The sequence below is a fragment of the Drosophila santomea genome, unplaced genomic scaffold (assembly GCF_016746245.2).
Source record: "Drosophila santomea strain STO CAGO 1482 unplaced genomic scaffold, Prin_Dsan_1.1 Segkk101_quiver_pilon_scaf, whole genome shotgun sequence".
In the NCBI taxonomy this organism is placed as follows: Eukaryota; Metazoa; Arthropoda; class Insecta; order Diptera; family Drosophilidae; genus Drosophila; species Drosophila santomea.
Window position 1 is genome coordinate 275,522 of NW_025318933.1, and position 72,089 is coordinate 347,610.

General features: G+C 39.4%; 1 protein-coding gene and 1 long non-coding RNA gene across 3 annotated transcripts; one reads left to right on the forward strand and one right to left on the reverse strand.

The window, feature by feature from the left end:
• The first annotated feature begins 219 nt into the window (after positions 1 to 219).
• On the forward strand, positions 220 to 1,084 carry LOC120457480. The gene is made up of 2 exons (XR_005616969.2): positions 220 to 360; positions 862 to 1,084. It is a non-coding gene; the product is annotated as an uncharacterized LOC120457480 (long non-coding RNA).
• A 1,159-nt stretch (positions 1,085 to 2,243) lies between these two features.
• LOC120457477 (sarcoplasmic calcium-binding protein, beta chain) lies at positions 2,244 to 35,575 on the reverse strand. Of its 2 annotated transcripts, none has more exons than XM_039645030.2 (6): positions 35,530 to 35,569; positions 35,275 to 35,373; positions 30,723 to 30,889; positions 28,429 to 28,509; positions 7,142 to 7,294; positions 2,244 to 2,707 (listed from the first exon to the last, which is right to left on the reverse strand). In XM_039645030.2, exons 2-6 carry the CDS (start codon positions 35,324 to 35,326, stop codon positions 2,591 to 2,593), a joined length of 570 nt encoding a protein of 189 aa, XP_039500964.1. In that variant the 5' UTR covers positions 35,327 to 35,373; positions 35,530 to 35,569; the 3' UTR covers positions 2,244 to 2,590. The 2 variants fall into 2 exon arrangements, with proteins under 2 accessions (XP_039500964.1, XP_039500965.1); XM_039645031.2 differs by lacking the exon at positions 2,244 to 2,707 and adding an exon at positions 22,970 to 23,042 and having other exon boundaries at positions 7,214 to 7,294; positions 35,530 to 35,575.
• Positions 35,576 to 72,089: the final 36,514 nt, after the last annotated feature.

Sequence of the window (72,089 nt, forward strand, 5' to 3'; positions counted from 1 at the left end):
ACAATTTGTGAAAGAACCCAAAACTGTCCATAAGAGACGAAAAATGTCCGTAAAAGAAAGCTCAAAAAAAAGGAACTACCTTTTGTTTTAAATGGCCAATTTTTTAAGCCAGATGTGAATTGTGTATTGTGTGTAAATAAAGCGATTAAATTCGACGAAAATTCGACTGGAAATTTACACAAACATCTTAAGGCAAGTATAGTATAAATATATTATATGTTCATATGTGTGTATTTCTGTGAAGTAAAGTAACTGAAAATAAGTTTAAGTTCTGTGCTTCGGGATATAAAAGTTCGTTTATACTTTTTAAATTAAAGAACATTTTATGGACAAAATCAAATTTTGTAATGTGTAAAAAGGGTATTTTCTCGGAAAATATTTAATGCGCGAAATGTGTATTTGTACATGGAAAAAAATGATTTTGTAAATAAAAGCGCATTTAATTTAGAAAATATAAAAATTGTGCTTTGATGTGTCGACGTTTTCTCTATACCAAATCAAAAATGAATGGCTACATCAATATTTATTGGAAATGGATGATATATATTGATGTAGCTATTCATTTTTACATACGCACATACAATAATTGGCGCCAAAATATTGATAATATATATTGATGTAGCCATTAATTTCTACATACAATAATTGGCGCCAAAATATTGAATATATATATTGATGTAGCCATTCAATTTTACATACGCACATACAATAATTGGCGCCAAAATATTGATAATATATATTGAAGTAGCCATTCATTTTTACATACGCACATACAATATTTCGCCAAAATTAAAATTCCGTCACAAAATTAAATGTTATGAAGTTTTAAAAATATTTTATTCTATTAATACTTTTTTGTAGAGGGTGCATCCAAACAGCTATGCGTCATATGAGGCCATGAAATCAAAATTGGCAAAAAAGGAAGAGAATAAATCATCAGAGCCTAAGCGAGCAAATTTCTTCTGTTTCCAAAGCTCAAGCCAGGTAGCTGAACAACAAAATTTGCGTTCGGTTATTATTTGAAGAAATAAATATGAATTGTTATTTTAATTTTAAAAAGTACCGAATAAAAAATTTAAAAATTCGTATACTTGTTTTTACCTTTTATCTTTACCTAGGTACAGAAAAATTTGAAAACCTTTTACCTTACCTAGGTACTTATTTTTGTAAAAACCTTGTACCTTACCTAGGTAAAAATATAGCGTACCTGTCCCAACACTGGATATCAGGAAGTTATTTTCCTAAAAGTTACGTATGTACATATGTAGGTCAACAACAATTATTTTTGGCCTAAACCGATTAAATTATTCGTAATTCAAATTATAATTGTTAGTGCATGCATTTATTTCTTGATTTGAATGCAAAAAATGTATAGATGAGCTACATACAATTTATAACACGTCGCAGAATAACTATCAACATTCAGCATTCTATTTCTGGCTTGACGATTAACTTTCATCTCTGCCTCTATTTAACTACATTTTTTAAGGTACGATGTAGCGAGCTGTAAGCTAGCAATGTGGCGTTACAAAAACACCAGAGGCCAAATTACGGCGATTATGACTTGCTATCACGTCGAGGTTACCATGAATATTTTTTTGTTTTGCTGAAATATTAGGTAAATTAAATATTAATATTTTTAAAAGAGAATAGTTTTGTTGTTTTTGGTCATAAAGAGTTCTTATTTGGTACACAACTAGCTAGAAGTTATCTTTCTTTCTTGTGTTGATTTTAAATTGATTAAAATCTACTGACTGTATAAATAATTAAATGTAATAGAAAATAAATAATTGTTACTTTGTTTGAAATCATAAAGGTTATATTCATTTCAGTCAGAAGATTGTAAGGCAGTAAGGGAGACACTTGCGACCATTTAAAGTCAATACATTCTAGTATTAGCAGCACAGTCGCTATACATATGTACGTCCGTTTCGCCGTCTTTTGTTTTGTACTTTCGAAATAGTCTCAGTTTTAAAACTATTTGAATGACATTTTCCAAAAAGTCTAATTTCTATTGAAATAAGTATATAAGTCTGGGCCTTGGGAAGCTACAGACTATAATGTAGTCATCTGATGTTGTGGTTTATCTCACGGAAAAGACTCTATTGTAAGTTGCGAATATTATCTTATATGTTATATGTATTTTGGTTAAAAGCCTCTTCAGTCATGGCCGATATCTTTCTGTAGCCTAAGCTTATAACTTTTGTCTAAATAAAAAAATCAGTAAATAAGAAATCAAACAATTTTGTTTAGACATTTTATTTTATATATTACATTATAATAACTTTAATTTAACACAACATTAAATCGAAATCAACTTGATATTAAGAGAGAGAGGTTTTAACAAAAGAGCCTTTTTAGGAGAGAACGGCAACTCTATATCCTATTTTAAATTTCTGAGAGCAATTGTACTTAACGTTTTTTAACGCTTTAAATATAACGAACTGACGAACTCATCTGACGATTCTACACAAAATGATATGAATGTATTATTTCTATATGGTAATAAATTTATAGTCATAGTAATTACGAATAAAACTTAATAAATAGTTGTTGAACAACAGCGAAGACAATTAATTGTAAAAAATGTTTATAAGGGCCCAAAGAGATTTACTGCTGGATGATTATCGGCCGTGTTTCCCAAAAATTGACCATACAGTTCCTTATAGCGATCTAAGGAAAGACCGCCACGTTTCCGATCCTCGTCCTGGAATAGATAATTTAAATACGTGTAATAATATTATTATATATAAAATAAAATAAAAATGGCCTTGAAATATAAAAGCATTTTTGGCGGCTTGTGGGATTTAGATTTTAAATTGATTAAAATCGACCGAACATTTTGACATTTCGGTAAAAGTTTACAACACTAATACTAAAATCAAAAAATGATCAAAGCAATATTCAAAAGTGTGGGCGTGACAGTTTTGGGCGGTTTGTGGGCGTATATTTGGCGTGGAAAAATGGGTAAAAAAAACTTGCGTCTATCTCTCTAGAATCTGTATGCCCAATCCCAATCTTCAAGCTTTTATAGGTTCTGAGATTTTGAAGTTCATGTCGACGGGCAGGACAGACAGATCCTGATTAAGAATATATATCCTTTATATGGTCTGTTACACTCTTTTCAACAAATCTAGTTAACCCTTTTACTGGATTAGTAGCATAATAAATTATATTGTTTATAAATGAAAATGTATTAAAAGAGTAAAAATTTAAGTAAAAAACAAGAGAGAACGCTATAGTCGAGCTCCCCGACTATCTGATACCCGTTACTCAGCTAGTGGAAGTGCGAAGGAGAGTCTTCAACACTGACAGATTTTGGCGGTTTGTGGGCGTTAGAGTGGGCGTGGCAAAAAGTTTTTTGGCAAATCGATAGAAATTTACAAGACCAATACAAAAATGAAAAAATATGAAAACATTTTTCAAAAGTGTGGGCGTGGCAGTATTGGGCGGTTTGTGGGCGTTAGAGTGGGCGTGGCAACATGAATCGCTGCGTCTATGTCTCTGGAGTATGTATGCTTAATCTCAACTTTGTAGCTTTTGTAGTTCCTGAGATCTCGACGTTCATACGGACGGACGGACAGATGGACATGGGCAGATCGACTCGGCTATTGATCCTGATCATGAATATATATAGTTTATATGGTCTGAAACGCCTGTTACATACTTTTCAACGAATCTAGTATACGAGTAACGGGTATAAAAAGCCTTTATGGTTAAGGCTAACTCAAACGAGTTATAAGAACCGAATCATCACAGATTTTTAAACCATTATATCTGTTTGACCATTAATGGAAGGATATTCATCGCGCTTTTTACCCAATGTAAAAGGTCCCTTTCTGTTTATAAACTCTGAAATCAATATCCAACTCTATTTGCTATCACACATCTTGGAAATAATACATTCTTGTGAAAATATGTTCCTTCGATTTTGTGCAAATTGAACATTGGAACACTATATGCTCAGCGTTGTCCAGTTTGACCCATCATCATTCATAACTACCCAGATTTTTAGTTCGGGTATGGGTCTCGCCGTCCATCTGCTATTGCCTTTGCTTTCCCAACTTTCTTTCCACAGGTCCAAGGTCTTGTTTATTCGATCTAATATTATTTGTCTTTACCCTTCCGCTGCTACTTAAAGCTCCTACAATCCGGTAGCGGCGACTGTAGTGACTGCAAAACGCAATGTTATTGTTTTGAGTTGTGTAAATACCAAACTCAGTATAAGTCTAGATTTGTTTAGATTGTTCGGATTTTTTTTGTCTAGTATTTTGTCTAGACTTACACCTATATCGATTTGACATTAAAAATATTGATGATAGCGTGGCCAGATCAAACTGGTGTCGATAGTAAGCTTACTATCGATATACGATACGAATATCGATAGCGTTGACAATTGCCACGTATGACCGGTTGCCATCACTGATCAAGTTCTGATTCCGGCAAGCGTTCTTTTTTACCAAGCCAACAGTCGGTGCAAAGAAGCAAGTGAAGGCGAGCGCTAAGAGATTTCGAGAAGTTTTCATATCGATACGGGGCAAGAGTCTGCCTATTTAATTTTCAGCGACCCACGTCGGAGATCGATCTACATCCATTCTGGAGCCATTCTGAGTGAGTTATAAAAGTAATTTATTCTCTTCCTTCCGGTTCGTTGAATTTATTCTCTCTTGTCGCTAGTTCGCTATATTCGAAAATTAATCTCAATTGTGGACCTTCCTGGGTGAAAGCTATTCTGTCTTTGAGAGACGCTCTTTCTACCGACATCGTTAGTCGTAGCTTGACATTTTTCATGACCTTTCCGGGTGTGTTTAACATGCTTAGTGGTCGTTAAGCGGATGGTATGTGGGATCGCCCTTTCCTTTATTTTGTACCTTCCAATGATTGGGGAATACCATTGCATGCATATCTCGCCCGTCCACCGGTGTAATTTTGGTTAATAAAGTCATTACAAGACAGCTTCTTCGTTTCTTGAATCTGGATGTGGCTTCTGTCAAGTTTACAGACTTAAATGGTGATCCGTTTTACGTTCCATCTACGACTAGTTTGTTCTCTAAACTTGTATCTGTTAAGTCGGCTCCTTGTGATCACATTATAGGCTCTAAAAAGAAGATCTGAGAAATGAGACAACGCAAATGCTCTAGGCTCTTTTTGTAGGAGGAGATTGACAAGAATATTGATAGAGCAAGTTAAAAGAGCAGTAATCTACTGCGCTTTGGAGGAGTCTACAGTCTGTGGCACACTCTCTGCACACCCAACTCACATTTAATGTGGTTGTTGCGGCTCCATGCATATACGTTTTTTTTTTTTTTTGTCAAAATTTGCATTTGTTTACTGATTCTTTTATTAAGAACGAGCAATAAGTTTAAAAATCGTAATAACTATTTTAAGTTAGCAGTTTTTAAAAAACTAAGAATTTCTTCGTTGGTAGGTCCTTACTGCGGAGACTGGGTGGACGGCTAAGCTGCGTTTCTTCGCACCCTAACCACCACCTAGTGTCGTTAGGTTTTTATTCGGAACGTACCTCGGTGCCCACGTAATGGCTCTCAGAATCTTTGATTGTGCTCGCTGTTGCTGGCATTTCCTCATAGCTTTGAGCCGTAGGTCCAAATCGGTTTCAGTACAGAATTGTATAGTAGACCTAGGTCCAGGCCAAGCACCTGCGTCATGTGAGTCTTCTGTCCAGGAGTACTCCTAATACCTCTTCTGATCCTGGAAGTGAACTCTTGAACAACATCGAAAGTGTGGTCAATCTTGCCTGTTTAGCGTAAATGTTATAAGCTTCCATTCGGTCATTTACTTTTACACCAGTCAGAAAGTCCTTTTTCGATGTCTTTGAGTTGATCTGTATCTTGGATCGGGGACCTTGAGCGGCTAATGATAGCTGTATCGTCGAGAAAACTTGATGTTGTTAATCGTAAAATTTTTGGGAGTCGGAGAATTTATTCCAGTGTTGGTGTGGAGTTCTCTATATCAGATTCTGTGTTGAGTTGTGGGCTTAACTCAATGTCAGAACTTATATATTTTTTATACCTGAGCCAGTTTGTGTGAACGTAATCTGTCAGGGAGCTCCACGTTTGCTGCGTACCGATGCAGGTTAATAAGTACAGGCGAATAATCAGAAGTCAGGTCTCAGCACACACCAATCTACGAGGAATATACGGCCGCTAGTGCTAGGTGATTGTTTCCGTCCAGATGTTGACAGTTATAGTTTTCGTTAACTATAGTGGTCAAATCGTATGCTTTACCATCAGGGTAATTTGTGCTATAGAAATGTACTTGTTTGTAAGATGCGTTTTCGAAATAAGCATTACGTCGATGCGCTTCTCGTATAGAAATTGAGATACGTAGCTACGTAGTGTAGAGTAGCCATTTGGATTGGTGAGATACAAATCAAAGGATACAAACTCCATCATGCTCTGCTGCAAAACTTACATTATAGCGTTAGTTTTTGTGTGCGTAGTTCTCGTAACTTTGGTAAGTTAAGTTTCATGAATATTTCCTCTCTCGAGGAAATATATGAAGGAAATCAATTCCAATGAGACAAATTAGTGGTATACAGACTATATTTATACCCAACACTCGTAGAAAAAAAGGGTATACTAGATTCGTTAAAAAGTATGTAAAAGATAGAAGGATGTGTTAATCAGGATCAAAAGCCGAATCGATCTGCCTATGTCCGTCTGGCCGTATGTATGAACGTCGAGATCTCGGGAACGATAAAATCTAAAAACAGAGAGATTAGGCATACAGCGCAAGTTTCTTAAAGCCACGCTGACTCTAACGCCCACAAACCGTCCAAAACTGCTACGCCCACACTTTTGAAAAATGTTTTTTTTAAATTTTTTTGTAAGATTTGTAAATTTCTATCGGTGTGCCGAAAATTAGTTTGACCCGTCTTCTTTAATGCCCACAAGAAATGCAAAACTGTTACGCACAACTTGTGCAAAAATTTAAAATTTTCCGACATTTCCGAAAATGTTGAAAGTTCTCGTTCGCACTTCCACTAGGTGAGTAACGGGTATCTAATAGTCGGGGAAATCGTCTATAGGATTCTCTCTATCTTTATTATACTATGTGTCCATTAATATCAATACATTTTTGTGGGCAAGGAACATAGACTAGAGTATTAAATGTAACTTACATTCAACAATGTTTCGAAGGCTTTATCAATTGGAGTAATATCATCGATGGCTACTCTAGTTATACAGTTATAACGGTATTCTTTAACTCCGACTATTCCATCGCTGTCTATGTCAAGAAGCTTGAAGTTTGATTCAATGAATGCTCTCATTGCCTATAAAAAATAAAGGAGTAAATGTTAAAAGCGTCATAACTTAATGCTGTTTTTTCATTTAATTCTAAACTTAAGAAACTAGATTTACCAGAATGGATATTTTCACTCTGAATACTCCGTACAAAAAATAATAAGAAAATAGATAATAACGACCTTTTTGAAATGAATGGGGTTATCCCTTCCATTTGTTCGTCGGTCGTTGTTTTCTAAATGAAACCTTTGATTTACAGTCACTTTCAGTTTCTTAAGCAGCTCAAGCTGAACAATTTTTGATCTAGCGTTTAAAAATGTTAAATTTTCCACAACCACATTTTCTAATTATCAATTTCCTCGACTATCATAAATATATTCTTAGTGTCAGTGTTTGAAGTGTCCAAAAAGTTTTTGGGAGATAGGTAAAAATTTAAAAGAAAAATAATAAAGCAAAAAAAGACAACAATTATTTTATTTGTTAGCGTGATTGTTTTGAGCTCTTTGTTGAGTCGGTATAGATATATATAGTCGAATTGAAACATCACAAAATCATTTAACCACGACCGGACAATAATCCTCTTTTGACCTTTTTTTTTGATCTTTTTTATTTATTGAATCTTTTTTTTTACTTTAGAGACTAACAATAAGTTCTCAAATCTTATTCTAAGCTAGCTAATTATCATTTTATGAGATGATTTGTGCTATGTGGCCTTACAAATTTAACGCTGTGCTGGTGGATCGTTGCGGTGCAGTCGACTTTGGCTGCATACTCGAAGAAGTTTTCTTGCAAGGGGATTTGGATGTGAGCCTAGTTTTTCCTTGTATTTTACTGTTCTCTCTGTTATTGTCTCAATGACAAGTTTTTTTCTAGGTCTTTGTGTATATTCTCGTTCCGAAGATATCATGAAGCTCCAGTTATGATTCTCAGAATCCTAGACTGTGCTCGCTGTATGATGTCGATGTTGCTTCTCGATGCATTGCCCCATAGCTCGGAGCCATAGGTCCATATGGGTTTAAGAACGGAGTTATACAAAAGGACTATGTACTCCAGGCTTAGGGGAGACCGAACGTTTATAAGCCAGTGTAGATCCTTTGCTTTTAGTCTCAGGTGCGTCGTCTTGGCCTCTATGTGTTTCCGCCAGGTGAGCCGCTTGTCCAGATGAATACCTAAGTATGTTACGTCATCGGCTTGTGGGATGCACGTGTGGTTCATAACCAAGGGCGGGCAGCTTTGTTTGTTAAGGGTAAATGTAACTTGTTTGCATTTTTGTTAGTTTACTCGTATGCGCCAATCTGCAAGCCAATTCTCTACACGTGTTAAATAGTGTGCTAGTTGCATCGTAGCAATCGCTTGAAGTGCTTGAACTACATCTAACCGCGAACACTCTTTTGTATAAGTAAGACTTTAGAAGCTTATGTAAGTTTTGAGGCAGCAATTTGGTTATTTTAAACATAAGGCCATCCAACCATACTCTATCGAATGCTTGTGCAACGTCTAAGAATAAAGCTGTACAATATTCACGATGCTCAAAAGCAGTGCGAATTTCCGTTGTGATGCGGTTAACCTGATCTTGTGGTGCTAAGTGAGATGCAGTTAAGGGTGGGAGAGTAAATGAGTTAGTGGCTGGATTTGGTTGGAATACCTTTTTGAGATGATCAGCGAAGACTCTTGCTCTGTCCATGTCACTACGAGACCAGTTTCCGGTGGAGTTACTGAGGGGTACGATAGTTTCTGCTGGTGCCTGCAGATTCTTGTGGGCTTTCCACAATGAGTTTTTTGTGCTGGTGGGCGTAAGATTCTCGACGTAACGCAGTTGTGCGTCCGCTTCTTTTTTCTTAAGCGCTTTATTAAGTCTGCGAGAAGCTGCTTTTAGTCTACTCTTTGCGCCAGGTGATCTGTGCTCCTGCCACTCCCTTCGAAGTCGTCGTTTTTCAAGCACAAGGAGTTCGGTATCTCGACTTGTCATGTTGAACTTTTTACTGCATCCGTGGGTATCTTGTGGAGTTGACGCTTTTGCTGCTGCAACTATTTTTTGATTCTAGGCTACCAGCAAACTTGCTCGGTTTCCAATGAGCTAGAGAAGTCGGTATGTGAACAAACGTAATTTTTGTACCTCTCCCAGTTGGTCCTGCTCGATGTGTTGCAGTTGGTACAAAAGATTAAAGAGCACCGGGCAGTGATCAGATGAAAGTTCTGAAAGTGCCTAAGCTGTAATCATTGATTGGGATATCCTTTTGGTGATGGCAAAGTCAATCAAGTATGGAAGCTTTTTAGGATCTGCTGGCCAGTATGTAGGCGTACCCGGAGAAACATAATTAAGCTTGTTTTGCGGTTTAATAATTGCGTTGTATAGCTGATTTTCTTTAGGGGTCGCTATCCGAGATCCCCAGTACATGTGCTTGGCATTCCAATCACCAGCTTCAACAAACCTTTCACCGAGCGAGTCGAAGAGTGTTGTGAATTTGTCCTCTGATATTGTTAAGCGGGGTGGGCAATAGACAGCAGCCAGAGTGAGAGCACCGTTATAGCATTGGAGGCTTATATAGGTAGATTGTAGGCAGTCTTCTTGCCAATTACTAAGAAAGTGGTGTTTGATTCGCGATCGTATTAGTATGCCAGTGCCTCCATGGGCCTTGCCATCCGGGTGATTCGTAAAGTAAAATTTGTATCCTGGTATTTGAAAATTGTACTTTTCAGTAAGGTGAGTCTCTGAGAGTAGCATAACATCAATGTTTCAGTCGGCTAAGAATTGAGTAAGTTCTAGCTTGTGCCGCGAAACGCCATTAGCGTTCCAGGTTGCTATTATTAGGGGAGTCATTATACTGTTTTAGAAGAAACGAGCATTTGAATAAGGATGTTTTGGTTCCTCATAAGCTCTTGCATAGTCTTTCATGCTTTGCTGCATCGAAAGCATAATCGCTTCAACGCCAATTGGCTGCTGTTGCATGTTATCGTGAGTGTTTGTTTGATGAATGGGGGTGTCCGCTGCTGGTGTCTGGATCCCTGATTTTAGTGCACTTGCAAAGGAAATATTTGGCGCTGTTCGGTAGCTGGTAGACAAATGGATGTTAGTTGTACTCGGTTCCATTGCTTTGTGAATTGTTGGTGTGGTACGATCACGAACTGAAGTCACTCGTTTGTTTAGGCGACTCTTAAGTTCCTTGTAAAGTTCCTTAAACAATCCTCGCCAGTTGGGTGTGTGGTTTTCGCCACAGTTGCTGCATAATTTAATTGAGCTGTCGTCCTTGTTCTTAGGACAGTTTGCGGTACTGTGAGCATAGCTGCAAACGACGCAGATAGATTTTAGGGTGCAGTACGCTTTGCCATATTCTTGGCAGTTAGTGCACTGCACAGGCTGCTTGCGCTTGTGTGGCTCTTTGACGGATATACTCCGGTGCAGTATAAATAGGATGTACTTCATTTTTGCTGATTTTTTGACTCGATGGTTCCAGTTCGACTTTGAAGAGTGGCTGCGGCTCTTTCTTCCTGTCAAGAATGTTGATCACCGTTTTTGCCTTAAAGTTGTTCTCCTTTAGTGCCTCGATAATTTCGGATGGGGTCACTGATGATTCAATTCCTTTCATGACAACCTGCAATCCTTTGGCACTTTTTAGCTGGTAGGTATAGTAACTCTTTCCAGCTTCATCCAGGTACTTGGTCACTGATCGATGGCTAGACTCATCCGGAGTCTGCACTTTCGTTTCATGTATGTTTCCCTTGGTAAGAGGTATAACGTGGAACTTGTTTTCTCCGATGATCGTAGCAAGTTTGTTAACCAGTGCACTTGAGGTTTTCTCCCGTATAAATATTGGTGGTGGCTTAATCTTCTTCTGCTCCTGTTCTTTGATTGGATTCGCAGTCATCCAGTAGTGCAAACCTATTTGAAGTTGAGTTGTCAACGTTGGTGCGATTTATTTTCGGCTGATTGCCAGCCTGTTTGTGTTGTGGGCTTAGCTTTCGCTTTATTTGAATGTAGCGATCCAGCCCTGTTTGAAACAGTTTTGTTTTGCTTTGGTTCTTGTCCGCTTTTGTTTTCTAGAGTCGGAGAGAGTGCACTTGCTTTGGTTGTTGTTGATTCAGCAGAAATGTACACAGCTCTCGGTACTGAGCATAGTGTTGATGTTGTTGTTGTTCTTGCTATAGGTGCAGTTGCAGTAGATATCGAAGTTACTGTGCTGGTAGCTACAGAGCTTGACACCGTTTGCAATGAGGAGAGCGCGAGAGAGACGCTCTCAATGCGTTCGGGTTCACATCGTGCAGTCGTAAGCATTGGTGAGCAAGACCGCGATCGTTTGCTTTCTGCAGGTGGATCCGATGACCCGATGGATTGTTTGGCACTCGCGGGCGTCAATCACGACGGTGAAGTATGCATTGTTTCGTTGGAGAGAGAGCCGGCGCTCGTCTTGCTTTTTTTGCCGCTGAGCGCGCAAATCGCGTTGGCTCATTTTGGAACTGTCGATTTGTTTGTTGTCTATTTAAATTAGCTTTTGTTTTAATTTAATGTTTCCACACACAACAAATATTAAAGATTAGCAATTTAACATTGCTAATAGCGTCTTTTCGCTGATATTTGTAATTTATTGTGTTTTATTTACTCACTTCACTTAAATAAATTGATTTTGTACAGAGCTCGATGAAAATACGTCTTACCCCGACGCGAGTCGAACTTATAATCATCTTTCGAACTTAGCGCGGGAATTTCCACCCAAACGAGTTTGACTTTCTTTGAGATTTAAAAACCGTAGCGTCTGTGAGGATGTTACAGTTGGCGATGTCATTTGTGACTGACCGCGCTGATTGATAAGAAAGATACATCGAGGAGTTAGGAACAGAATTGGTATAAATTAAATCAAGTAACTTGCGCAAGTCATTGCTATAAAAATCATCCATATCAATAATTTCTTGGGACAGGTGTATATAGCTAGGCACCATGGATAAGGAATGCGAATGTCAAATGTCCACACAACAGACTCCAAATTAAAATCACCCGCCAGAAATAAGCCATCAGATTCCTCTAAGGTGGCATTAATGTGGGAGATGTTATCCATGTGGGCCTGATTAGGAGCAGCTTGACTTCAAGGGGTATATAAAAAGCCACAATAAAGTTACCCATATGTGCCAAATACAGCCCAACGGATCGAAAATATAGTTTTCGTCGAAGATCGTCTCTATCCTAAAAAAATCCTTGGAAAAGCTTTAGATCGAAAAATTCTGCAGAGCTGAAAGTGTTAAGTCAGCTTTCAATTAATATTATAACTCGTAATCGGAATAAGAGCTGTTTAGAAAGACTGATTCTGTCTTAGTTCTCATTTCAGCTATGTTTTGATTTTCAGTTCTCCTGTGGCCGCCGTTCGATCGGCGACGCGTGAAGACGTGTAATTATCGAGCTCCGCACAAAATCAGTTGTTTTGAGTGAAGTGAACGCCTAATAAAATAAACTAAATAAATAATCCGAAAGCGAAAGAGATGCTCTATGCGATGCAAGATCGCTTAAATATATATAGTGATTTGTTATCGTAAATAATAAAACTATGAGTCAGAACGACACTCGCTCTCAGCGTCAGCGTGAGCAAGACGAACGCCGGATCTCAGTTTAACGCAACAACGCGAACTTCTCCTACGTCTCACCGACAACCAACAAATCAAATCTTCTACCAACAAATCAAGAAAGAGCGCGCTCTTGCTCTCCCGCTCTCTTAGCTCCGACAGAAGCCTCGCTACCTCCAACAACAACAGCTGGAGATATACCGACAGCCCGCTCTATCTCGTCATCGGCTGCACCCGCTCACGCTCTGACTGAGTCAACGAAAGCAAAACCGCAAGCAATAAACGGTTCTGCTGCACTACCAGCAAAACAAAAAGAAAACGTAAACAAAAAAGCTGGGTCGACCTGGCAGACTGGAATGGACCGCTACATTACAATAAAGCGAAAGCTCAGCCCGGAAAATTCAGATTTGGAAAACAAGCCGAAAAATAAACGCGACAACTCTACCTTGATCAACAATGTAGCCCCCGGAAATACCAACAGATTTGCCTTGCTGGCAGATACCGCTGAGGACGTGCCGCTGGGATCCGTTGATATTGAACCGAAGAAAACAAAGCCTCCGCCAATGTACATCCGCGAGAAGAGCACAAGCGGTTTTGTAAATGCTTTGATTGGCCTTATTGGAAAAGATAGCTTTCATATAATTCATATAATTCCCCTCGTAAGAGGTACTATCAATGAAATCAAACTTCAAACGAAAACGGAGGACAACTACAGAAAAGTCACAAACTATCTTACCGAACAAAAAATAGGCTTCTACACCTACCAGCTTAAAAGCAGCAAGGGCCTGCAAGTAGTACTGAAGGGCATTGAGTCAGATGTTACGCCCGAAGAGATAACTGAGACGCTAAAGGAAAAGGGATTTTACGCCAAAAGCGTGTTCAATATCAAAAACAGAAACAGGCAGCCCCAACCACTCTTCAAGATTGAGCTTGAACGAGAAAACAAGCCTCCTAGAAAAAACGAGGTTCACCCAATTTACAAACGCCAGCTCCTTCTGCACCGTAGGATCACAGTAGAAGAGCCGCACAAACGTAACGCTCCTGTACAATGTACAAACTGCCAAGAGTATAGCCACACGAGGTCGTATTGTACACTTCGCCCGGTGTGCGTAGTCTGTGGAGATCTCCACGACTCCAAACACAGTCAAACTAACAAAGAAAATGGATGCGAGAAAAAATGCAATAACTGTGGGGGCAATCACACAGCAAACTACAGAGGCTGTCCAATCTACAAAGAGCTGAAAATCCGTCTTCACAAAAGAATGAACACGGCGCGGACACACCAAGGAACAGCTACGCTGACACCATCAGAAACAAATCCTGAAGTACTTTTCTCGAAAGCAGCAAGTTTCGCTCCCTGGCCTACATCCAACACTAACAAGATAACATTTGCAAACGTTTTAAAATCCGGTATGACGCTTCCTACCCAAAATTCTCGAACCCCACATGAAGTGCACACAAAATTAGACATAAAGCAAAACCATAACCAAGCTGCGCAGCAGGAAACAAAAACTGAAGCTATGATGCAAGCCCTACAAGAGAGCATGATGGAATTTATGACATTTATGAAGACCACCTTTCAAGACATGATGCGTAATCAAAACCTTTTGATACAAATGATTGTAGCCCAACAATCAAATAAATAATGGCTACCTTACGCATAGCTACGTGGAACGCCAATGGCGTTTCACAGCACAAACTTGAGCTAGCTCAATTCCTACATGAGAAGCACATCGACGTCATGCTTCTTTCGGAAACTCATCTCACAAGCAAATACAATTTTCAAATAAGAGACTACCATTTCTATGGTAAAAAATCATCCCGACGGAAAAGCACACGGTGGCACCGCCATACTCATAAGGAACCGTATGAAGCACCACAATTTGCGGAAAATCATCTTCAGGCCACATCTATCAACATTCAGCTGGAGGACAACACTCTCCTCACACTAGCGGCCGTATACTGCCCCCCCACTGTTTCACAGTATTAGAAGCTCCATTCCTGGATTTCTTCCAAGCACTAGGGCCACACTTCATTGCAGCAGGCGACTACAACGCTAAGCATACACACTGGGGATCGCGACTTGTGAACCCAAAAGGAAAACAGCTTTATAAGACCATAATAAAAGCCACTAATAAGCTTGACCATGTTTCCCCCGGGAGTCCTACATACTGGCCATCAGACCTCAATAAGCTGGCTGACCTGATCGACTTCGCAGTTACGAAAAATATTTCCCGCAGTTTGGTTAAAGCTGAATGTCTGCCGGATCTGTCATCTGATCACTCGCCTGTACTAATTCACCTCCGCCGGTACGCAGAAAACGTGAAGCCACCATACAGATTGACTTCTCACAAAACAAACTGGCTCAGGTATAAAAAATATATAAGTTCACACATTGAGCTAAGCCCAAAACTCAATACTGAATCTAATATAGAGAGCTGCACATGTGCATTGCAATCCATCCTTACTGCGAGCCCACTCAACTCTTCGCCCACCGACTGAAACCGTTTTGCCGATAAGGAATTCCGCAGGCGGCTGGGACCGTAGTGATGCAGACAGAGCCACCACATTTGCCGCTCACCTACAATATGTGTTCACGCCAAACCAGGCTAGTGGCACATTCGCGCTACCGTCCTCACCCGTAAACTGCCACCAGCAAAACACTCCAATTGTGTTTCGTCCTAAAGAAGTAACTAAAATTATCAAAGACAATCTCAGCCCGAAAAAATCCGCCGGCTGCGACCTTATAACACCGGAAATGATCATCCAGCTGCCACACTCTGCAGTTCGCTACATAACCAAGCTCTTTAAAGCCATCACCAAACTTGGTTACTTTCCACAACGATGAAAGAGGTCGATTATCATAATGATTCCAAAGCCTGGTAAGAACCACACAGTCCCTTCATCTTACAGACCAATAAGTCTACTCTCATGCATTTCGAAACTATTCGAAAAATGCCTGCTGATCCGACTTAATCTACATCTGAGATACCACAACATAATCCCAGCCCATCAATTTGGATTCCGCGAAAGCCACGGAACCATTGAACAGGTGAATCGTATTACAACGGAAATAAGAACTGTATTTGAACATCGCGAATACTGTACAGCAGTATTTTTAGACGTATCCCAAGCATTCGACAGAGTCTGACTCGACGGCTTAATGTTTAAAATTAAAACAGCCCTACCCGAAAGCACACACAAACTTCTAAAGTCTTACCTCTATGACAGAAAGTTTGCAGTGCGGTGCAACACTGCCACTTCCACTGATCATACAATTGAGGCTGGAGTCCCCCAAGGCATCGTTCTTGGGCCAACCTTATACCTCATCTATACAGCCGACATCCCTACAAATAGTCGCTTAACGGTATCCACATTTGCTGACGATACAGCTATCTTTAGCCGTTCAAGGTCCCCTATCCAAGCTACAGCACAGCTGGCAATGCACCTCATCGACGTTGAGAAGTGGCTAAACGAGCAAAAATGCAAGCACGTGACGTTGAACAACATACCACTCCCGAAAGCAGATGAGGTAGTGTACCTAGGAGTACACCTTGACCGAAGACTCACAAGGCGCAGGCACATTGAAGCCAAAAAAACCCAACTAAAACTCAAAGCCAACAACTTACACCGGCTTATCAACTCTGGTTCTTCGCTCAGCCTAGATCACAAGGTCTTACTCTACAATTCTATATTGAAACCTATCTGGACCTATGGCTCACAGTTATGGGGCAATGCCAGCAATAGCAATATTGACATCATACAGCGAGCACAATCAAATATTCTGAGAACCATCACTGGGGCACCGTGGTACGAGTGAAAACATCCAAAGAGACTTAAATATCCCATCAGTTACCAATGCAATCACGGAACTTAAGGAAAAATACCATAGCAAGCTTCACACGCACCCCAACCACCTAGCGAGATGTCTGATCCAGCTCAGCAGCCGTTCCCGTCTCCGGCGAAAGGACCTACCAACACAGCGAATAAATCATTTATTTATTCAATAAATAAAAGCAAAGTAATAATAAAAAAAAAAAAAAAGTTCTCCTGTGAGCTGCATTGGGTGGTGTTGATGTAATAGTTTCCAGTTCGTGGTAGAAAATCTTAGAGCATTCAGGGGCGGGAATACCATTAGTATGTGAGGTATGTCTAAAGTTGTATTGAGAACACTACGCAGATTGTCCGTGAAAAATAGTATGGGGTGCTTAAAACCATTGTTTATTAGATATTAGTATTAAATGTTGATGAAACTTCACCTGCAAAGCTGCATGAATTCAAAAAACGACGATGTTGTTTTTGTAGGAAGTTTGAAGAAGCATGCACCGAGAACAAAACTGTTTTTTCCCTTTTAGTGTGGGGTTTTATTACTAATACGTTTAACTTTATTAGTATTTAAAGAGCACTTAATTAAGAGAACCATCGCCTTTATCGTCGCCTTATCGCTCTTGCAGGCACACAGACGGAACGCACAACTTTCTTCTTCAACTAGCAAACAACAAATCACCTGCCGTCTTGCAGAACTTCGCTCCCTTAGCGTTGCTCGTTGTCTTAGCGAATCTGCCACCTCGCTAATTTGCCACATTCTTTATCTGTGTCGTTGCTCTTCTCGATCTCGTTGTCGTCATTGTCGTTGTCTAGGGATCAGCTGTTTCATAGTAGTGGGGTTTGGGTAAACAGCCAACAACCAATCCCACATTCTGCCATTCTGCTCCTTCGTCATCGCTGTCATCGGTACCAATCAGCAGAATTCTTCGGTACATCGATGTTGCCTACTTTTTGGACATCATAGGTGTTGTTGTACAACTTTATAAGGCCCCAATAATTTAGGTTTTAGCTTTAGGCCACTATTAAACTGGGTACGTTTAATAGCTTTTAGGTCGCTAAAATCATATCGTTACGCTTACTTGCGTCAACGATTGTAAATGTTCTTGTTCTCGTTCTGCAGCTTCAGTATCTGAGTCTTCGCCTTCATTCGTAACTTACTGCGTTCTTCGTTGAAAACTGCTACGGCCTTTTTGTCAACTCTTGTATCTATAGATCATCTTTCGTTCGCATCTTGACACCAACCAGTAGCTCAAATTGCATTCTGGAAAATGTTGAGTTGATCGCTTGCTGAAGTCTGTTTAAATTGCGATACCATTTTGTGTGGTCATCGACACTAAACTTAGAGAGCACTGAAATTATAATAGAATTTAGTCGTTTAACCTGTCCGTTAACCCTTGATAAGCCAGAAGTCGTTTTCACTATCTTTATTCCCTCGTCGTCGCAATATTTCACATTCCTGTCATGTAAATACCGAACCTCTATTAGAAATGATGAATGCTTGGTTGCTGAGCTTCTCAATCCCCTCGTTTTCTGTGGTTGACATCGTATAGGAATTGATTAAAGCAAAATGTATTTGTAGTCCTTATGCGTTGACTCTAGCAGACCCAAAAAGTCAATATGGTATGCAAACAATGAGACGTCGTCTTTCTGGATCGGGTGTAGTAGCCCTTCTTGCTTGCCTCGTTTGCGATCCTTTAAAATGCATGGATTACAGACCTCGATATACTTTTTAATCTTTTCTTCAGCATTTCGATTAAATTTTTTTTGTCAAATTAACTCCTTTATCTTCTTATAATCACTGCCAATGATTCGCTTTTGCATTTCATTGGGCACTACTACTAGCTCGCTACTAGTTTGAACAGCATACCTGTTTTTAAAAAGTAGTCATCGTATGCCTTTATTTCATTGCCGTAAACGTCTTTGATGGCTCTATTCTTTTCTTCTCAGTTAAAGTTCTAGCTATCCCTGCGTAGTTTGGTATAAACTTTCTGAAATAGCCCGTCAGGCCCCAAAAACTTTATATTTCTTTTATAGTTTAGGGCACCTTGAACTTGGATACTGCTTCGATTTTTTCAGGTGAGTGGTAAATTTTGGCTATTTATTGAAACACGGCCTAGGAATGGAAGGCACCTCTTCAGAAAATTGAATTTTTTTAAAGTTGAGCTGTAGACCATATTTTTTGCACGTCGCCATAACTTTCTTCAAGTGTTGTACAGCTTATGGTTCGGTCTAGCTGGAATAATTATATTATCTACATAAGGCAATGCAATGCCTCTGCGTGACAGGTCTCGAAATATCACATTGACGTGGCGAATTTTTAAATCCAAGATATACAACGACGACTATTTTCTGCTCGATTCAGAAACTGGTACATGGAAAATTTCGTTTTTTAAATAAATTGTTCAGAATAATTTTGACTCTTGCAGTCGGTCCAACTGATCCTCAATAAGCGGTAATGGGAAATGGACTTTTACAATTACTTTGTCTAAAGTCTGCATGCTGAATCTCAACTTTCTAGCTTTTATAGTTCCTGAGATTTCCACGTTCATATGGATGGACAGACAGAAAGACGGCTATTGATCCTGGTCAAGAATATATATATGTACTTTATACAAAATTGCAGCTTTCCAGTTTCGGCTTCATCAGGATCAATAGCCGAGTCGATCTGGCCATGTCCGTCTGTCCGTCCGTCCGTATGAACGTCGACATCTCATCTATAAAAGCTAGAAAGTTGAGACTCAGCATGCAGATTCCAGTGACAAAGACGCATCGCAAGTTTGTCGATTCATGTAGCCACGCCCACTCTAACGCCCACAAACCGCCTAAAACTACCACGCCCACACTTTTGAAAAATAATTTTTTTTTTTTTAATTTTTTTATAGTATTGTAAATTTTTATCGATCTTCAGAAAAACTTTTTGCCACGCCCGCCTTAACGCCCACAAACCGATCAAAACTGCAACACCCACACTTTTAAAAAATATTTCGATATTTTGTCACATTTTTGTTAGTCTGGTAAATTTCTCACGATTTGCCAAAAATCTCTTTCTCACGCCCATTTTAACGCCCACAAACCGCAAAAAATGGTCAGTGCTGAAATTTCTCTTCGCATTTCCATTAGCTGAGTAATGGGTATCAAATAGTCGAGGAACTCGACTATAGCGACTTTCTGCCTTTCACTTTATTAGGGCAATTATTCTCCACATTTCTTTTTCACTAGAGCTGTTGCATTTCACTTCTTTTCCGCGTCTTTGGTTACGTTCTGTTTTTTTCTGTCTTTTCCTTTCACACTGTTCTCTTTGCGCCTTGACTTGTCTTTCTCACTCTGATTTTCATTTGCAATCATTGTTTCAAAACACTTTAGTTTTTTTTAAATTGACATTATTCAATTTCGCACCATATAATATTTTTTTGTTTACACTTTTTTCGTCAATTTCGTCAATTAATAACTGTATGGAAGCGTCCTCTACAATTTTACGTCGAGAAGCAAGGTCTTTCATTCTATAATAGTACTGAATACACTCGACTTAAATTCGGCTAGCAATGCTAAAATGGGAGAATTTCACGAGTTTAAAGCTCTCTCGCTCAAAAAAAAACAGTTTTGGAATTCTCTTAAGAGACTTGTTTTCAAATAGAATCTCTGGAAGACATTCCAATACATGAGCTTCGCCTGTTCCTTGTATTTCTATGCATAATTCGACATAGTGTTAGTGCCATTATAACTTCGTATGCTCTGTTCAACGGTGCAAAGCCCAATCGCAGAGTGTGGCGCCGACATTTTGTCGTTTTCCGAAAAAACGTTGCGCCTGGTGTTCATATCGTCGGCTCCTTGTAACATAACGTTTTCTACGTCACCGTCTGTTTCATCGTATGCATCGCCCTCGCTGACTTTGTTTGCCGCCAATAAACTGTTCATCTCTTCAAGTTTCGAAATATGTGTATGTGCTAATCTTTGTTTCTGTACCCTATGCCTAGCACATTACATATTGACCTCGTTGCCCATTGTCTTTGCGAATTTGTCACCTCGCTAATTCGCCACCTTCTTCATCTGTAGTCGTTGCCCTTCTCGATCTCGTTGTCGTCAATATCGTTGTCTAGGGATTTTTCATACTAGTGGGGTTTGGGTAAACAGCCAAAAACCAATCCCACATTAATTAAATCTGATTCGGGAATTAGATAAGAGCTGGGCGGCTAAGCTTCCGATCGTTGAAATTGTAGTTGGAAATGGAGCGGTAGTCCGAAAAGATGAGAACTTTGATACAAAAGAAGGCCGAAGGTTACGTGTTTTGGTGCCGCCTTGCAGGGAATAGAGGGACATAATGGATCTCCTTCAGGAAAATGAAAAACCGTCTAGTCAAATAGCTGTTTCTCCTTATGGATGAATCTACTCACTCTAACCTATTGAAGGCAAAACTAATTATTAAAGACAGTTTGATAATCCTGCTCAGGAACTCTAAAATTAATGTTGATAGACTTCAAAGTATTTACGTCCACGCCCTTTTTAGTTAAAGGATTTCAAATAATTAATTGTTCACAAGAAGGCGCCAACGCAATAAATGCCGCCTATGAACCACATTGTGACTCGGCTCATGATCCAACATGATCCATTTCAAATGCTGCGCGAAATTTGACTATTCTAACGACGTAGCTGTCAGAAATAGTCGAAGAGTGTGCCAAGTCGTACTGAAGTCGCACCACGTGGCTTGCTGTACGATCACAGGCGCAAAAACGTGAATTCCACACTTGTTTTCGGCCAATTATAAAATACAAACAATTGTTGCGGTAGGTCCAGCTGACTAAACAGCTGATAGTGCTGCCAACCGATCGCACAAACCGAGTGGCGTTGCCACACCAACTGTGATGCCAGACTTTGTCCGTTTGGCGCAAATCGTAAAAATTCAAAATAAATCTCGTGCGAAAAGACTCAAACTAATCAAAACAAACAAAAAAAAAACAGCCGAAGTGATGCTCTCGTACAACTTTCCTTCTTTTTTTTATAAATTTTTTCCAAACAAAAGAAAACCGTTTATATCAATAATAACAACACGAAACAACGCGTACTTAGTCGTACGGTCAAGTCGTACGGCCCACCCAATCAAAAACCACGACTTACCAACAACAAGCGAGAGAGCGCGGTCTTGCTCGCCATCAATCTTTAAATTGACAGTTGAAATGCCCGAGCAAGAGCAAGCTAAATATCTTTGCTTATCGTAATCAAAATAATGAACCTTATTGGGAAAGACAGTTTCCACATAATTCCCCTGACCAAGGGCAACATTCATGAAACAAAAGTGAAAGTCAAAACGGAAATACACTTCAGAGCGCATACCAAATACTTCAAGGATTCCAAGAAAAAATTTTATACGTACCAGCGAAAAAGCAGCAAGGGACTACAAATAGTTATTAAAGGCCTTGAGCCTGAAATAAATCCTGAGAAAATATCAGGAGCCCTAATAAAACAAGGTTTTAAGCCAAAATCAGTTATCACCCCATTTATAAGCTGCAATATCTCTTAAACCTATAGATCTATAGAATCTCTGTTGAAGAGCCGCATAAGCGCAAAGCACCCGTACAGTGTGCAAATTGCCAAGAATAATTGTCATACAACCCTTTGCACTGTATGTGTAGCTTGTGGTGCCCATCCAACAAAGCTGTCCCCGGAATAAAAAAGTGTAGTAACTGCGGAGGTAACCACACTGCAAACTACAAAGGTTGTCCCGTGTATAACGATCTAAAAAAGCACGCCGAGCACAATTATACCCTCAAAACATACACCTGATGTCCACTTAAACAGTCTGACCAACAGGAACCTACCATTTGCAAGTGCGCTTAAATCGGGTCTTGCATCTACAAATCCTACTCCATTCCCACTCGCTGAAGAAAACAAGGTAATTGCTGATCAGCCAACAAAACAGCCACAAGGCAATATTGAAACAATGATCTTTAACTTGAAACAAAGCATGACCGAATTCATGACATTTATGAGAACAACCATGGAAAATCTTATGCGTAATCAGGTATCATTGATACAGATTCTGGTATCGCAGCAGTCAAAATAATCAATGGCTCCCTTACGTATAACCCTATGGAATGCCAACGACGTTTCGCGACACATGATTGATATGGCTTAATTTCTCCAAGACAAACATATCGATGTAATGCTCCTTTATGAAACACATCTTACAAACAAGTACAAGTTTCAAATAAATGGTTGTATATTCTACGGCACAAACCACCCTGATGGTAAAGCACATGGAGGCACTGGAGTCCTGATTAGAAACCGCATAAAACATACTTTCCGCAACGACTTTGCAACAAACTACTTACAGGCAACATCGCTTCATAGCTGCTGGTGACTACAAGGCTAAGCATACGCACTGGGGATCTCGTCTTGTAACTCCTAAGGGAAAACAATTGTACAATACAATTATTAAAGTAAGCAACAAGCTTAGTTGCACCTCTCCGGGCACACCTACATATTGGCCAACGGAACCCAGACAGATACCAGACTTGATTGACTTTGCTGTTACAAGAAACATCTCATATAATCATATAAACTCCGAATACCTCCCAATCTTCTGATCACTCGTCGGTTCTCCTTAATTATCTTCAATAACGCTGACATAGAAAGCACTACTAAACTTTTGGAGTCTGTCCTTGTTGCCATCTGTTGATCGCCATTTGCAAAACGAAGGCTCAAAAACGAAAATCGTAGGTTAAGAAAGGAGCTAATCAACGAGCAAAAATGCGCACAACGCCGCTACATTGAGCAATTATCACCTTTTAGCACAAAGTACCCATTATGGAGAGCACACCCATCTCTAAGCCCCCCGGTAGGATCTGTTGTGCCAATAAGAAATTCTGCAAGTGAATGGGTCCGCAGCGATATACATAGAGCTTCTACTTTCGCGGAGCACCTTCAAAACGTGTTTCAACCAAACCCAGCTATACTATCCGTTTCAAATAGACTGTCCAATAGGGACCTATACTATAATATACCAGGCACTAAGTGCTCCACAGAAGAACAGTCGAACATTCTTCTGCCTTCAGCACAGCATGACTTTATTGACGGCTTGCTCTACATATCGTTGTCGCAAGTTAATTATATTCGAAATTCTCTTGGTCGTTGATTGGATTTATGTTTTGTTACAAGTCCTGAAAGTGTGTTTCTGACTAGAGTAGCACCTCTTAGTCAACCAGGAGATCCATACCATCCAACTTTGGAGGTGACAATCGACACAGGTACCGTAATAAAAGAGAGGCTAGATAAGTCAACCAAACGAATTCATTATTTTTTCGTAGGGCAAACTTTCGGAGGCTTAATCTTTTTATATATGGCTTTAATTGGTCCGATCTGTATTCTTGCAAAATAATGGCCGATGCCATAAATATTTTTTATAATGCAAATTAATCATTTTTTAACTCTTGTGTTCCGATGTACTATCCGTCTATCTCTAACAAACCTCCTTGGTTTAATCAAGAGTAGACACATCTAAGAAATGTTAAGTCCAGACTTTATACAAAATTTAAAAATACCGGTTCTCAATCTATATTTTCTAAATATGTAAGTGCTCGATTAAATTTTACCGTGCTTAATGCTCAGTTATAAGAATTATTTAAGCCGTTGTAAGTTCCAGTTCGCACAGCTACCCTTCCTCGCTATTTTTTGAAAATACTACGGTAACATCGGATCAGGCCATAGCCGATCTATTTGCCAAGTTTTTTCAAACCACATATTCCACGTTACCTCATTCCGAACGGCCTTACTCTTACGCGGTATCAAAGTCAAACTTAATATTCTGTCCCACTTTAAACGAAAGCTCACTGTTTTATGATCTTCAGCGAGTTAAGCCTGTCTATTCGCCAGGTCCCGACGGAATTCCTGGCTGTGTGCTTAGATTCTGTGCGGAAGCCTTGTGCAAGCCTCTACTAAAACTGTTTAACTTATCTCTGGAATCTACACAGTTCCCCCAAATATGGAAGGAGTCCTTTGTGATCCCTCTCCATAAAAAAGGTAGCAAATACAGAGGAATCTCCAAATTGTCTGCTATCCCTAAGCTTTTTGAAAACGTTATCACTCCTCATTTGCAGCACCTTTGTAGGTCAATTATTTCACCATGTCAGCATGGGTTCATGAAACGCAGATCAACAACTACTAACCTTCTGGAGCTAACCTCCTTCGTAGTACAGGGTTTCAAAAATAATCTTCAAACAGATGTCATTTATACGGATTTCCGTAAAGCATTCGACTCTGTTAATCATTCACTTTTAATAAAAAAAACTTGATTTATTAGGTTTCCCTGTCGATCTCCTAAATTGGATTCTAAGTTATCTGAATGGCAGGACGCAACGGGTCCTCTTTAAAAATTCTCTTTCTTGTATTCTCCGAGTCACATCCGGCGTCCCACAAGGGAGCCACCTAGGTCCGCTCCTTTTTACCTTATTTATAAACGACCTTCCCTTAATAATAAATCATTCGCGTGTACTAATGTACGCTGATGATGTAAAATTATGCTTGCAATATATGGACATTTCTCGCCATTTGGACTTACAATCCGATCTAGATTGCTTTCAAACCTGATGCCGTGATAACGTATTAAACTTAAATGGCTCTAAGTGTAAAGTTATGACCTTTTATCGTGCCAACTCAAAACACGCAACTTACACTTTAAGTGGGTGCTCTTTGGACAGAATAACACATGTTGATGATCTTGGTGTTCTTCTGGACCCTAAACTTAAATTTTCAGACCATATTTCGTCAATTGTCAATCAGGCCAGGCGTGTGGTTGGTTTTATAAAACGGTGGTCAATGGAATTTGATGATCCTTAGAAAAAACCAAAACCTTATTTAAATCTCTAGTCGGTCCGATCCTCGAGTATGGGTCACCTGTTTGGAGTCCACAATATGAAGTTTACTCGGACGGAATTGAATCGGATCAAAAGAACTTCTTACTTTTTGCCTTACGGCGCCTTAATTGGGATGCAATCCTTAGATTACCTCCTTATTCAAGTAGACTAATATTAATTAACTTACCCTCCTTAGCTAACCGTAGAACAAAGCTTGGAACATTCCTTATTTTTAACCTTATTCGTGGTGAAGTTGATATTCCCGACTTGGTTAGTCGGCTAAACTTCACTGTTCCAAGCAGATTCACTGAAATTACGTACCCCTAATTTTAAATCAATGTAGATCTAATTATGTTGCATGATCCCTACAGAGTATTATGTTCTGACTATAATAGATTCTATTCTATTATCTCCAATTCTGACTCTCTGCCGTTCTTAAAGCTAGATCGCTTTAACGTATTTAACAAATTCTTAGATCTTACTAGTATATAAAATATATTTCCTCGTTCTTTACTGTCTTCTATATCGCGTCTATCTTTCCTCGATTGGAGCCGTTCGAGCGCCCCTCTGTCGGTTGGGAGGGAGGTGTATCCGTGATAGTCGCGCGAAAAAAAAAAACAATAAGAGCACCGGAAGCAATATAATAACACTTAAGACGATCATCAAACTTCTATTTTTCGCCGTCCAAACTATTTGCCAACTCTTCTATGCAATAAATAGAATTGGTCATTTCCCTTCGTTATGGAAAAAGTCGATCATCATTATGATACCAAAACCGGGAAAGCATCATTCAGTCCCATCATCATACAGATCTATAAGTTTACTACCATAAGGTCTTCGTAAAATGTCTGCTGATCTGAAGAGAGAGAAGGTCTCTGATCTGAAGAGAGAGTACTGCACTGCCGACGGGGCCCAAGCATTTGACAGAGTCTGGTTAGATGGCCTAATGCATAAAATTAAGTCAACACTCCCTGAATGCAATCATAAGCTTTTAAAGTCGTACCTGCACAATAGAGTGTTCTCAGTTAGATGCGGCACTGTTACGTCTGAAGACCACATCATAGAAGCTGGAGTTTCTCAAGGCAGCGTACTTGGCCCAACACTATATCTACTATATAGAGCCGATATACCAACATCGAGGCAGCTAAAAATATCTACATTTGTCTATGACACTGCAATCCTGAGCCGCTCTAAATGTCCACGGCAAGCTACTGCACAACTCTACCTGGCACATATTGAGAAATGGCTTTCTGACTGGCGAAATGTAAACACGTAACTTTTACCCTCAACAGACAAGATTGCCCTTCGCTCATACTAAATAGCACTGTTATTCAAAAATCAAATGAAGTTACATATCTAGGTATTCATCTTGAAAAAAAAAGTCAATGAACAGAAATGTAAACACGTAACTTTTACCCTCAACAGACAAGATTGCCCTTCGCTCATACTAAATAGCACTGTTATTCAAAAATCAAATGAAGTTACATATCTAGGTATTCATCTTGAATCGACTCACTTGGCGTAGACACATCGATGCAAAAATAACACACCTCAAACTAAAAGCCAATAATCTACATTGGCTTCTTAGTATACGCTCTCCCCTAAGACTAGAATATAAGGTCTTACACTACAACTCCGTCCTAAAACCGACCTGGACCTATGGCTCCCGGCTATGGGGGAACGCGAATCATCCAACGAAAATCTGGAGAACCATCACCGTCGCAACGTGGTACGTTCAAAGTGATAACTTACAGAGGGCTTTATTCATACTTCAGGTCAGAGATGAAATAGCCTAACAAATGGAAAAATGTCGCAACAAACTACGTGCCCATCCGAACAGGCTTGCGAGAGACTTAACACGGCTATCTAGCCGAACCTGACTTCGTCGTAATGATATGCCAACCCAACGTTAATTATTATGGCCATACAAACTCATATCAGTTGCAATAGTAACTGTTAGTTAAGTAGTTAGTTAAATACTTATTGTAAGTCTCATAATAAGAGGCTTCAATAAACAAAGCAAAGCTAAACAATTGTAACACTTCAAAAAAAGCATTTTGAATTAATCATACTACCTTAAGTGTCTGCAAACATGAAGTACGCCTATAATTAAGGGCTTAGCATGGTCATTGGAACATTATCGGGACATCGGCTTTAACTTTAACGAAAGGACCTTCTAAAACACTATCGGGACATCCTAAATTAAGTTCCACTGCAGTGATTAGACAAACACAGATTTAAAATTCACTCGATCAGAGCTTATGTAAAAGCAAGATGTTACAAAAACGGAGATGTTATATAAGCTAGCAGTGGATAAAATTATCGGAAAATGTGTCATTGCATTAGAAAGACATAATAGGAGTAAACATTTTATGTTTTATACTTAAACTACACATGTATTTATACTGCTTTCCACATTTTGACTGTTTTATTGTGAAATAGTATCTAAAGAATTCTCCTTAACAGTACAGAAGGCTGATCCTAAACACTTTTGGAGCTGTCACATACACTATTCGGATGTAAAGTATTGAACCTTTCACCGAGGATCTCCACAATTACACAACAATCCTGTCTGAACACATGTCTCTGGAGTCTGTATGCTTAATCTCAAACTTTCTAGCTTTTGTAGTTCCTGAGATCTCGACGTTCATACGGACGGACAGACGGACGGACAGACGGACGGACAGATGGACGAACAGACGGACGAATGGACAGACGGACATGGCAGGATCGACTCGGCTATTGATCCTGATCAATATATACACTTAATATGGTCGGAAACGCTTCCTTCTGCCTGTTACATACTTTTCAACGAATCTACTACACCCTTTTACTATACGACTAACGGGTATAAAAATTGATATACCTCCTTAATCGAAGTTACTATTCGCATCAGGTACAAAAGATTAAACAAATAAAAGGATAGATATATGTCTTACCTGTGGAAATTCTTCGTACTTTTTACCCACACATGTTTTTTTTACGGCATCTTTAAACTCTTGATTGGATATTTTGCCATCCTAGAAAAATATTTAAAATAAAAATGAAGTCTTCTTTTTTATATGAAACATTTTTAGCACCTGTTTAAACAAATACTTCCTTAAATAACAAAAACTAAACTTCGTTTGCATTAAGTCCGTTGTCTTACTTTTTTTGATAAAGATACTTAAATAATTTCCAAAATTTTACATGAACGCCACTTTCTTTCATAATACTATACATATATACTACCTCCATACCATAATAATGCAAAAGCAAGAGGGAGCGCTTAAGTCCAGTTTCTCAACTACTAGATAGATAGAGAAATTTTAACATTTTTTTTAGCATATCCAAAAAAATTGTAAAACCAATTAATAAAATGAAAAGAAAATATCAAACAACGATTTGCGGGAACTGAGTCCAAAGAGTGTAAGAGTGGTCGTGACAAAATGTGTTTGGGATACCCATGGAAATTGGCCAGACAAATAAGAATAAAAATCAAATCAAATGGCAAACTTCCGTCTATATCTCTGAAGTCTGCATGCTGAATATAAACAGACAGACGGACAGGATGACATGGCAAGATCGAATTGGCTAATCTAATTGGCAAATCTAGCAACGAGTAAAAAAAAAGAGAACTCTACCCGTTCGGAGTGCGAGGTAGATTTAGATGTATAAGGGAAAAAAGAAAACATTTGAAGATTTGAAACATTTTTAAATTGCTTACTAGCGCAGCCTGATGGGGGTTAAATTTATTGTAATTGGGAAATACACAATATTTTCCAATATTTTTAGGTGTTTTCGAGCGTTTCGTTCTTTCCGGTATACATATTTTGGTGGCATGCCGCGACCCTCTTGACTGGCCTGGAGTGGCTTGAACTTCACGTCAGGTTACGCACTCGCAATATATACCTGTTATAAACTTTTCGACAATTCAAGTATAAAACAAGAGAGAACGCTATAGTCGAGTTCCCCGACTATCTGATACCCGTTACTCAGCTAGTGGAAGGGAAAAGGAGAGTCCTAAACACAGTTTTTGGCGGTTTGTAGGCGTTATAGTGGGCGTGGTAGAACGTTTCTTGGCAAATCGAAAGAAATTCACAAGACCAATATAAAAATGAAAAAATATCAAAACATTTTTCAAAAGTGTGGGCGTATCAGCTTTGGGCGGTTTGAGGGCGTTAGAGTGGGCGTGGCAAAAAGTTTTTTTGCAAATCGATAGAAAATTACAAGACTAATACAAAAATGAAAAAATTTCAAAACATTTTTCAAAAGTGTGGGCGTGGCAGTTTTGGGCGGTTTGTGGGCGTTAGAGTGGGCGTGGCAACATGAATCGATAAACTTGCGCTGCTTCTATGTCCCTGGAGTTTGTATGCTTAATCTCAACTTTCTAGCTATAGTAGTTCCTGAGATCTCGACGTTCATACGGACGGATAGACGGACAAACGGACAGACGGACATGGCCAGATCGACTCGGCTATTGATCCTGATCAAGAATATATATACTTTATATGGTCGGAAACGCTTCCTTCTGCCTGTTACATACTTTTCAACGAATCTAGTATACCCTTTTAATCTACGAGTAACGGGTATAACAAGAGAGAACGCTATAGTCGAGTTCCTCGACTATCTGATACCCATTACTCAGCTAGTGGATGTGCGAAGACAAATTTCAACACTGACCGTATTTGGCGGTTTGTGGGTGTTAGAAAGAGCGTGCCAAAAAGTGTTTTGGCAAATCGAGACAAATTTACAAGACTAACAAAAAATGGAAAAAATATCAAAACATTTTTCAAAAGTGTGGGCCTGGCAGTTGTAGCCGGTTTGTGGGCTTTGGAGTGGGCGGGTCCAACATTTTTTTAGCATATCAATAAAAAAAATTCTAGCCTAATCATAAAGTAAACAGATTTTTAAAAGTCTTGGTGTAGCAGTCTTTTGTGGCTCAATGTTCTAGCTTTTATAGTTCCTGAGATCTCAACGTTCATGCGGACGGATAGACCGACATGGCCAGACAGACTCGGCTATAGATCCTGATCAATAATGTATATCTGTACATTGGTCGCTTTCTTCTGTTCTGTAGTATACCCTTTTACTGTACGAGTATAGGGTAAAAAACGGTTTAAAAATTGTATTTGACTGGCCCAGTGTTTCTTCTTTGATGTTTAATATAAATAAGCTTACGATAACCGGTGAAGGGTGCAAACTAAAATTCGTAATTTTAACATCGGTTACAAAGCCATAAATTTAAAAATACCTTATCATCGTCAGCAATAGCAGAGATTTCTTCCCATAAATTTGTCATTAGCTTTTTATAATCATCCAATCGAGCAGTGCTGCAATCACCTTTTCCTTCAACGACACATGCTCTTACTGCCATACAAAGAAAATCGTTTTGGTCCAGAAATCCATTGTTGTCAATATCTAAAAAAAATTATAATTTAATAACCATGTTTTTTATAATATATACTAAAAACAAGAGAGAACGCTATATTAGAGTTCCCCGACTATCTGATACCCGTTACTCAGCTAGTGGAAGTGCGAAGGAAAGCCTTCAACACTGACAGTTTATTGCGGTTTGTGGGCGTTAGAGTGGGCGTGGCAAAAAGTTTTTGGCAAATCAATAGAAATTTACAAGACTAATACAAAAATAAAAAAATTTCAAACCATTTTTCAAAAGTGTGGGCGTGGCAGACTTGGGCGGTTTGTGGGCGTTTGAGTGGGCGTGGCAAAAAGTTTTTTGGCAAATCGATAGAAATTTAAAAGACTAACACAAAAATGAAAAAATATCAAAACAGTGGGCGTGGCAACATAAATCGACAAACTTGCGCTGCGTCTATGCCCCTGGAGTCTGTATGCCTAATCTCAACTTTCTAGCTTTTGTAGTTCCTGAGATCTCAGCGTTCATACGGACGGACAGACAGACGGATTGACGGACAGACGGACGGACAGATTGACATGGCCAGATCGACTCGGCAATGTTAAAATCTGTTAAAAATGTAACAAAAAATGAGATTTGTAGCTACAGTAGCAGAGTAGCTACATTTCCGGGCTAAGAATGTCCTGTGTAATTAACTAACCCACACCCTGGCACTTGAATAAAGGCTACATAGGGGCTTATGGCTAGTATGGACGACTTAAAAAAGACTGTCAAAGTTACTTGTCCAATTACAGACGTGTAGAAAACGAATAATCCTCTCAAAAAGCGGATTCAGCAATGTTTAAATATTAAAACGTTATTTACTTCAGATTCAAAGTTTAATTATTCAGATTGGTTAAATTGTCAGATTCAGTTTTTTTTTTACCCGTTACTGGTGGAGTAAAAGAGTACTAGATTCATTAAAAACGTTTAACGATAAAAGGAAGCGGTTCCCACCCAATAAAGTTTATATATTCTTGATCAGGATCAATAGCGAAGTCTACTAGCTGAGGATATCTGATAGTCGGGGAACCCCAATGAATGTTTTAAACAGGCCTTGCTACAGGTCTTCCCAAAGGCCAAAGTGATTTACTGCGACAACGAGACATCGTTGAAATTGCACACGATCACGACCATTCTAGACAACCATTTTGTCGTCAGTATTTCAAACGGGCAAGTTTTCACACTAGAACCTTCCAGGTGCCCAAAAATCGACATCGGCATAAGTTATACTGTGAAGATAATCTTGTTAGCCACCACCAAATATAACAAATCAATACACTCGGTCATCGATAAAGGATAATCTTGTTAGCCACCACCAAATATAACAAATCAATACACTCGGTCATCGATAAAGGATAATCTTGTTAGCCACCACCAAATATAAGAAATCAATACACTCGGTCACAAAAACGGATTGCTGAAAAAAATAAAAGTGTCCAAGACGCTGGAAGTACCAAATAGAATGCATTTCGGCAAAACAGAGTCTTTAAAGTGGGAGATAAAGTTTTAGAAAAACTAATAGAAGGCTAATTGCATTCCCTTGTGTAAGGCAAATGGCGTACAAGCAGAACCGGAGGTCCACTGTCCTTATTATAGGGAGAAGGGTCCACAAGGACAACTTAAAGTGACTCGTTCGCTTAATTTTAATTTTTTTTTTTTTATTATTTTCTCCTGTTAGCCATTAGGCCAACTTCTATTTGGAAATGTTTTAGCTTAGGTTAAATTTAATTAATGATGGGATAAACCTCAGCGAACAAGAAAAAACGACAATAAGTGTTCACAGGTGTAGAATTTTCATCCTCTTCTCATTGTCTTTGTTGTTAGCATACACCACTGACAATTTCCAAATGAAGTATAACCCTATCATAGATGAAGAATTCCTTTAGAATAAATGCGCGTTAATGGACCACCACAGAAAAGCAATGAACTTTGACGTTCTGGGCTCAATGCTAAAGGTGGTAGTTTTGTAGAGTGGCAGTTGATACAGTTAAAACACAAAAAATACAAATAAAGATACAATTAAAATGAATACCAATTCAGATCAACCAATTTAATAAAATTTTGCAAATGGGACACTGCTGGCTACGAATAGAATGCTAATAATGGAGTTTCAAAATTTAATTTTGGCTGTAGCCCTGGCAAAACGTAATATTGTTAGTTCAAATATCTTAGACCACGCAGTTTGGCTGAAAGAGCCCATCGACCGTAAAATACTACGATCCTCTAACATGATACACTGTTTTATTCAATTCCTCTGTATTAAATTCCTTTGCCACTTGCAAAGGAGTTTTACTGCAAATAGCCGATAATATGATATCATGGTGTGTATAAGAAATCAAGGTAATTAAAACACTGCATCCTATCGCCAGCAGCTCCCTTTTGCCAACTTTCATGGAAAGCACAAGCACCGGGAAACGACACGCAGAAGTGTGCGAGTTCCAGGGGTAGCAAGTTCCCTATCATTGAATATAACCACCAACGGAGATATTCTAAGCCTCCCATATTTTAACCATCTTAAGTGATCGTGACCATAAGTTTATTAAAGAGTTTAAGAAAGAAGCAGACACTAACAATTTACATCGCGTGATATATTTCGCAGCAGCATTGATCTGCCTAAAGTTCATCGTAGCACGAAGATCTACAATCCAACTAAAAGGGATGAACGCTGAATTTGGATCGGCCGAGGGCAGGAGTAGTTAACACAAGTCAACGTACTAGAACAGTTGGCTCAGTGTGCGAAGCATAACACCGACGTGCTGACCCTGCATTGGGCCGGAAACTCGTGCGCAGTCGGCAAACGCAGCCGGGGACGCTCTCCAACTCCAATGAATTTTATTCAAATACATTATATAACATTTAAATAAAGCTTTAGAGCTGTAGATTCGCGAATGTGCGAATCAACTAAAATAATGTTTTCATTTATATGTATATAAATACATATATTTATTGGTAGGGACATCATTGACAACGTGTTCTATTTAAACCGTTAGTTATCAAACGGACGCACAATTTATATCTAAGAAAACTAGAATTGTTTTCTTTGCTTTATATTATAAAGATTCCATAAAAAATATAATATAATAAAAAAAATATTAAAGTATTTTCTTATGTTTGGTATACACCAAATATTTAATAATATAAAATTTAAATTTTTTTAGATAAAAATCAGATGGCTAAATCAATCATAGGAACACTTGGATAATAATTGAAAAGTGTAGAAAGGAAGTCTGCGTTTCTTTACTTTTGATAAAAAAGTGTTTTCCTACAATATACGTAAGTTTATATGTATATTTTTACCCGAGTATATTTGTAAAAGGGTATACTAGATTCGTTGAAATGTATAACTCGACTATAGCGTTCTCTTTTGTTTAATATTGTCTTTCTAGCTTTTATAGTTCCATTGTAGATCTCGACGTTCATACGTACGGACAGACGGAAATGGTCAAATCAACTCCGTTATTGATTTTGATCAAGAATATATATACTTTATATGGTCGGAAACGCTTCCTTCTGCTTGTTACATACTTTTCAACGAATCTAGTATACCCTTTTACTCTACGAGTAACGTGTATAAATATGTGTCGAAATTTCTTAATTTTCCTATTTGTCTTTCAAATTTTGATCGGTATGACATTTTTGCCACGCCCACTCTAACGCCCAGAGCCTCGCCCACACTTTTGAAAAATGTGTAAAAATTTTGTAATTTTATTTTTTGTTTTTCCACATTCTATCGATATGCTAAACATTTTTGCTCCACCTACAAGCCCACACATCCATACTATTGATTTTTTTTGTTTTACATTTTATTATTTTTTTGCTGGTTTAATTTTTAATAAAACAGTATCTACGAAATAAACCATTTAAGTCTTGCATCCCGGTTTCACTGACCACTCCAATCTAAGTGGGCACTCCAATCATCTCGGAGCGGGCTGCTTGAACCTACTTGGCCGTCATCTATGTGACCGCATTTTACAGCTAATAAGATCACATAAGTCCGATCCGCGGCGAAGTTAAATATTGATGCCCAGTTTTTACGTTCGCAACCTGGATAAGGCCCATCCAATTTTCAGTAATTATACATTGAAAAAACGTATATTAAAAAAAAGAACACACCGTGATACAAAAAAATCGTTGATTTTTAATGATATAGTCGTCACATTTTGATGAAATTAAAAGAAAAATATACATTTTGCCATTTTCTTTTCATATAATAAAGTCATCATTTATCCTCCGCAGGATAGATATTACGATATGTATAAAAATTCGTGACTTTATGTTTTAGCTGCTAGGGTCTATAAGCTCCTATTTTTTTTTAAATAAAGTTGGTTTTTACGACATTTTAATTTAACAATAGATTTGTATATAACCTACAGCCTTTTCTACTTACCATACATATACCGAACGACAAAATCGACACGGTTATCCCAGGAATAAGCCATTATGAGACGGTAGTTGTTTTGAGCTTATCTTCATAAAATTGATATAGCTAGAAATATTATATATATGGACACCATTACTATATACATATATGTGGTTCTATATCTGAACTAATATAAGTTTATAAATAAATCAAATTTTTTAGTTTCTATAAATAGTGATTTTAGATAACAAATTTCTTGAATAGTAAATATGAGCTCCTTACCTTCGGAATAGCTTACTTTAGACTAACTAAATTTGCTAAACCTTTTGGCAAAAGTCGTACACTTTGGCAACATTATTTACATTGTATGTATCTAAACATTATGTATACATACGTGTATTGTATAGAAAACGCATAAGTATATATATGTTCCCTTTCAAAAGGTATATTTTTAATTAAAAGTTTCCAATGTATGAAAGGTATTATTCGATCTAATAACATATATCATATCTTGTAATCACAATCAATAAGAATCTAGTTTTCTACTATCAAATATTAGTAATGTTATTCGTAAAACTGCATGTGCATACAGATAATAACCTTATTAACTGTTGTTTATATTTATATTTATTTTTGTATATTAAAAATATAACTTTTACTAGTAAAATAGATCATTACAATTTTAACATCTTAATAATGTTAAATTATTGAAATGATTAATAAGAGATAAATATTAATTATTTTTACAAGATTAAACGCAAGTATATTTTTATAGTAGGTATATTCATAGGTATATATTTATAGTACATGCACTAACCTATTATAAAGCACACATTTTTACAAAACTCACAATTGTTATTTTCGGTTTTACTTACATATACATACAAAGAGATGCAATACTCAACATTTAAATGTACAGTTTTAAATCGTAATGTTACTATGATTGGCCTTCTATAATTGTCTATTACTAATAAGTAATAATATTATAATTTAAACATATATATATTATATATACTTTATTTTCAATTTAAGTTATTTATATATTTTATATATAGTATATATACATATATATGTATATATATATATATAATAATAATAATATATATATATACATATTGTGTTATTTTTATAGTATAATGCAATATTTATACCTATTTTATTTATAAATAATTAATTGATCCAAATATTTTATTTTTATACCCATTACTCGTAGAGTATTAGGGTATTCTAGATTCGATGAAAAGTATGTGACAAGCAGAAGGAAGCGTTTCCGACCATAAAAAGTATATATAGTCTTAATCAGGATCGATAGCCGAGTCGATCTGGCCATGTCCGTCCGTATAACCGTCGACATCTCGGGAACTATAAAAGCTAGAAAGTTGAGACTCAGCATGCATACTCCAGTGACATAACGCCCAAAACCGCCCAAAGCTGCCACGCCCAAACTTTTGAAAAATAATTTGATATGTTTTAATTTTTTTTATTAGTATTGTAAATTTCTATGGATCTGCAGAAAAACTGTTTGACACGCCCACCCTAATGCCAACAAACCGACCAAAACCGCAATGCCCGCACTTCTGAAAAATGTTTCGATATTTCTTCACATTTATGTTAGTCTTGTAAATTTTCAACTATAGCGTTTTATCTGGTTTTTATAACGGGTGTTTTTTTTAGAGGTATAGAACTTTAAGTTGGCATTACTGTTCAAGATGGCGACCGATTTAACAGCTGTCAAGTGATTTATTCTCAGTTTGGTTTGGCAATTCGTCATGCGTGCTTACAAAATCCAACTCGTGCAAGAATTGAAACCAAACGATCATCAAGCAAGGCGTAGATTCGTCGAATGGGCCCAAAACGAGATTGCTGTTGTTCCCGATTTTTCATAAGCCTCCAAGATCTTGTGATTTAACACCGCTAGACTACTTTTTGTGGGGCTATGTAAAGTCATTGGTCTATGCGGATAAGCCACAAACGCTAAACCATTTGGAAGACAACATTCGCCGTGTTATTGCCGATATACGGCCAAATATTGGAAAAAGTCATTGCAAATTGGACGTCCAGATTGGACTACATCCGAGCCAGCCGTGGCGGTCATATGCCAGAAATCATATTTAAAATGTAATGCCACAAGATTATCTTTCATGTCAATAAAATTCATGTCAATCGAATAATCCATCGTTGTTTTATTGCAATTTAAAGTTCTATACCTCTAAAAAAAACACCCTATATATTTAAAATTGTTATAAATGTTAATTATAGACTTTTCTTTTTATGCGAAATGAAACGACTTTTGTTGGCAGCAATTTTAAACGATTATTATTTATTTTCTGGTTCAAACGAAATTTGGCATCGGGGCACATATGCATAAAATACGAAAGCGAGTGACTATGAGCGACTAATTGCAGAACGCTAAGCCAAAGTGCAGGCGCGTGAGTACAAAAGAGAGGCATAGAGTACAGGAGAGGTGAGCTTCAATTCTCTCGCAGCTTCACCGCATAATTAACCAAAGATTATCACACAGCCGTCCACTGCTGGCGGCTGCGAGACACAACATACTCAACCGAGGGAAGCGTAGCTTTCAACAACATCCTTAAGGAAAAACAGCTTATTCACTGCTCGCTTCGTTGATCCTGCTGTTTTAAGACTCTTCGGTACGATGATTGGATTCTAATCCTTTAGCTTACGGAGATTTTCAAGTAAGACGGTTTGGTGAAATTCGAGTACTCGCTTTTTTTAATGTCGTAGGTTTGTAATCAGTTATGGGGCTTGTAATAGAAGAACTGGCAGATAGAAAAAACTGTATCCCAGTTTTGGGGAAACTTAATGTTGCCCAGGTACAAAAGAGAATTTAACTCTAGGTATGGTTTAGGTTATTTTGTAGGTATATGTTAAGACAGGGGTCGATAACATCAGTCTAGTCATCTTGTTTACAAGTCCGAAATCGTTTTCCATTCAAAGCACGGCTTAATTTATAGGAATTTGGAAGGCCTTTCAATGCTGGAACTGCACACATGTGAGTACTTAAAACCAAAAGTATAGTAATCAAATTCCGCATTGCTGCTAATTCCGTTGGGGAGCTGAACGAACAAGACAAAATATATATATATAGTTTGAAATTTCTCACTAAAATTTCTTTAAATTTTGTGACGCCGAATGCGGATGTAAGAAAAAATAATGAAGTAAATATGAAGTAAACGGAAATGAAAAAACATAATATTCATTTAGAAAATAAATTTCCATACTGACAGTTTTTGGCGGTTTGTGGGCGTTAGAGTGGGCGTGGCAACATGCATCGACAAACTTGCGCTGCGTCTATGTCTCTGGAGTCTGTATGCCTTATCTCAACTGTCTAGCTTTTATAGTTCCTGAGATCTCGACGTTCATACGAACTGGCAGACGGACATGACCAGATAGACTTGGCTACTGATCCTGATCAAGAATATATATACTTTATATGGTCGGAAACGTTTTCTTCTGCCTGTTACACACTTTTCAACGAATTTAGTATACCCTAATAATCTACGAGTAACGGGTATAACAATAAGGTAAACAGAAATAAAAACATATACAATTGAATTCGAACAATGGGCGCACCCGGCATGGCAAGGGAGGGTCACACTGACCAAAATGTAGATCGGGCACACTAATGTAGCAAAAATGAATCAAGAAATGCGGGCACACCAAACCGCTATATAAAGCGGACCACAGCCCTCCGAAGCTCATTCAGTGCAGCCAGCGATCGGCAAAGGTTCAACTAGCAGAACTAGCGGAAAGGATCAGCAGCTAAGGACCAGTGGTAAGGACTCAAGAGAAGACGGGTAAGCCAGCGTAAACTAACTATCGAAGTCCTTACTTATTACCGTTTATTCTCTGGTTCGGTTTACCGTCCCGAGCGGCTCATTAATCGATAGACCTAAACGGCCTCTTCTCACTTCGAGTAGACTTAAAAGGCCTCTCAAAACGTTCTCATTAATTGGTAGACCTGAACGGTCTCTCCAAGTATTCTCACTTTTGTAGACGTGAACGGCCTCTCAAACCATTTTCACCTTGGTAGACCTGAAAGACCTCTCAACCTTTCCCCACTAAACGGCCTCTCCAATTCTATCCTCTTGTCAAGCATATTTGTTATGCTCATTTGTCATAGAGTAAGTATATTAAAACAAATATACCTATTAGCGAAGTAAAAACAATTTACGAATGCATCCACAACTTTCAAAGTTCTCTAGGAGTAAATTTAATATATGTAGTTTAATTTAAGGTAATATTTAATATCTTATTTTTGAATACCTCTGAAGAAAGAATACCTTGAAGAAAAAACCAAATATATTAAATAAATCAACACATTTTCCGTCAGTTTTTGGAGGATTGTGAGCGTGGCCAAAATGATTTGAATTACTGTAAGAAAATGGACTGTGGTTTGGGCACTGCTTATGATTGCTTTACATTTCATTAGGCACTACTAATAGCTTACTACTAGTTTGAACAGCACAACTGTTTTTAAAGAGTAGTCATCTTATGACTTTTATCTTATTATCTTTTATCGCTTAAAATTTCTTTGATGGCTAGTTCCCCTCGTCGCGTGCTTGCGCATCTTTCAATGCAATAAGAATTGGTATTATCTCTTATAAGCATTACTGGACATCGTCTGAGAGCATCGACATGTTTGATTCTCTCGCCAGATCGTATACTTATAGTTATATTCTTTAAGAAAAGCACCCATAATCATCAGTTCTCGAACGTCGGCGAGTGCAGACGTGTTTCTTTCAAGCTACGAATAGCAAGTTCTAAAAACTACAACAGTATAGTGAAAGTTAAACACAAAGTGTAAAGTGCAGTTTGCACAACTAACAATTATTGACTATAGTAATTATTTACTAAAATAAATAATTATTCCATATTGTTCTGGTAATTGTTATATGTGGACTTAGAACAATGAATCAAAACGACATACGTTCTCAGCGACAATGTGAACAAGACGAGCGCCGGCTCTCCTTACAACGCAACAATGCATACTTTTCTTTCGTCTCACCGCAAATCGGTGATCGAGCACCCTCACCTTCAACTAACTCGAAACTTTTGCCCTCAGAGAACGACAGACCGCGTTCTTGCTCTCCCTCTCTGCCTGCTTCGGCTCACAAGTCGTGGAGCGAAGAGACCGCCTCTCCTACCCCGCTCCTCTCGCAGCGCCAAACGACCGTCCCGGGTAACTGTAACACTGCAATAACGAGTGCAGTGACCTCACTGGCAACTGTCACTGCTACCACAACAACAACTTCGTCAGCGGCCCAACTAATTATCGCTGTGCCAGCTGTAAATAATTCAGCAGCACTGACCGTTTGCAACAACAATAATGCACGCAAAGAAGAATCAAAACAAAAGCAGAAGTCGATTTCGACTGTGCAGACTGGCATGGATCGCTACATCCAAATCAAGAGAAAGCTCAGCCCTCAAAACAATAAGGCAGGTAATCAACCCAAAATCAATCGAACCAACAACGGCAATGAAAACTCTGCAGTAAATAATTCAAACCGATATGCTATCTTGGCTGATTCTGCGACCGAACAACCCAACGAAAAAACGGTAGGGGAACCAAAAAAGACCAGGCCTCCACCAATTTTCATACGAGAACAAAGTACAAATGCACTTGTAAATAAACTCGTTGCTTTGATTGGTGACAGCAAATTCCACATTATCCCACTTAAAAAAGGAAATATTCATGAAATAAAACTACAGATCCAAACAGAAGCAGACCACCGTATAGTGACTAAATACCTAAATGATGCTGGTAAAAACTACTACACATACCAATTAAAAAGTTGCAAAGGGCTACAGGTAGTACTTAAGGGCATTGAAGCAACAGTGACACCAGCTGAGATAATTGAGGCTCTGAAGGCCAAAAACTTTTCTGCAAAGACAGCTATTAATATTTTAAACAAAGACAAAGTTCCGCAGCCACTATTCAAAATAGAACTCGAACCAGAGCTCCAGGCACTAAAGAAAAACGAAGTGCACCCAATATACAATTTACAGTACTTGCTACATCGGAGGATCACCGTGGAGGAGCCGCACAAACGTATCAATCCAGTTCAATGTACTAATTGCCAAGAATACGGCCACACCAAGGCATACTGCACCCTTAAGTCCGTATGTGTTGTCTGTAGCGAACCTCATACTACCGCAAACTGCCCCAAAAACAAGGACGATAAGTCTGTGAAGAAATGCAGTAACTGCGGGGAAAAACATACTGCAAACTACAGAGGCTGTGTGGTGTACAAAGAATTGAAGAGCCGCCTAAACAAACGTATTGCCACAGCACATACATACAACAAAGTCAATTTCTACTCTCCGCAACCGATTTTTCAACCACCCCTAACTGTCCCAAGCACTACTCCAACAATTTCTTTCGCTAGCGCCCTAAAATCCGGACTAGAAGTGCCCGCCCCACCGACAAGAACTGCTCATTCCGAACATACACCGACAAACATCCAACAAACACAACAAAGTGGCATCGAAGCTATGATGCTATCCCTACAGCAAAGCATGAAAGACTTTATGACGTTCATGCAAAATACTTTGCAAGAGCTCATGAAAAACCAAAATATCCTGATTCAACTTCTTGTATCTTCAAAATCCCCATAATGGCTTCCCTACGGATATCTCTGTGGAACGCAAATGGCGTTTCACGGCATACACAAGAGCTCACACAGTTCATTTACGAAAAAAACATCGACGTAATGCTACTATCAGAAACGCACCTCACAAATAAAAACAATTTTCATATACCAGGGTACTTGTTCTATGGTACAAATCATCCAGATGGTAAAGCTCATGGAGGCACTGGAATACTCATCAGAAATCGCATAAAACACCACCACTTAAACAATTTTGACAAAAACTACTTACAATCTACGTCCATAGCCTTACAACTCAACAATGGTTCAACGACTCTAGCCGCAGTCTACTGCCCACCGCGCTTTCCAATCTCTGAGGATCAATTCATGGAATTCTTTAACACACTAGGTGACAGGTTCATCGCAGCGGGTGACTATAACGCCAAGCACACCCATTGGGGATCTCGACTTGTGACGCCAAAGGGTAAGCAATTGTACAATGCGCTTACGAAGCCAGAAAACAAGCTAGACTATGTATCCCCGGGTAAGCCTACATACTGGCCAGCAGACCCAAGAAAAATCCCAGACCTGATCGATTTTGCAATTACTAAACATGTCCCCCGCAACATGGTCACCGCCGAAGCACTAGCAGATTTATCATCAGATCACTCACCTATTTTTCTAAATATGCTAACTCGCCCCCACATCGTCGACCCACCGTATAGACTCACAAATTTTAGAACAAACTGGCCAAGGTATCAAAAGTATGTCTGTTCACACATAGAACTAACGACGGCATTATCTACAAAGGAGGATATAGACAAGTCAACGGAAACTCTTGGAAACATTTTAGTCTCGGCTGCAAAGGCTTCAACCCCGCCAGTGACGTATGCAAAACCAAACTACATCAAAACTAATCGCGAAATCGAGCGGCTGGTATTAGATAAACGACGCCTACGAAGGGATTGGCAGTCTAATAGATCACCAATTACAAAGCACATGCTTAAGATAGCCACACGCAGGCTTACCAATGCTCTCAAACAAGAGGAAAAAAACAGCCAACGTTCATATATCGAGCAACTCTCTCCCACCAGCACTAAGTACCCTCTTTGGAGAGCTCACAGAAACCTAAAGACTCCAATAGCGCCAATTATGCCACTACGAAGTCCCTCTGGCACCTGGTTTCGAAGTGATGAAGAAAGAGCCAGTGCTTTCGCTGACCATTTACAAAATGTATTCCGACCAAATCCCTCTACCAACACATTTATTCTCCCTCCTTTAATAGCAGCCAATCTAGATCCTCAAGAACCCTTTGAATTCCGACCATGTGAACTAGCAAAGGTTATCAAAGAGCAACTGAACCCAAGAAAATCGCCTGGCTACGACCTAATAACTCCAAGAATGCTCATTGAACTCCCAAAGTGTGCTATTCTTCACATCTGCCTGTTGTTCAACGCAATCGCCAAGCTTGGATACTTCCCTCAAAAATGGAAAAAGTCGATCATAGTAATGATTCCAAAGCCAGGAAAAGATAAAACGCAGCCATCATCATATAGACCGATAAGCTTACTAACATGTCTTTCAAAGCTGTTTGAAAAAATGCTACTCCTTCGGATTAGCCCTCATCTTAGAATAAACAACACACTTCCAACACATCAATTTGGCTTTAGAGAAAAACATGGAACCATCGAACAGGTCAATCGAATCACGTCAGAAATTCGTACTGCTTTTGAACATCGAGAATACTGCACAGCCATTTTTCTAGACGTCGCGCAGGCATTTGACAGAGTGTGGCTCGATGGACTTTTGTTTAAAATAATCAAGCTGTTGCCCCAAAACACACATAAGCTACTGAAGTCATACCTATATAACAGAGTGTTTGCAATAAGATGCGATACAAGCACTTCACGCGATTGCGCAATCGAAGCTGGAGTGCCGCAAGGCAGTGTACTGGGTCCAATCTTATACACCCTGTATACGGCGGATTTCCCCATAGACTACAATCTAACAACCTCCACGTTCGCTGATGATACCGCGATACTCAGTCGCTCCAAATGCCCAATAAAAGCCACGGCACTCCTATCCCGACACTTAACATCTGTAGAACGATGGCTTGCCGACTGGAGAATTTCAATAAATGTTCAAAAATGCAAGCAGGTTACCTTTACCTTAAACAAACAAACATGCCCACCACTGGTCTTGAATAACATATGCATTCCACAAGCCGACGAGGTAACATATCTGGGTGTTCATCTGGACAGGCGGCTCACTTGGCGCAAACATATAGAAGCCAAATCGATACAACTTAAACTTAAAGCAAGGAACCTCCACTGGCTCATAAATGCTCGCTCTCCACTTAGTCTGGAGTTCAAAGCTCTTCTATACAACTCCGTCTTAAAACCTATCTGGACTTATGGCTCCGAGCTGTGGGGCAACGCATCCAGAAGTAACATAGACATTATTCAGCGAGCACAGTCAAGAATTCTGAGAATTATCACTGGAGCGCCGTGGTACCTTCGGAACGAAAACATACACAGAGACCTAAAAATCAAATTAGTAATCGAAGTAATAGCTGAGAAAAAAACGAAGTATAACGAAAAGCTGACCACCCATACAAATCCCCTCGCAAGAAAACTAATCCGAGTATGCAGTCAAAGCCGGCTGCACCGCAACGACCTCCCAGCCCAGCAATAAACTTATTAGGGCATTAATGAAAAAACTATCACTAAGTGAAAGTTAATTAAGTTAGATTAAGATTTGAACACTTATTGTTAGTCTCTTAACACAAAGGGAAGATTCAATAAATAATAAAAAAAAGCAAAAAAAAAAAAAAAAAAAGCACCCAGGAGCCAATTCAATTCCTTCCGCTCAAAAGCAGGATTAAATGAACCATTTGCCATGGGTGGAGGTGCCTGGCGGTTAGGCATAAAACGCAGCCTGGCGGTGCATGGATGACCCGACGACAAAGTGGCTGACGCAAACGGACTGCCCATTGGAGGCGCTGTGGGAGAGAGCCCAGCTGGAGGTGGTGGACAGGAAGCTAATCCCGTCCATTCCTAAGGAGAAGGTTCTCTTTCCCATCGCAATCTAAGGGGACCGGGCGCTGAAGCTGTTGCAGCGACAAAATCCGGACATTCCAACCGCGGACTGGAAGGTTCTGCACCCCATCACCCAAGGAGGGGGGCCAAAGTGTAGTCCTCCAGATAAATAAAGAGGCGAAGGACATCCTCTATCTGGAATACGGAAAGATGGCGTGGGGCATGGGGAGCGTGTACTTGCGCCTCAAAAAACGCCATCCCGGGGACTTTTTACTATCAACTAACATATGCATAGCTAACGTGGGGGAAGAGGCAATCTCGACACGACTCGCGACTGGCCCGGCCTAGTAAAATCCGCTGAAGACATAGAAAAGTCCCTAGAGACCCTCTCCAGGGAATTATTAGAAGCGCAGCGCGCAGCATGCCCGACATCTAGAGCCAGGAAGTGGACCAGGCCACCCTTGTGGAACGGTAATCTTTCGCTTCTACGCAATAACCTCCGAGAATTTTTCAAAATCGCCAAAAGACGCGAATAATGATATAATCAATGGGGAATACAAGATCCTACTCAGGGATTACAAGAAGGAAATACGCAGGGCACAAAGAAGCTCGTGGAGAAACTTCTGCTCCAATATCGAGACGGCCCCAGAAACGGCTAGACTCCGGAAGCTGCTATCGAAGCAGCCAACCATACAGAGTCAGCTCAAACGCGATGACGGACAGTGGACTGAGGGCAGCGAAGAGGCCCTAACAGCACTAATGCATGATCACTTCCCAGGATGCACCGAGATATCCGATGCCAAAAAGCACCAGGACCTCGTAACTGGAGAAGAGCATCTCCCAACAGATTTAATATTCTCTAGATGAATCCAATGGGCTATAGACTCCTTTGCGGGAATAAAAGCACCGAGACTAGATGGAATATTTCCAGCCATGCTACAGGTGACCAAAGAAGTGATCACCTCATGGCTACACGTTATATTCACAGCTTGCTTTAGCACGGGCTATATCCCTATCCAATGGAGGACCTCTAGGTTTGTCTTCCTGCCAAAATCAGGAATGTGTATAAGCCCCAAGGATTACAGGCCGATAGGTTTCACCTCTTTCTTACTCAAGACGCTAGAAAAGCTACTGGACATATACATCAGAAACGATGTGGGACGACTACTGTCATCCAACCAGCACGCTTATACGAAAGGTAAATCGGTGGAGACGGCACTACACTCATTAGTAGCCACCATTGAGAAAGCCCTGCATAAACAAGAATATGCTCTCGGAGTGTTTGTGGATATATCCGGAGCATCCCCAACGTGACCACAGGAGTCCCCGATTGGGGCACCGACTCCATGGTGAAAGGAGCACACAGGGCCACGCCGCAAGGCAGGGTCCTGTCGCCTCTCCTGTGGAATCTGGTGGTAGAACCCTTATCAAGAGATTCGAGAGGAAAGCCCCAAAGATAACAGCCTATCCTGACGACCATCCATCAACCCTCAGCTCGATTATGGAATCAACGCTCAGGGAGTTGGCGAAGAAGGTAGGACTCACTATCAACGCGGAAAAGACGGACCTCAATCTCTTCACCAATAGATACAAGGTGCCGCTATGGGTCCCCCCGCAGATTAACTCAACCAGGCTAACCCCGAAGACACAGGTCAAGTACCTCGGAATGGTTTTAGACAGTAAGCTAACATGGAAGCCCAATGTATTCGAGGGGCGCTGAGGTCAACCCCATCAGGGAATATGACTCTACAAGGACTCGGGCATAGTTCAATTGGTCGAGACATGAGCAGTATATCTGACTACACGGTCACCAGAACGTGCCCGGATGTAAGAACAACAACATTCATGTGACCAGACGACTGGAAAACAGTTCAGGACCATGCTCAACACCTCAATATATACACCGACGGCTCCAAGATGGAAGGAGAAGTTGGAGCGGGAATATACTGTACAGACCCTGAAATAAGGCTGTCGTATAAGCTACCAGGCCAAAAGTGTACTGGCAAGCAGGGAGGCACTAGATATCCATAGCACCACTACGTCAGTGCGGATCTACTAGGTTCCCAGCCACCAGGGCATCGATGGTAATGAGACGGCAGACGAACTTGCAAAGGAAGGCGTCGGACTGGCGAATACAAGATCAGAAAACGTTCATGTCTTTCTTAGAACGCTCCAAAGCGAACTAGAAAGATGGGGCGACACACGAGCCAAATACAGATGGAGGAGAACTTCCACCACCTGCAAAATTTAAAAAATCAGGTGCAAAGAGCGCAACGCAAAACTCAGTCACTACGTGCTGCATCTTTCAAGGAAAGACTGCAGACTGTTAGTGGGAATTCTTACAGGTCACTGCCTACCTTTCAGTTTCAAATCGAGCGTTGTTTTTAAGTATCGTAGTATCTGCTTTGCTGTTGATAAATGCTCTGAATGTGGGTTTGGTGTTTCGTTGTGATAGCTTAGTGTTGAGATGGCTATATACATGAGTGACCCTATAATTGATTGGTACTCCATCTGGTCCACCAGCTGACAGAATTGACTTTCGCATTTGGGATGAAAGCCTGCTTCCAACAGTACTGAAGTGGTGCGACAACTTGTCATGCCGTTCTGCTCCAAGAGTTGCGAAATATGTTGCTGTTGGTTTATAGTAATTGTGCCAGTTGACCCATCTCGTTCAATGCTCATGCCAAGAAATTGGTGTATCGGCCTATTATCGACAATCATTAGGTCGTCAACATAAACGGCTATTATGTTGGTGATAGCGCCCTTATGCCGTGTATACAAGCACGGTTCGCTTGCGCACGTTGTAAAGCCTATTCTTTGTAGCATCTCGTCTAGCTTCAAATTCCACATTCGACCAGACTGCCAAGCTCAAATTGTTCTGGCTGCTTCATAAAAATGTCTTCAGTGAGGTCTCCATTGAGGTATGCTGTTTACAAGTCTAATTGATGTAAATGCAGCTCAGACGCTATTGCTAAGACCATTCGAATTGTGGCATATCTGACCACAGGTGAAAATGTCTCCTCGTAGTTTACTTCGTAGGTTTGTCCGCAACCTTTCGCCACCAGTCTTGCTTTGTAGCGCTCGATTTTACCGGTTGCGCCTCTTATTATCGCAAATACCCACCGGCATCCAATGGCTTCTGGGTCTGGGGGCAAGTCTGTTATCTCCCAATACTCATTCTTTATTAGCGCGTTATACTCCTCTTGCATTGCCGCCCGCCACTCATCAGTGTTGTCGCTGGCCAAAGCTTCTTTCACCGTTTTAGGTACTCTTTGTTCATTTTTTAACATGTTGACTGAATTGTACTGCTTTGCTGGTCTCCCTTTGAGTGCAGTCCTGATAAATCTTGGTCTTCCTCAGCCACGCTGCTCAGTACTTGCGGCACCATCGTTGTCATCTTTGACGTCTTCTGCTTTTTCGCCGCTGTCGTTTGCCATTTCCCTACTGATCGGTAAAGGATCCGTGTTTTCTTGCATTTCGCCCTTATCTGAAATTGTATCATAGTGAACTGCTTTGAAACAAATTCAATTTCATGAGAAGCTTCTTCTGAGATCTTCTTCAAAACGAACCTCTCTGCTCACGATCATATTCTTGGAAACTTTATCGTACAGGCGTACAAGCTTTGAATATGTCAGAGGATCCAACCATCATCAGTTCTCTTCCCCTTGAGCGGAACTTCTTATGTTCGGTTTTATTTAGTGCAATTAACTCACAACTGTAGGTTTTCTTCCATTCCATGATTCATATGGAGTCAAACCAGTGCCTTGGTTGGTTATCTGTTACGTAGGTAAGTAGCGGTGTGCACGGCTTCAGCCTAAAACTTCTCATCCAATGGCGCATTTACTATCATGCTGCGAGCCATTTCAATTCAAGTGCGGTTTATTCTCTCTGCCACTCCATTCTGTTGGGGTGTATGAGGAACAGTCAACTGCCGAAGAAATCCAAAAAATTGTCGAACGCGTTATTACCATATTCAGTTCCGTTATCACTTCGCAATATTTTAATTGTTTTCCCAGTTTGGCAATCAGCCATTTTCTTGAACGATTTGAAAATGTTTATGACTTCCAATTTATGTTTAATGAAATAAACATGTACAAAGCGCGATTTGTCGTCTATCATTGTCACAAAATATTTTGAGCCACCGATCGAAGGTGTATTAATAGGTCCGCATACGTCACTATGGGCGATTTAAAAAAGCTCCTTGCTTTTATTTTCGAAATGCGTAAATGTTAACGCACAGCTTTTACTTTTTAAGCACACTGTACAGTCAATATTTTTTAAATTTGTGTTAAATTTTAATCCATGCACTAGATTATTTTCGCGTAGTTGTACTAATCTGTTAACGTTTAAGTGCCCATACCGTTTATGTCATTTTATTAGTTCTTTTTGATCACCGTTACCATAGCATAAGATGTAATTATCTTCTTTTGTTTCACACAAAAACAAATTGTTCTCTTTTATTGCCCTCAGCAAGTTTTCCTTGTTTTTATTATTTATTAGAGCACAGTTTCCTTTAAATATCACTTTACAGCCACTATTTACAGCTTTGCTAACTGATATGAAATTGCACTGCAATCGCGGAACATACAGTACAACTTTTAGGGTTATTTGTGCGTGTTTTTAGTTTTATATTTCCGCGACCTTCTGCATTGCCACATTTGTTGCCCGCGAGATGTATTTTATCATTATATTTTTCGAACCGATCGAATAATTCCCGCCGCATACACATGTGTGCCGTCGCTCCACTGCCATATAGTTTTATTGAGTGAAACGTTATTGCTCAAGCTGCATAGGGAGAAAAAAGCTATTGCACTCTCGTCTTTAGATTTATCTTCTCCTCTTTTAGCCTACACTCATTTTGAAGGTGACCCTTACGACCGCAAAAGTAGCACTTCAAGTTCTTTTTGGACCGTAGTTTATTTTTCAGCCCTCTTTCACTATCATTTTTATTTGATTCACCGCTGTAACTCTTTTTCGCGAAACAGTTTTTCAAATGCGCAACAAAGGCTTGTACAGTTCCGTCGTTTTCAGCTCGGTCACAATTTTTTCGGCGCTCACTTTCAGTTACTCGAAACTTTTTTTCAAATTAGTAAGTCTTGGAAGTTCATCACGAGATTCTAATGCCACGACTAAATTTTCAAATGACTTTGGTAAGCTTGCCAATAGCAGTTCCAAATAGTTACTCTTGCAAAACTATTCCCATCTCAGTCAATTGATCGAAAACATTTGCAAAGTTTGTTAGGTACTGCTGCATGTTCTCATCTTCAGTCATGCGCATATATAATAATTTTTTAAACAAAGACACTTTTCTCACAGGTCCCGATGGCTGATGAATTTCTTTTAATTGTGTCCAGGCCTTACCATGCTTGGCAGATTGACATTTTGTTATGTTTGTAAGTTCAATTGTGGCCGTCAGTCGGGTGATGGACAAGGGGAATAACGTGTAGTTTCAAGCTTGCTAGAAGAACGCGCCGTAATTGTCAATACACCCGGAAGTGCGACTATACTCTCGACGCGAGGGCGGCTGGAAACAGGTCCCCTGGCAAGGTTATGTCCCTGCCAGAGGATGCTGGCAAATGGTAGTCGGGCGTCCCGGGCCGGACTAAGGTGTCATTCGACCCGTGCTGAGAGTCAGCCGGACTGAGGGCCCGGGTCACAAAATAGCTCAGTCTCAAACGGAGAGCTCAGGGTACCTGGCGACCCCCTCTTCTAAGAAGCCTTACCCGGGCGTCGCGGATCTCCGCCCGGGTGGACCCTCCTTTTCTCCGCAACTAGTGGGAATCACTTGGAGTCAGCAAAAATAAATAAAAAGGAGTCAGGATCTCCCAAAAAACCTACCCAAACGGCAGTGACGACTGGGTCTGGCCGTACAAACTTTAAGGCAGCGATGTTGGCAAGTGAGCCCACCTGCCTGGCCAACACCGCAGGATCCGGTTCGGGTGAACCCCGCCTCAAATCTGAGGCGACTGAGTGCAAGCCGCCCAAAGCCGTCGCCATGGGAACATCTCCAGGCCCTAGTGCCATGATGCCCCCTTCAGGCGCAGCCAAGGACGGCAAGCACCCAGTGGCATCCGGTAAAGGCAAACATACCTACGCAAACATACCTACGTCCAACGCAGCCAGGAGAGATCAAAAACGGCTCCTTTGGCTGAGTGGATGAAAAAGGTGGATGGGCTAAATCCTTTTTGCCAAACTTCGGCAAGGAAGCCCCCAAACCACCCAAGCCCACAGAGGTCAAAAAGCGACCGCTACCTAAGAGGGAGCGCTCCCAGGACGTCCCTTCCGACCCCTCGGCAAAGCGGCAACGCGTGCAGCCTGGGCGATCCTTTGCGGAGATCGCGAAAAACCGCATTCTCCTGGGCGTGGTCCACAAAAACGACCCGAGTGGCAGAATTCCACGAAATACGTGGAAGTGGGTAGAGGCAGCCCTAGCCATAAAATGCTTTGAGATTCTGGCCAAGGAACCTGGCCCCCTCCAGTCTGCAAAGTCGTGGGATGGTTCCAAGGCGGCGTCAAGATAATCGCCTGTGACGATGAACGCTCTGCGGAGCTATACAAAGCCGCAGTAAAAGAGTTGGTGGAGGTGTATGAGGCTGCCGGACTTGTTGCGCTGAGCTGGTCCGACGTACCTTGCCAACCCCGGGCAAGGATCTGGATCCCGGCATCCATCAAGGCGCCAGACCAGATCCTTACCATGCTGCAGCGCTGCAACCCGCACCTTCCCACCTCGGACTGGCGAGTGGTGAAGGTCGACGAAATGGAGGGACCAACAAACCAGGGCATCCTAATTCTAAACAACGAGTCCCTAGCTCCCATTGAGGCCGTTCACGGGAAGCTAAACTTCGGGCTTAGCTCAGTGACCATAATGGTCTACAAATCGGACTCCGCCAAGGAGGATCAGGAAGGCAGTGGAGGAGTGATCGAGGAGATCGCCTCCGAGATCGAGGCATCGGAAACCGAGGACGGCCACTCGACCGATGCCTCAATCCTCCGCAGCCTTGCGAACATGGGTCAATTGACAGACCTGGACACATCGAACGAGGAGGGAGCCGATACAACCGTGGTGGAGATGCCCACAGCAGATGTCCGTGAGGCATCTGCAGATAAACCTCCACCACAGTAAGGCAGATTCCGCTGCTCTTCAACTCCATCTGGCTGAAGATGGAGTCGACATAGTCCTAATCCAGGAACCTTGGACAGTGGGAGGAAAGGTTTCAGGCTTAGGGACTAAGGAATATAAGCTTCTAACAGATTCCAGTAAAGGTAAAGTAAGGGCCTGCATTTTGGACAAAAAGCACCTTACCATTTTTCTGCTCCATAATTACAGCGATGCAGATAACGCGGCAGTTACCGTGGAGAGTCAGCCATCTCCGTTACGAGTGCTGTCATCGTACATGACCTATGAAAGGCAAGAACCGGCGGATGAGCTGGTAAGAAGACTGGTGCAAGACAGCGAAAAGCTGAACATAGGCCTCTTAGTAGGCTGCGACGCAAACGCCCATCACACACAATGGGAAAGTACAAACACAAACGACCGCGGTGAGTCGTAGAGTAAAAGGGTATACTAGATTCGTTGAAAAGTATGTAACAGGCAGAAGGAAGCGTTTCCGACCAAATAAAGTATATATATTTTTGATCAGGATCAATAGCCGAGTCGATCTGGCCATGTCCGTCTGTCCGTCCGTCTGTCCGTCCGTATGAACGTCGAGATCTCAGGAACTACAAAAGCTAGAAAGTTGAGATTAAGCAGACAGACTCCAGAGACATAGAAGCAGCGCAAGTTTGTCGATTCATGTTGCCACGCCCACTCTAACGCCCACAAACCGCCCAAAACTGCCATGCCTACACTTTTGAAAAATAATTTAATATTTTTCCATTTTTGAATTGGTCTTGTAAATTTCTAACGATTTGACAAAAAACTTTTTGCCACGCCCACTCTAACGCCCTCAAACCGCCCAAAGCTGCTACGCCCACACTTTTGAAAAATGTTTTGATATTTTTTCATTTTTATATTGGTCTTGTAAATTTCTATCGATTTGCCAAAAAACTTTCTGCCACGCCCACTATAACGCCTACAAACCGCCAAAAATTGTGTTTAAGACTCTCCTTCTCCCTTCCACTAGCTGAGTAACGGGTATCAGATAGTCGGGGAACTCGACTATAGCGTTCTCTCTTATTTTTAGTATAAATCTCTTCATATGTAATAGAGGTAATGACCCCACCTTTATCATTAAGAACCGAAAAGAGGTAATAGACCTAACTCTCGTCTCTAAACCACTATTAGAGACAGTAACTCACTGGAGGGTGCTAGATAAGCACATTTTCTCGGACCACAGGTACATAGAAACGACCCTTACAATCAATCCCTCAAAACAAGCCGTTTTCACAAACCCAAGGAAAACAGACAGTCAAAAATACAAAAGTATTTTAAAGGAAAAAATCCCAACGGATCCCCCTAGATACCCCCAAACAATCTTTAGTCTAAACGAACTAGTTTCAATCTCCACAGAAACCTGCAACTATGCACTAAAAAAGGCCTGCCCCAACAGCAAGCCCAAAAGAAAAAGAAAACCTCCCTGGTGGTCCGCAGAACTGTCCCCCCTCCGAATAGACTGCAGAACCCTTTTTAACAGGGCCAAGGCAGAAAATGAAGAGGCCCTGTGGACCGCCTACAAGAGAGTCCTTGCAAAATACAAAAAAGCCATCAGGAAAGCAAAGCGATTCTCGTGGCATTCCTTCTGCTCAAAAATTGAAAACACAACTGAAGCAGCCAGACCTAGAAAAATACTATCCAAATCGGCCACAACCCTAGGCTACCTTAAAAGAGCAGATGGCTCCTGGACCAGCACGAGTGAGGAATCTCTGGAGATACTTCTAGACACTCACTTCCCAGGAAACAGCCAAAACGCTCTCACCCCCAACAAACAAACGCCACACTGGCAAGTATCGAACTGTGCGTAGGTCCTCCATCCATACAAATCTGCTGGTCCAGACAATACCATACCCGCAGAAATCCAACATGCGGGAAACACAACCATAAACTGGCTTCTAGACTTTTTTAAAAGGTCCCTACTTCTTGGACACCTACCGCAATCATGGCTAGAGTCCCAAATTGTCTTCATCCCCAAAGCAGGGAAACATTCACACACGACCCCCAAGGATTTCAGACCAATTAGCCTACAGGCTACAGTAGCGGCAATCAAGCTTAGAGATACCAAACAGTGGAACCCACAAGAAGCGGGTCACTCTTGTATCCTAATACACATTCAAATAGTCCCCTCCAGGACAGACTACTGCACTCCAACGGAGTACATACAAACACCGTTCAATACAATTATCCCAGAGAAGGACGAGCGGAACTCATAGACACCTGGCCCCCAGAATGCTATATGCTTCTATACGGATGGGTCAAAACTACAGAACAGGTTAGGAGGAGGAGTTTACTCAGAAAAACTAGGCCTACGCATCTCGTTTTGACTCTCCGGTCATTGCAGCGTCTTCCAAGCTGATGTAGCAGCAATAAGGGAGGCCCTAAAACATTTAAAAGCACTAAGCCCGGAAAGCTCACACGTAAACATTTTCAGTGATAGCCAAGCAGCTATCAAATCAATTGGCTCAATCTCAAGCCACTCAAAAACAGTATTGAATTGCTGCTCATCATATGACACAACAATTCGTAATCTGCCAGAAACTAAATGCCCCGCATAATGATTTCTGCCCTAGCTGTAGGGACGAAGAAATGGAAGAAACAGTAGAGCATCTACTATGCCAATGTCCAGCACTGCAAGCGAAAAGACTTGCTCAATTAGGAAGCAGATTCCTGATAGACACGTCCGACCTGTCCGACACCGATCCACATCGAATACAAAAATTCAACAGCGCCTCTGGCTGGGAAAATTGCTAACTTCACACGAACCTCTGCGGGCTAAAGGGGAAAACATACACGGTATCACAACGGACCTCTAATGGTCTAAGTGCGTCGGATAACCGACGGCCGGTAAAACCTAACCTAACCTAACCTAAGTTCACTTGTTTTAACCGATAGCGTAATTGCGGATAAGGCCTTTTGATCTTTTAGTTTGTAATTGGCGTCTTGATGCACCAATACACTTTTCATCTGCACACACCACGAGTCATAATTGGACTCACCCAATTTGTCTATACTATACGTAAGACTCATTTTACGTTTCTTTTGTTTTATTTAGTTTAACGATCAATACACACAGTAATAATCGGCTTCTCTCAACATATGAGAATTATCTCGGACAAGTTCCAAATTAACCTTTTTTTCTGTTAAGGGTCCTGGGCCCATGAACTATTGGATTTTGATAGAACCAATATTATTAATTAATAAAGTTTTGCTATTAATTTAACTACAACAAAATTAGTATGTAAACATTTTCAAAAGGGGTGGTGCTGATGCAGAGGTGCTCAGAATACAAGCACGCCGACGTAACAGAATTGGCCCCCAACGAAAGGATTTGTCGTATTCATTAAGGAATAATGTTATTAGGATCAACGAAATAGATTTCTGTACTAGGAGATTAGGGCACCTAAAATGACATAACGTCCGCCTTTTAATGTCATAATTAATTTGAATATTTATAGAATATTGGACTAAGTAAAGTCAGCGCGCGCTTATTAATTCTTGTACTATTTAGCATAAATTAATGTCTCCAACTTCTGCATCCGAAAACTCGCGTAAATGGTTCAGAATAGGGGTATGACTTTGAGTTCACTTTTGTGTTTCATCCTTTTAAAATCGTAGGTCCTTTGTGTTGTCATTAGAACTTTTTATTTTTGTAATTCCTTAAATCAAAAATATGGTAGATTTCCTTGTTATAACATCAAACAACTAGGTGCCGATTGAGGTTTTTTTTGTAATTAACGTACATTTATTTTGTGGGTGGCTCACGCTTTCAACGTATTAGGCCAAGTAGGCAGGTCGCTTAAAAGGCTCCAGTCTTTACGGCTTTCCATGACTAATTTTGGGCGAGGGACGACTTTAGTTTCTGTGGGTCACGCTGCCGACGTACTAGGCCAAGTAGCCAAGTCGTTTGTTTGGATCGTGGCTAGGGAAATATAAAAACTGTTGTGGATTCCGAACGTATAGGTCAAGGTACCGCGGGTGGTGGATTCCGAACGTATCGGTTAAATAGCAGCAATTTGTAGAGTCCGCAAGTATAATTCAAACAGCACCATTTTCCGACTACTGGCGGAAGGGGTTTTCGGACATACACTGTCTTAGGTGGACCAGTTCACATATGGAACCATCGTAAAATCTCCCCCGGAAAAGGCGGGCCAGTTCACATATGGAACCTCGTAAAAGCTCACCAGGAATAAAAAAGAGGGCCAGTTCACGTACGGAACCACGTAAAATCTCCCCAGGAAAAGGTGGGCCAGTTCACGTACGGAACCACGTAAAATCTCCCCAGGAAAAGGTGGGCCAGTTCACGTACGGAACCACGTAAAATCTCCCCAGGAAAAGGTGGGCCAGTTCACGTACGGAGGTGGGCAACACAATGGATGAAGCAGCCGGAGGGATGGATTTACCACTAGGTAAACCCCTCCTAGGGGTCGCTCCAGCATGCTTCCTCGGTACCTGGCAAGTTCGGAAGACCGGTCGGATGCTGCCGATGGGCGGGAAAAAGAACTGATGGATTTAGTGAGACAAAGTGGAGATACGCAATTGGAAATGGGCGCTCAAATGAACGCTCTAAAGAAGAAAGTGGCTAACGCGTCGAGATCTCATCGCTCCGTATTAAAGTTGGGTAAGTTTGACGGAACACTGTTTCCGTGTTTTTCTCTATATTTTTATATATGTTCTTCAATCTTATTGTTCTGTGCCAATTTTATTTTTATTCGATTAGTAAATATATGTATTTTTTTGTAATAATATTAACCGAAGGGTGTCCGGTATAAAAGAAAATATTTTATTGTTAGCCTCTTCCATCAATATATTTCATTAGTAGACAATAAATGTTTAATATTGTTTAAATAAAAGTATCGTTTTACGATCAAGCTACATCTTATCTTGTGGGGCAATGAGGACTGCTGACTGACGAACGGTACGAATTTCCACCTGAACCAAATATAAAGTGTATACAAGTGTTTGTAAACAATAATAAGAATAGTGTATGTAAATAAATGCTGTTGTTGTACGCTAAACAACAACAAAAATTTTGTTTTATCATATAGAGAATAAAACAAGAGAGAACGCTATAGTCGAGTTCCCCGACTATCTGATACCCGTTACTCAGCTAGTGGAAGGGGGAAGGAGAGTCTTAAACACAGTTTTTGGCGGTTTTCTAGGCTTTATAGTGGGCGTGGCAAAAAGTTTTTTGGCAAATCGATAGAAATTTACAAGACTAATACAAAAATGAAAAAATATCAAAACATTTTTCAAAAGTGTTGGCGTGGCAGTTTTGGGCGGTTTGTGGTCGTTAGAGTGGGCGTGGCAACATGAATCGACAAACTTGCGCTGCGTCTATGTCTCTGGAGTCTGTATGCTTAATCTAGCTTTTGTAGTTCCTGAGATCACAGCGTTCATACCGACGGACAGACAGACGGACATGGTCATATTGCCTGTTACATACTTTTCAACGAATCTAGTATACCCTTTTACTCTACGAGTAACGGGTATAACTATCTTTCAGAAAAATATATGTTTGTATGTGTTATCTGCATTATCTTCACATATATTGTGTGCTAAACATTGCATATGCTTAAAAACATTGGCCGTGCGAATGAATAGTGGTCAGGGCTTGTAGGACCTCCTGCGTTTATGAAGGCATATCCTCTATAGGATTTACGATCCGATGTGACATTTGCCCAATCTGCGTCGACGTAGCCATTTTCCGACTACTGGCGGAAGGTTGTTTACCTGTTGCGTGATAATGAAGCTTGAAGTCCGAGGTGCCTTCAAATACCTTAGTATACGCTTGGCAGCGACTTCATGCTCCTTATGTGGGTTCACATTTCCTTGAGCCACTTTGAAACTGAATGCATTATATCTGGCCTGATTGTAATTGCCAAATACATGTGTGGTTCGATAAGTGATTGATAGTCCTTATCGTTAATAGGCTTGCAGTTAGGATCAGTACACTTAACTTGTTAACTTGCCTCCAAAGGCGTTGCTACAGATTTGCAATCTGACATGCCCCAGATGTGTAGCATACTATCGATATATTTCTTATGACCTATGGATATGGCGCCAGTTTCACCTTCTCGCTCAACTTCGAAATGAAATGATTATGTAGTCCGTTATCTACTACTCTAAAATTTTAAGCAATTGACTCTTTTATGACAATCAAATCCTTTTTACGTGAGCTTGCAATGAGAAGATCGTCGAAATATACTGCAATTATGTTAATATTGTCGTCCTCATTGCGTGTGTAAGCACACGCCCCGCTGGCACCGGGAACAAAATGCAGTTTTCGCAAGACTGCATCAAGCTTGGCGTTCCACTCTCTACCGCTCTGTTTTAGCCCTTAAAGTGACTTCTTTGGTCTGTAAACTCTTCCATGATATTTATTAGCAAATCCATCGGGTCACTTCATATAAACTTCTTCGCTCAACTCGCTATTCAAATAAGCTGTCGATACATCCATCTGATGTAGAATTAAATTATGCTCAACAGCCAGAGATATAATAAGTTTCACAGATGAATATCTGGTGAAAACCTTTCATAATAATCGATACCTTATTGTTGTGCACATCCTTTAGCCACCAACCTCGATTTAAATCACGTCACGTTGCCATCTTTTTCTCTTTTGATGCAAAAAAACCCATTTACTACCAATGGCTTTTTTACCTTCTGGTAAGTCCTGTGTCCCATGTCTGATAAGACTCGAGAGCGTCAGTCTCCTTCTGAATTGATGCTACCCGCTCTTGGCTCATTTCAGACTGTATCGCTTCAGCAAACGTTCTAGGAACCTTGACCTCTTGAACTTTCATCATGTTCAACACGTTATATTTTTTTCGTGGATGCACGGGCTTGCCCGTTTTTATCATCTGAGGACGGCCAGGTCCACGAATTTCCCGTTCTTCTGTATCTTCGCTCTTAGCACTCTCGTAAAAATCAGAACTATCAACTTCATCAACCTCACAGCCAATTTGATCTTCCTCGAGCACCTCAGCTCTATCTTTATCTCTACTCTCGATTACCTTGCTAGATCCAGAGCACATCAATCTGTAGTCCTTCGCTGTCGTTGAATACCCTATCATCATGCATTTAATGCCTTTTGCCTTCAACTTTCCTACAAGTTTTTTGTTTAATGCAATCGCTTTGCATCCAAAATTTTCAAATGTGATATCGAAGGCTTTTTACCTGTCCTCAGTTCGAATGGTGGTAGACTCTTTAATGACCATGTCTCCGATCTGTTGCGTAAGTATGCCGCAGTCTTTACTGCCTCTCCCCACTCTCATTCACTCCTAAATGTATAAGCATATTCCTTGCAATTTCCACGAGTGTCCGGTTAGCGCGCTCAGCAGATCCGTTTTCCTGCGGGATGTACCGTTTCGGGTGTAAATACCGTTTTCGGATAAAAACTTCTGAAACTCTTGGCTTATACATATATTCGCGATCGTTCTCGCTGCTCTCTGCACTGAGCAACAAAGTGACCCTCGCGACCACATCGAAAACATTTTTTATTCTTTTTTGAATCACTGGTCTTTTGCGTCGATCTATTTATCTTGTCTCCCTTTCCACTGGGACGCGACACAAATGCTTGTTGAACACAAAGTTCTTTTTCGTCCGAACTCATTCTTTTTCTATCGCCCTCTTCAATGATTTTCACTTTTAAATCAGAGAGTCGGTAACAAAATTATCGAATTTTTTTTCCAAACCTGACAACGGAAAAATAGTGAGAAGGTCTTCAGAAATGTCCATATCAATTTCTTTCAGCTTTTCAACTATATCCACAAAATCATTTATGTAATTTTGTTCGCACGAATTTTCCGACAAACTCAACCGAAGTAATTTCCTGAATAAGGTAATTTTTATGGCGAAACTATGACGCTTGTGGACAGCTGCAAGCTTGTCCTAAGCTTCTTTGGAACTAGCGTAGTTTTTAATGAACTCTATTTGCACAGCAATATGGGTGCTAGTGCTTTCTTGCTTCACGCGTCTTCCACACACTAACGATCACATACTTGAGTGCACCAATACACTCTTCATTTGCTTCGACCATACAGCGTAATTTTCGCCGTCAAATTTGTCGATCGCACACAGCCCTTGTCCACACTCAGGTGTGTAATTATGCGCGTTCCTCGTGGAGTAGAAGAGTATACTAGATTCGTTGAAAAGTATGTAACAGGCTGAAGGGAGCGTTTCCGATATATATATATACTTACGTAGTTACTATTTTTGAGTCAAATAAATGATCCGTCTGTAACGAAGACAAAGATCAACGCTGAAGCCAAGTATAAATTGAAACACGAACGATTTCGGTGAGCGTCTTTATTTTAAAACTGTCAGCTTAAGACTGAATGTACAGAGTTTTGATCGGCTCGAAGTAAGTCGCGAGAAACGGAAATGTGTTTGTCAGCAGTTTTATTTATTTGTGTTTAAGTGCATGCAAAAAGAATGATGAAGTTATACAACAATCATGCGCTTTACTTTTTTGTGGATTCAAGTTTCGTTACGTTAAGTTGTGTATTTATGCACGCGCAAGATTGTATGCGCGTTGTTTTTGTTAGGTTTAAGTTTATGTAAGCGTAATATGAGAAGCATATTATGCTACTTCCCTCCCCTTAAAAGGAAGCTTATGCTTCTGTTGGGGTTGACGCATATAATCTTGGTAATGCAGTTGGGTTTGTATCCTGTGTTTCCATAATTGTTTTTGTTGTTTTTAGTTTTAAGTAGATACAAACTATACAAAATGTGAGGCTAATGAGTGATACAATAATAGAGACTGTAATATTATTATTTGATATTAGTTTTACAATGTCCTTATGTTCTATTGGTTTTATTTTTATTAGTTCAATGGGTGTGTACAATGGGGTTAGATTTATTTCGGGATTTAGCTGGTTTTCGTTTAATGTTATCTTTCCTATTTTAATTTTACATTGTTTTATTGTTATTATTTTATTGCCGTTAATTGTTACATTTTTATTTATTTCTTGGCAATCTTGTTCTATAATAGTATTCTTTATGTTCCAAGTAAGGATATTGTTTGGTTCAACGTATTTAATTATCTGGTTAACTGTTGTGGGGACAAAATTGCAAATTGGTTTAGTTCTTTTTATAATGTTCTTAATACATTCGTTACTTATTTCTTTACTATTTTGATTATAAATTTTGCCATGTTCTTCAAAATAAGTATCTTTTTCGTTGTGATCGAGTTGGTACCCGTTATTATCTGGGTAAGGTATTATGTTAATTGTGTGGACAGTTTTTTGCTTAATGGGGATATGTGCTATGATAAGTATTTGGTTAGTGCTAATCCAGGTTGATGTTTTAATTTGTAAGATGTTTCTGTTGTCAACGTTCTCTAGTCTGTCGTAATTGAGTAATTTGGGATTAAATAGTCCTAGTCGTGAAAGTTGCATTCCCATTGCAATGTCTTCTATATACTCGGTAAATTGGATAAGTTCATATAATAACTGTTCTCTGTTACTATGTTCGTCTAAGAATTCTTTTGTTCTTTGTATGTTACTGTTAATGAGTTGAATTATGTCATTTATTTCATGTAGATTTATTGAACTTGTTGCTACTGATTCTAATTGTTTTTCAATCTTTGTTCGGTCATTGTTATCTAATGTTCCAAATAAATATTTAAACGCTGATCCTACTATGTTGATTAGTCCTCGTTTCTGTCTATTTGTCTGGTGTAAAGTTATTCCGCTAAGTTCTCTTCGCATTTTATTGTACAAAAGGTCAATTTGGGGAATATTAGTGTAGTTAGTTATCTTATTGTTAAAATAGTGGGTTAGGTTATCTATATCGGAAAGGTTTACGCGAAGACAATGATGTTCGTATTCTGAAGGGATTTGAATCGATTTATCGGAAAATAGGAGGTATCCGTGGTTAGTGTCAATGTTGTTGATTTGAAGTTGTTGGGTTTGGCATAATTTTGTAGACGTGAGGAGGAGTATTATGATGAACCAGGGGCCTGCAGAATGGGAAGTTCATTAATTTTTTTCTGTTTTTTAAATTGAGTTTCTTAGTAATGTGTCTCTCTATTCCTATTGGTGATTTTATAATGGTCTTCGTCAGTTTGTTCGACGTTTTTTGTTAATTTAAAAGGGTTTTCTAATTTTCCTTTTTGTAATGGTCCCTTTCTGTATCTAGTGTCAACATTGTATTCGGTTCTGTTTTTGTTTATTTCGTTAATTCTAACTTCCTTATCGTGTTGTGTATCTAGAATTGGTTGTCCGGCATAAATGAATATGTGAGCGGGGGTTTGTCCAGTAGTGTCGTGTTTGGTCTTGTGATTGTAGATGTAAAGGATTGTTTCTATTTTACTTAACTTGGTCTCGTTGTCGTCAGAATTTTTTATGATGCGAATTTTTTCATTTATAGTCTTGTGTAGCCTCTCTATGTCAGCGACACCTGTTTTCGTAGTGTTAAGTTGTAATTCTACGTCTTCGGTTTCGAGCCAACGTTTAAGGGCTAGGCTGGAGAATGCGCCGTCTCTGTCTGCTTTAAGAAGTCTAGGTTTCCCCAACTGATTAAATATACGCATTAAGGCGAATTTGGAGTAAACATCGATACAGCTCAAATAGTGATTCCCTTCAGAAGAATAGATATCTATTACAAACTTATCGCGGCAATGTTCGGGTTTAGGGGTAATTTTCATTGGCATTTTTGTATTGCGGTGTTCTGTCTTGGCTAAGTTACAAACTTGACATTCATTGATTATATTTTGAATAAGGAGTTGGCTATTAGGAAAGTAGTAAGTTTCGCTAAAGAGTTTTACAGTTTTTTGAATTCCTGGGTGCAATAACTTTTCGTGTGTATTTAGGATTAATTCTTTGAATTTTGCATAAGTAGGAATGTTTTTTAATAAGACGAGACTTCGGAAAATCTTTGTACACTTTGGATTCATGGTTTCTGTGTACGCGCTTTGAATCACTTCAAAGTCTGCATCGCTTTCGATGTAAAGGGCGCTATTCTTCGAACAAAAGTGGTTGAGTAAGTATTGTTTGGCTGTTTCGAAGGTCATTTCTGCATAGGAGATACGTACTATTTGTTTCTTGAAATAGGTTTCATATTCTGTATTATTATTGGGGCCTTTCGAAAAAATGATTTGTCTTTTATGGTAGTTTATTGCTTTTTCAGATAGTCCTATTAGTCCGCTACTATCTTCTTCCGCGCTATGTTGCGTGGATTCTCCGAAAAATGTCTGTTCTTTTTTGGTTCTAGACAGTGCGTCCGCGACATGGTTTTCTTTCCCTTTGATGTACCTTATGTCGAAGTCGTACTCCGATAGTCTAATCTTCCATCTAGTCAACTTGGAGTTAGGCTCTTTTAGTTTGTGTAGCCAGCACAATGGTTGATGGTCAGAAGCTACTTCGAAGTGTCGCCCTAATAGATAATGTCTGAAAGTTTTGGTTGCCCAAACTATTGCTAATAATTCCTTTTCTATAGCGCTGTAATTGATTTCATGTTCATTTAGTGTTCTGCTGATGTAACTAATAGGGTGTCCGTCTTGTGATAAAACAGCTCCTAAAGCTACATTGCTGGCATCTGTTGTCAATGTAAATTTTCTCTCGAAATTCGGTATTTTTAGGATCGGATCTTCAGAGATTAATAATTTTAACTTTTGGAATGCTTCTAAGTATTCTAAGCTGTTTATATCTATTGTTGCTCCTTTCTTTAGGCACTTGGTCAGGGGTTTGGCAATGTCTGAAAAGTTAGGTATAAATTTCCTATAATATCCTGTAAGTCCTAAAAAGGCTTTAATTTCTTTAGTTTTTCTTGGTAATGGATATTTAACTATAGCTTTGATTTTATCCGGGTTTGGTTTAATCCCGTCTTTAGTAATAACATGTCCTAAGAAAGTTGTCTCTTGTTTTAAGAACTCGCATTTATCTAGTTGTAATTTTAAGTTTGCCTGTGATAATCTTTCGAAAACAGCTTGTAAGGCTTGAAGATGTTCTTCTAAAGATGTGGAGAAAACTATGATGTCGTCTAGGTATACTAGACAGCATTTATTTAAAAGTGGACGGAGTAAATTGTTCATGCATCTTTGAAATGTAGCGGGGGCATTTTTAAGCCCAAATGGCATTCGTGTGTACTCGTAGTGTCCATATTTTGTAGAGAAGGCAGTTTTGGCTATTGACTCTGAGTCCATTTCTATTTGATGAAAGCCCTTTGCAAGATCTATTGTTGTGAAATAATTTGACTTCCCTAGTTTCCCTAATATTTCATCTATGTTTGGTATGGGGTATCTGTCGTTTATTGTTATTTCGTTCAATTTCATATAATCTATTACGATACGAAGCTTCTGCTGTCCAGAAGCATCTAGTTTTTTAGGTACGACCCAAATGGGGCTACAGTATGGTGAATTACTTTCTCGGATAATGTCCTGTTCTAACATATCCTGGATCTGTTTTTCTACTTCCTTTTCATATGTCTGTTGGAAACTATAAACTTTAGAGTAGACGGGGATATTGTGTGTGGTGTTAATAATATGTTTTTCTTGGTTTGTGAACGTGAGCTTGTCACCTTCGCGAAATTGGATGTCTTGGTATTTTGTCAGTGGATTGGTTAGTTTCAGTTTTTCTTCTACGTTAAGGTGTTCTAATCGGAACAAGTTCTCCTGAAGTGTGGAGGTTTCTAAGTAAGTGGGGTCTTGTGGAAATGAAGTGTCCATTTGAAGATGGTTCTGTTCTGTAATGTTGTTACCGTCTTTTATCTTGTATATTTTGTTAAATAGAGTGGCAGTTTTCTTTTTATAGTCGATTATTGCTTTGGCTTCGGACAACAATTTGCGTCCAATCAGCATGTCATAATGATCTGAGAACTGGTGGATCAAGAACTCTTGGGCAATAGGGAAGTAGTTGTTAGGTGGTATATTCGTAAGTTCATTAATTATTAAAGGGCCATTACTGGTGTGGATTAGGTAATTGGTTTCTTGTGTTGGTGTTTGAAAAATATTTCGCGTGAGCATATTTATCGTAGATCCTGTATCAATTAGACATTTCAATTCGGTATTATTATGTTTGATCGTTATATATTGGCTTGATCCGGGGCTACTAGCCGAAAATTTTCTGCTTGTTCGGGGTCGTCTGGTTCGTTGTCATTTGTTGTCGGTGTCTCCTTTTCTGTTGTTTCTGAATTGTCATAGTTCTGTTCAGGAGGACATTGAATTAATTCTGGGGTATAGTTCGATTGATAGGGATAAGGCTGAGGTTGAAAATATTCTGGATAGTAGGGATAATAGTAATTATAGTTATAAGGATATTCGGGTTGATTAGACGATACTTCTTGGTATCTTACCTCTTCTGTGCTCATTTTAGACTGTCCGCTGTCTGATGGTCTCTGTCTTTTTATTGGGTTATTAGTCTGTACGTTTCCGGTTTGTGGATATGTTGTAGGCATGTGAGTGTGGCTAGGTCCAAAGCGATTTTGGTCAAAAATATTTTGTCGGTTAAAAGCTGTGTTTGGTCTGGGTGCTTGTGTCAGAGGTATGTTAGGTTGTGGGTAGATAGGTCTATTTTGATATTGAGGTATCGGATTTGTGTTAAACCTGGGTACATGAGAATACGCTTGGTGATAGGGTTGATAGACGTTGTTATAGAATGTTTGGAAGGGTGCAAGGGGTCTGGTTTGATAGCTCATTTGCCTGTTTTGGGGAGTGTTTGTTTCTTTGTTTGGAATTGAAGTTGGCTTTATATTATCTTTATTTGAGGTTGGTGCCTCGTAAAAACCTTTTTCTTGTAATATGTTTATTAATGATCTCAGGTTTGGAATATTACAGTTAATTATTCTGAGATAAATGTGGCTTGGAAGTTTTTGAATTAGATTTTCGATGCTGGTTTGTATTAATCTAGTATATAGAGTGGTTTCAGTAATATTGTTTTCTAGTTCTAATTTACTTATAAGTATCTGCCGTTTTCTTTCGGCTTCTTCAAGGAAATGACGAATGTTACCTCGATATTGTGTGTTCCTGAATTCCTCTAGAAGTTGGTGGTTCGGTGCTTGGGGCTTGTAGTTAAGTATAAGTTGAGTCCTGAGTTAACTCCAGTTGCTGAGGTTGGTCACTCCGAGGGCGCGGATAACATCGCCACTGATGTTCCGTTCGATGTGTCCAAAGATTATTAACTTCTGTCTTTCATCTGTAGTCTGATAAAGAGCCAAGATGAAGTCGATGCGACTGATGAAAGTGTACAAGGTGTTAGGATCCCCGTTGAAAACCTCGATTGCGTGTATTTGTCTTTCGACTTGAATCATATTCGAGTCAGACTGTTCTATTTGTGTTGGCGCTGCTACTGCCATTGTGGTTTGTTGGCTTTGAATTTTGATTAATGTTTGTGTATTTGCTGTTGGTTTATTTGTCGGTTCGTAACTTGGGTAGGGTTTCTTGTAGTTCGCTCACTTATTATTATAATATTTCACTTAGTTGCACTGTTATCGTTATAATTCGTTTTAGTTGTAATTGAGTTTATTTAGTCTTCATTTAATTTAGCTGTTATTATTATGGTTCACTTAGTTGTAATTAAGTTTATTTAGTTTTCACTAAGTTACACTGTTATTATTATTTTTCGTTTATTTCTGGTTAAGTTTATTTTTCGCTTAGGTTAACTGTTGTTATTGTAGTTCACTTAGTTGTATTTACGTTTATTTGGTTTTCACTTAGTTTAGCTGTTATTATTTGTTGCGCACTTTGCTATTTCGCTTTGTTTTGAGTAACCTTTTGTGGATTTACTACTCAGCGAATTCAAAGGCGTCTTCTTAAAATTTTATAATTTTAAGTTGTTTCACGTTCACAATCACTTTGTGGGATTAGGTACACCGTTGGTTGGCACTTTTTGTTGTGAACCGATTGTACCGATATTACCGACGCGATTTGCGAAAGTTCTTTAGCGGATGATGATTGAAGAATTGAATAGGGTTTCTATCGCATCAACAATGTTTCATCCTACCGACTGCGCCACTTACGTAGTTACTATTTTTGAGTCAAATAAATGATCCGTCTGTAACGAAGACAAAGATCAACGCTGAAGCCAAGTATAAATTGAAACACGAACGATTTCGGTGAGCGTCTTTATTTTAAAACTGTCAGATTAAGACTGAATGTACAGAGTTTTGATCGGCTCGAAGTAAGTCGCGAGAAACGGAAATGTGTTTGTCAGCAGTTTTATTTATTTGTGTTTAAGTGCATGCAAAAAGAATGATGAAGTTATACAACAATCATGCGCTTTACTTTTTTGTGGATTCAAGTTTCGTTACGTTAAGTTGTGTATTTATGCACGCGCAAGATTGTATGCGCGTTGTTTTTGTTAGGTTTAAGTTTATGTAAGCGTAATATGAGAAGCATATTATGCTACTTCCCTCCCCTTAAAAGGAAGCTTATGCTTCTGTTGGGGTTGACGCATATAATCTTGGTAATGCAGTTGGGTTTGTATCCTGTGTTTCCATAATTGTTTTTGTTGTTTTTAGTTTTAAGTAGATACAAACTATACAAAATGTGAGGCTAATGAGTGATACAATAATAGAGACTGTAATATTATTATTTGATATTAGTTTTACAATGTCCTTATGTTCTATTGGTTTTATTTTTATTAGTTCAATGGGTGTGTACAATGGGGTTAGATTTATTTCGGGATTTAGCTGGTTTTCGTTTAATGTTATCTTTCCTATTTTAATTTTACATTGTTTTATTGTTATTATTTTATTGCCGTTAATTGTTACATTTTTATTTATTTCTTGGCAATCTTGTTCTATAATAGTATTCTTTATGTTCCAAGTAAGGATATTGTTTGGTTCAACGTATTTAATTATCTGGTTAACTGTTGTGGGGACAAAATTGCAAATTGGTTTAGTTCTTTTTATAATGTTCTTAATACATTCGTTACTTATTTCTTTACTATTTTGATTATAAATTTTGCCATGTTCTTCAAAATAAGTATCTTTTTCGTTGTGATCGAGTTGGTACCCGTTATTATCTGGGTAAGGTATTATGTTAATTGTGTGGACAGTTTTTTGCTTAATGGGGATATGTGCTATGATAAGTATTTGGTTAGTGCTAATCCAGGTTGATGTTTTAATTTGTAAGATGTTTCTGTTGTCAACGTTCTCTAGTCTGTCGTAATTGAGTAATTTGGGATTAAATAGTCCTAGTCGTGAAAGTTGCATTCCCATTGCAATGTCTTCTATATACTCGGTAAATTGGATAAGTTCATATAATAACTGTTCTCTGTTACTATGTTCGTCTAAGAATTCTTTTGTTCTTTGTATGTTACTGTTAATGAGTTGAATTATGTCATTTATTTCATGTAGATTTATTGAACTTGTTGCTACTGATTCTAATTGTTTTTCAATCTTTGTTCGGTCATTGTTATCTAATGTTCCAAATAAATATTTAAACGCTGATCCTACTATGTTGATTAGTCCTCGTTTCTGTCTATTTGTCTGGTGTAAAGTTATTCCGCTAAGTTCTCTTCGCATTTTATTGTACAAAAGGTCAATTTGGGGAATATTAGTGTAGTTAGTTATCTTATTGTTAAAATAGTGGGTTAGGTTATCTATATCGGAAAGGTTTACGCGAAGACAATGATGTTCGTATTCTGAAGGGATTTGAATCGATTTATCGGAAAATAGGAGGTATCCGTGGTTAGTGTCAATGTTGTTGATTTGAAGTTGTTGGGTTTGGCATAATTTTGTAGACGTGAGGAGGAGTATTATGATGAACCAGGGGCCTGCAGAATGGGAAGTTCATTAATTTTTTTCTGTTTTTTAAATTGAGTTTCTTAGTAATGTGTCTCTCTATTCCTATTGGTGATTTTATAATGGTCTTCGTCAGTTTGTTCGACGTTTTTTGTTAATTTAAAAGGGTTTTCTAATTTTCCTTTTTGTAATGGTCCCTTTCTGTATCTAGTGTCAACATTGTATTCGGTTCTGTTTTTGTTTATTTCGTTAATTCTAACTTCCTTATCGTGTTGTGTATCTAGAATTGGTTGTCCGGCATAAATGAATATGTGAGCGGGGGTTTGTCCAGTAGTGTCGTGTTTGGTCTTGTGATTGTAGATGTAAAGGATTGTTTCTATTTTACTTAACTTGGTCTCGTTGTCGTCAGAATTTTTTATGATGCGAATTTTTTCATTTATAGTCTTGTGTAGCCTCTCTATGTCAGCGACACCTGTTTTCGTAGTGTTAAGTTGTAATTCTACGTCTTCGGTTTCGAGCCAACGTTTAAGGGCTAGGCTGGAGAATGCGCCGTCTCTGTCTGCTTTAAGAAGTCTAGGTTTCCCCAACTGATTAAATATACGCATTAAGGCGAATTTGGAGTAAACATCGATACAGCTCAAATAGTGATTCCCTTCAGAAGAATAGATATCTATTACAAACTTATCGCGGCAATGTTCGGGTTTAGGGGTAATTTTCATTGGCATTTTTGTATTGCGGTGTTCTGTCTTGGCTAAGTTACAAACTTGACATTCATTGATTATATTTTGAATAAGGAGTTGGCTATTAGGAAAGTAGTAAGTTTCGCTAAAGAGTTTTACAGTTTTTTGAATTCCTGGGTGCAATAACTTTTCGTGTGTATTTAGGATTAATTCTTTGAATTTTGCATAAGTAGGAATGTTTTTTAATAAGACGAGACTTCGGAAAATCTTTGTACACTTTGGATTCATGGTTTCTGTGTACGCGCTTTGAATCACTTCAAAGTCTGCATCGCTTTCGATGTAAAGGGCGCTATTCTTCGAACAAAAGTGGTTGAGTAAGTATTGTTTGGCTGTTTCGAAGGTCATTTCTGCATAGGAGATACGTACTATTTGTTTCTTGAAATAGGTTTCATATTCTGTATTATTATTGGGGCCTTTCGAAAAAATGATTTGTCTTTTATGGTAGTTTATTGCTTTTTCAGATAGTCCTATTAGTCCGCTACTATCTTCTTCCGCGCTATGTTGCGTGGATTCTCCGAAAAATGTCTGTTCTTTTTTGGTTCTAGACAGTGCGTCCGCGACATGGTTTTCTTTCCCTTTGATGTACCTTATGTCGAAGTCGTACTCCGATAGTCTAATCTTCCATCTAGTCAACTTGGAGTTAGGCTCTTTTAGTTTGTGTAGCCAGCACAATGGTTGATGGTCAGAAGCTACTTCGAAGTGTCGCCCTAATAGATAATGTCTGAAAGTTTTGGTTGCCCAAACTATTGCTAATAATTCCTTTTCTATAGCGCTGTAATTGATTTCATGTTCATTTAGTGTTCTGCTGATGTAACTAATAGGGTGTCCGTCTTGTGATAAAACAGCTCCTAAAGCTACATTGCTGGCATCTGTTGTCAATGTAAATTTTCTCTCGAAATTCGGTATTTTTAGGATCGGATCTTCAGAGATTAATAATTTTAACTTTTGGAATGCTTCTAAGTATTCTAAGCTGTTTATATCTATTGTTGCTCCTTTCTTTAGGCACTTGGTCAGGGGTTTGGCAATGTCTGAAAAGTTAGGTATAAATTTCCTATAATATCCTGTAAGTCCTAAAAAGGCTTTAATTTCTTTAGTTTTTCTTGGTAATGGATATTTAACTATAGCTTTGATTTTATCCGGGTTTGGTTTAATCCCGTCTTTAGTAATAACATGTCCTAAGAAAGTTGTCTCTTGTTTTAAGAACTCGCATTTATCTAGTTGTAATTTTAAGTTTGCCTGTGATAATCTTTCGAAAACAGCTTGTAAGGCTTGAAGATGTTCTTCTAAAGATGTGGAGAAAACTATGATGTCGTCTAGGTATACTAGACAGCATTTATTTAAAAGTGGACGGAGTAAATTGTTCATGCATCTTTGAAATGTAGCGGGGGCATTTTTAAGCCCAAATGGCATTCGTGTGTACTCGTAGTGTCCATATTTTGTAGAGAAGGCAGTTTTGGCTATTGACTCTGAGTCCATTTCTATTTGATGAAAGCCCTTTGCAAGATCTATTGTTGTGAAATAATTTGACTTCCCTAGTTTCCCTAATATTTCATCTATGTTTGGTATGGGGTATCTGTCGTTTATTGTTATTTCGTTCAATTTCATATAATCTATTACGATACGAAGCTTCTGCTGTCCAGAAGCATCTAGTTTTTTAGGTACGACCCAAATGGGGCTACAGTATGGTGAATTACTTTCTCGGATAATGTCCTGTTCTAACATATCCTGGATCTGTTTTTCTACTTCCTTTTCATATGTCTGTTGGAAACTATAAACTTTAGAGTAGACGGGGATATTGTGTGTGGTGTTAATAATATGTTTTTCTTGGTTTGTGAACGTGAGCTTGTCACCTTCGCGAAATTGGATGTCTTGGTATTTTGTCAGTAGATTGGTTAGTTTCAGTTTTTCTTCTACGTTAAGGTGTTCTAATCGGAACAAGTTCTCCTGAAGTGTGGAGGTTTCTAAGTAAGTGGGGTCTTGTGGAAATGAAGTGTCCATTTGAAGATGGTTCTGTTCTGTAATGTTGTTACCGTCTTTTATCTTGTATATTTTGTTAAATAGAGTGGCAGTTTTCTTTTTATAGTCGATTATTGCTTTGGCTTCGGACAACAATTTGCGTCCAATCAGCATGTCATAATGATCTGAGAACTGGTGGATCAAGAACTCTTGGGCAATAGGGAAGTAGTTGTTAGGTGGTATATTCGTAAGTTCATTAATTATTAAAGGGCCATTACTGGTGTGGATTAGGTAATTGGTTTCTTGTGTTGGTGTTTGAAAAATATTTCGCGTGAGCATATTTATCGTAGATCCTGTATCAATTAGACATTTCAATTCGGTATTATTATGTTTGATCGTTATATATTGGCTTGATCCGGGGCTACTAGCCGAAAATTTTCTGCTTGTTCGGGGTCGTCTGGTTCGTTGTCATTTGTTGTCGGTGTCTCCTTTTCTGTTGTTTCTGAATTGTCATAGTTCTGTTCAGGAGGACATTGAATTAATTCTGGGGTATAGTTCGATTGATAGGGATAAGGCTGAGGTTGAAAATATTCTGGATAGTAGGGATAATAGTAATTATAGTTATAAGGATATTCGGGTTGATTAGACGATACTTCTTGGT

Bases quoted from the DNA above. Each gene is read 5' to 3' on its own strand.
- LOC120457477 (XM_039645030.2), bottom strand. From the start codon at position 35,326: ATGGCTTATTCCTGGGATAACCGTGTCGATTTTGTCGTTCGGTATATG. The intron at 28,510-30,722 runs GTATTTTTAAAT...ATATTTTTCTAG, and splicing joins CTATTGCTGACGATGATAAG to GATGGCAAAATATCCAATCA. The intron at 2,708-7,141 runs GTAAGTTACATT...TATCTATTCCAG, and splicing joins CCTTCGAAACATTGTTGAAT to GACGAGGATCGGAAACGTGG.